The 72,089-nt window shown below is 43.9% G+C and overlaps 1 long non-coding RNA gene across 1 annotated transcript; it reads right to left on the reverse strand.

Moving 5' to 3' along the window:
- Positions 1–26,881: 26,881 nt before the first annotated feature.
- On the reverse strand, positions 26,882–34,973 carry LOC122460696. Its single transcript, XR_006282161.1, has 3 exons — positions 34,892–34,973; positions 27,995–28,114; positions 26,882–27,247 (listed from the first exon to the last, which is right to left on the reverse strand). It is a non-coding gene; the product is annotated as an uncharacterized LOC122460696 (long non-coding RNA).
- Between the last annotated feature and the right edge of the window lie 37,116 nt (positions 34,974–72,089).

The raw sequence follows: 72,089 nt of genomic DNA on the forward strand, positions 1-72,089 counted from the left end.
TAATATAGGGTCAGTTTTTTAAAATGAAATCGTAGGTTCTAGAGCTGAATTCTGCAGAGTGGGATGGATTCTGCAGCAAATGGTACTGCCTCAGGATTGTGGAAAACATTGGGTCCCAGGCCTGAAGGTAATAACTGTCATAATGGGGATTCCAACACCCACTTTATACTCTTTTTGACCATCCCAGATAATTCCACTCCTCCTTAAGGGCTGTTTCTGGGAGGAGTTGAATTCAGCGGGAATTGTGGCTGTTCACCATCTCTCGGGATCAAATCCTTAGAGCCTCAGTTTTTTCCCACTGATATCCATGGCAAAACTCTTATTGGCTTCTATGGGAGGACAATTTCTGTAGTGGGGGTGCTGAGAACCACTGAACCAAATGTGAACCCTGTATATGATGGAAACCACTTCAAACCAGAGGGTGCAGCAGCACCCCTAGTTCCAGAACTTATACATGGTAATTGATGTTTATAGCTGGAATTTTTAAAGGAGATTAAGAGAGTTAGGCACCCAAATCCCATTGAAACTCAAAGAGCCTAACTCCTGTGTGGCTTTGAAAATCCCTTCAAATATTTGTAAGTATAATCTTCCCTCTACCCCTAAATCCATGGAAGGAGCTTTCTTACTTATAAAGTACCCCCACTGCATAGTGTGAAACCCTTAATTAGGGGCAGAGATGGAAGGGGAAACCCCCTGAAGCATGGCTCATGCAGGACGTTGGGTAGGCTGACTATTAAGAATGATGTTTTCTCCAGGAGTGGACAGCAGGGTGAACCCTGCCCTGCAGATGGAAGACTTCCCAGAAATGGAGTCTCACCTCTGAGTGGGTCTTTCTTAGGAGAATGGAGCCTTTGATTGGCAGCGGGTTTTGCAGGTTGCTATTGGGGAGATGTATGGAGGAAGCTTTCACAGAACCCGTCTGCACTATACCATGCTCTACCCAGTGCTATCAGTCTTTTAGTGCTTCCCAGCCTTCATTCCACACTGACCTCCAATCTATGATGTATATGTAATCACTAACAAGTTATCTGAATAACAACAGCATGTCTCGCGGTTTATATGTCTTGTCCTTTGATAGCCACCTCCCTGCCCTGTTTTGATTGTCCTCTCTTGATGTGTTGTGTCTAATTTAGATTGTAAGAGTCCGGGGACAGGGTTCTATGATTTTTGTAATTGACTATGAAATATCATGAGCCTCTCAGCACTGTTTATTATTTATACCACACCATACACTTCGCATTCCAAAAACTCAGGTCACAGATTTTTAAAAGGGAGTGTCAAGGCGGCCCTGAATGCATATCTGAGCAGATGGAAATCAGTGCATGACTTCTCTGTGACAGTGAGCCGTTACACTTGTAGCAACTGTCTTTCAGTCTGTCATCACAGCACTCCATCATGCAATATCAGGCTTCTTGTATCACCACGTGTCTGTATCTTGGGACACCAGCTAACATAAAGCCCATCACAGCAAGAGGCTTCTTCCATGCTGAACAAAACAAAATGCATATTCTATCATTCATTGCTCAGTCAGATTCCTGTGGAGAAGATCTGGGATGACTAAAGCTTAACCATCCTCTCTTGGTTTCTATGGAGACAAGGGTCCCCAGGCAGGGATCAACTAGTGAGAATTCTGAGGGCAGAGGCCTGTCACCTAAGTGGGGGAGTGGGACCAGAAATCCACATAGGCTAGCAAGATGTTAGACGCTAACATCAAATATGCAAATCCAGACCTTAAGTCATTGACACAAAATCTCCATATTTCTGAACCTTCAGCCTTTACCATCCTGCCACAGAGCTGCCCCATCTCATCTCCAGGAGGAAAACCAATGGCAACATGTGAGCGCTCGCAACAGGGCTTAGCTTTTTAGGTGAGTGATGAGCATCCAAAATCCTTAATCTCACTTTTTACAGCATGTAATAACCACAGCACAGCCACGGACGTGACTTGTTTGTCAGCCATCTTTACTCAGCTGTCTCCTGTGCACACTCACCTCTAGGTGGCAGTATAACATCATGCAGGTCATATATTCCACTTTGGCAGAGAAGTCCCATGCTAGTCTCTCTGCTGCCAAGAATTGTACCCTGAATCCAATCCAGGCTGGAACACAAACTCAGTTCAATGCCATGCATGACTGCTGCAGAGAAGTGCCAGGGCTGACCAGCAGCAGTCCTCTTTCCAGGGTAGCCATTTTCCTTAGGATCTTATCCTGACAGTCTTACTCACACCGAGCAGCACTTTCCTCGGCAAATAGTAGTCCAGGACTTTGTGGAGTGAGGCACTACCTCAGCATGAGTAATGGGGTCATAAAATGCCAGTCTTAGATTGCATATGCTTTCCATTAATGTAAGAGGAGTAGGGGAGGATGGTGGTTGAATATGGGATGTTACCATTAATGGGTTGCTTTTCTCCATTTAAATCCACCAACCAAAGAAATAAGAACCAATGAGATATATAACTTTAGGCTTCTTCTATAATACAGGCTGGAATTCTGTGAATTATCCCCAGATTTCAATACCTCACCCACAGCATCTCTTCTGTCTTTTACAATAAAGATTTGCTTGCAAACATCTTTGATGGGGGACAATGAGCCAAAACAGGCCTGGAAGGCACTATGCAATGCTGTGCTGTGTTTTGGGAAGTCCTCCTTGATAATCTGTGTCTCCCTTCAATCTATTCATCTTTGTGAGGTTCCCCCACTGATGTTTTGTGTGCTTTCTTGAGGTACCTTCCCCAAAAATCTAGTGCAATCTAGCATGGTAGTATGTGAAGGGAGTGCCAGTTCCTTAAATTAGTCAGGCTAGGTCCATTATGTAAGAGTGAAGGGTTGTTGTTGTTGTTATGAAGGAGTTCTGTCTTCTTCTGAAGCATTGGGTATTGGTCATATCTGGAAGCAGGACACCAGCTTAGATGGACCCAACAATCCAATCTGGTATGGTAAATTTTAAGATCTTTGAAGCCTCTGAGGCAATTTCCAAACCACAAATTATTTCCAGAAACTGGGATGCTCTGGTGAACAAGAGGAGGGAAAGCCAGCACGTGGCAAACTTGACACAGAAGAAAAATCCTTTGCAATGAAGTCATTGCAGAGAAAGTAAACTGCTCACAAGCCCTTTTACCAGAAGAGTTTGGATCCAGAGCTCCCTGAATAGGCAATTACATGCAACAGAGAGTGTATGTAAAAGGGTATTAAGGGGGTGTTGTCCATGGGAAGGTCTGAGGACTTCCACTGAAACCTGTGTGTGTGTGTGTGTGTATGTGGGGGGGGGGAGAGAGAGATATCGACAGTTTGAGATTGATTCACTGGATCAGTCCACGTGGCCCCTGTTCCAGAGCCAGGTTAAAGGAAGAGTGGAGTTTTTCACAGAAAATAGAGTCAAACCATTGCTTTATCAGGTTTGCCGTTCACTAAACTTTACTTAACTTGTGCAACAATTCCTGGCTCCTCTGTCTGGCCTTCACCTTTGAATAGTACTGATTAGCTGGTACCTAGACTGGCATATGAGCTGCATCCCTGTTAGATCTTTCTCTTCTTTATCTAATGGAGTTGGCTATTTTAACCCTTTGTTTGAGAAATCCACTCCTCTGGTCATGTGGAAAACACCTATGAAGTTTCTAAAATAGACAGTCTTTTTAAGGTGCGGAGGAAAAAGAAGACGACTGCAGATCCTCCAGAGTTTAGTCTTAACTCTTCAGTTATTGGTATTGCTAACGATTTGTGTTATAGTAGCATCTTGAAGGCCACCCCAACTAAGATAGGAGGTCCATTGTGGTAAGTGCAGGACAAGCACATAGGGAGAGACAGCTCCTACCCTGAAGAACTTACAAGTGCAGTAGACAAGACTGAAAGTGTGGGGGGGGGAGGGAGGGGGAGGAATAGAGGCACACAGAGAGGTGAAGTGACTTGGCTAAGGTTATCCAGCATGCCAATGGCAGTGCTGCAAATAGAACCCTTGTCATGCAAATAGAATCATGTTTCCAATTCAGTACCCTACCCAAGAGTCACACTGCCTCTAGCTTTTCACTGGAGTGTGCAAACCATTGGCTTTTGATGCACAAATTGGTTAGTGACTATTAAATTAAAGAACCAGGAACCACTAAGGTTTGTGCTGTGGTACTTCATGCCCTTCCAGAATGCGAAGAATGGCAAAACATAATGGTCTGAAGATCAGGAAATGAAGAGTTAAGGTAACACACATTTAAACCTCTGAAAACCAGGAACATGCCACCCCCGTAATGCCACCTTAACTCTGCCCTCTTTGAGCACGGCCCCAATTTGCCAACAACACACTTAGTAGCACTCTTTCTTCACATATGCTACAGAACTCTCTGGGAAAAGAGCACATGAGAACTGTAGGACAAAGTCTAACACCTTCTCTTTGCTATGGCAAAAAGTGGGTTTAGGTGAAGTGTAGCAAACAGGAGCTACCTACACTTGTCCTGCACTCAAACACTGAGCTAACTCTATAAAAACCACTGCAGGCTTACTAAATGTCATCATCCTTTCATCTTCATCCTTGCCCTGAGGAGTCCTGCTGAGACATTGTCTTCACTTACTCCTCTCTAAACCCTGGAGATCAGTGTCCAATGGGCCACCAGATGGCAAAAAAAAAACCCCAAACCTTTGAGCATTTCTGTGGATATGAACTACATAACACAGTGCTGAAATGAGGCATAATCAATGCCTCAGGGTACATGTGGACCTCACAGTGATAGCTCTGCCAAGTTGCTCCAACCAATCCCTCCACCAGTCAGTACAGTGACATCTAACAGTGAACCCAGCTGGAGTACATGCAGATAAATGCTGCAATTCAAATCTGTGGAACGTAACAAGCAATAACACATTCTATTACTGCTTCCTCATATGTCTTTATTATAGATTCATAGCCAGAAGGGACTGATAGGCCATCTAGTCCGACCTCCTGTGTGACACAGGCCATAGAATTTCATCAAGTTACTGCTGTATTGAGCTGAATACCTTGTGGTTAGCTAAAGAATCTTCAGGAAAGATATGACTTGTATCCTTGTCCAAAATCTATCATTTTGAATCCATTTTGTAAAATGCTGGATTCTTGTTTTGTGGGTGAATGACATGGGCTGTATCTGAGGAACCCCTTCCTAAGCAACCCCAAATTTGGATTACTAACACTACCCACATGAGGCAAAAGCAAAATTCAAGACAACCCAAAGAAGCATAGAGCTCTTAGAATTGTCCACCTTTAAACTGAAAGCAAAAGTCAACTGTAACTAGGGTGGACTTGGTGCATGTTCATGCTGGTAGCATATGGATTAATTTCATTTAATTCGCCTTTCATTTTAGGGGAAGGAGGTTTCTTCAGATCATGGTTTGGGGTCTGTTGTGAAGCAGACTGTGCAGAAGCCCAGGAATAAAGGACCATGGAAAGTGAACTCCCCTATCATTAGTTGGAGAGAAGGTAATCCCTTTAGGGCAGGGTTGAAAAGTTCTCTCTGGTGGGTGTGGAAAGGAGACCCACATTATGTCTGCCTCTTTCATGCTTTTATCTAGCGTGTGAATAAATAAGTTTATCTTGTAGTCCTTCACCCAGCAATCTATTCACCACTCAACCTCCTCCGCAAAAAGGAATCAATAAATAGCTATACTAGTGATTCTGATTAAATAATGCAGGGATTGCATTAGTTTGTATATCCAGTGATAGCCTTCATAGGCCTTTTCAGTAAGAGGCCACATGGGGCATCTCTTCTCACACTCACCTGCACTGCATCACACTGCATCACACTCACCTCTCAGTGCCTCTCAGGAGAATAAACTTCTTGTTAAGGCCTGGATTGCGACTTCGGAGAACTGGGGGTCAGTTCCCAGCTCGGCTACACGCTTCTTGTGTGACCTTGGGGCAGTCACTTAATCTCTCTGTGCATAAGTTTCCCATCTGTAAAATGAGGATATCACTCCTTCTGTCTTATTTGATTCTATTGTAAGCTCTTTGGGGCAGTGACTGTGCCTGACAATTGAATCCTGAGCTTAGATTGGACCTCTAGGTGCTACCGTATTAAAAATAATATTTGATCATTGTTCTGCCCCCTTAAAGCAGCAGTTATGGATGTGAAAAATCCACCTTTTCCTTATGCACCATACCTCAAATGCTAGCTTTTGTTTTTCATTAAATAGTGAGTGAGATTTGGCTAGTCAGGGAATTCGTGCTCTCATGTTACCCAACAAAGCTTCCAGTGAAATATTCATAATGAATAAATTATTTGACCAATGTTTCCCTTTTCCTGGGCGCAAAGTGTGAGGAACTTCCCAAATGTGTTCATTGTTCAAAGTTGTTTGTTGAGTTAGTCATTCAAACAAATTGCAGCTTGTGGTTTACTGACAAACTGAGCACTAGAATTAACAGTTCAATGTGATTGGGTGCATAAGTCACATGATATTGTTTCCATTTCCTGATTGGATGACTGGAACTTCTTAAAAAGGAACTTTTTAATAAGTGGCAAGTAAGAAAGAACAAATAATGGATAGTGAATAGCTTCCTCATGCATGAATGTTATCCAGATGTGAATACAGATAGTTGTATAATGAACAGCATCTCCACAAATATGCGTGTGAACAGAGACTGAACTTCTAAACACTGAAGGAAAAATGAATAGCAAGTGGCAAAAATATGGCTGAATAAAATCATTTGCAGAATCATTTACCCATCTGCCCTTCATCATCATAGTAGCTCCGTCCCTCACAATCATTAATGGATTGTATCCTCCCAACATCCCTATGAGGTAGGGAGGCACTATCCCTATTTTGCAAGTGGGGAATTGCAGCATAGGATAGATTAAATGACTTGCCCAAGATAATGGAGGGAGACTGTGGCTAAGCCTGGAACTGAACTCGGGTCTCAAGGTCCAGTCCAGCAGCCTGTCCTTTAGACCATCTTTCCTGTCCTCCCTGAATACGTTTTCCTATAATTTCAGCATCTCTGCCTCATACTACCATGCTTCCTTTTGGGGACACAAGGTCTGTTTCCATTGTGAATAGTACACCAAAGCATCAGTGGCCATTTGGGCAACCACAAAGACCTTCACTGACATTTAGGGGACTGACTTGGCATTTCTTGCTTTTCACTGTGGTTTCCACTAAACAACTGAAATGCTAAATTCCCTTTGCACATGTTAAATTTGTACAAAATGTTTCTCTTAAGCCCATCCTCATTAGGGCAATACAGCTAATGGAAGCTGTTCCCCCAGAAGGAACAGAGATAGATATAACATGAACTGGCAAAACAGTGTGCATAGTGTGTGTGTGTGTGTGTGTGTGTGTGTGTGTATATATAAACTAAAAAGCATATGCTAATTATTATATCTTCAATAAATGCAGTGTGTTGCCGTCTCCCCTGTAAAAAAAAATCTCATGTGCTTGATATAAGCATAACAAGTCTACCTACCCAGTTATTATTTAAAAGGTATGCCTTTGTATCCGAGATCCTTAGCACCAGATCCTCAGCTGGTGTACATCGGCATTGCACAATTGACTTGAGTGAAGCCATGCTGATTTACACCAGCAGAGAACCTGACTCTTAGTATTTAAGAAGTGCCAGGACCTGAGAAAGAAAACCTGAGAGGCTGCAGGCCATATTTTAGGCTCCGAGACTCAGACATTTGATGACAAGAAGGGACCATTATGGTAATAGAATATGATCTTTGGCGAAAGATGAGCCATAGAATTTCTAACAGTAATTCCTGCCTCCATCCCCACAACTTGTGGTTGCACTGGAGCAGATGCTAAGGCATCATGTGGTAGATACAAAAGGCCAACAGGTGGGCATGTGGAGTGTGTTCAGGGTAGGGTAGGGCAGTGGGAAGGAGGAGGCTGAGTGGCACAGACTGAATGGCACAGAGCTTTGCTGCAGACTGGGATTTGGTTTTCAACATGTCTCCCTCTATTTTTGGCAAGAAATGCCGGGGTGAGTGGATGCCGGAAACCCTAATCATTCCTCTGTGCAAGTCTGGATATGTTCAGTTTATTCTTGCCAGGCTTGCTGAATGCAAATGACTATCACATGACCCTCCCTACCATCCCTGGACAACAATTCGGCACCCAGCCTCTTACAATAATAGAGCAGCAGACTCAAAAGCTACCTGGGGGGGCATTTTCTTTTGATCAACCCTCCCTATTGCCCAAATTGATTCTGTGTAGTGGCTGCTGATCTGCTACCACAAAGGGTAATTAATCTTAGCTCTGGCTGGTTTAAATTCTGGTCAGATGAACAGGGGAGAGATTAGACATGGTTCTTAATAGTGGGCACTTCCCAAACCAGCCAATAAAAATGGTTCTACTGCTACCTAGCTGAGCTTTGCCTGGAATAAGAGGAGCAAGATGATCCTCGACATTTTGCTGACTTCCTGCATGCAGAAAAACTGGATTTGCTGAATTGGAACGTTTTCTACACCGTCATTGCAGTGTTTTGTCAAAAGGTCTTAGCACTTTCCCATTACTTCACATTTTTGGTACATATTAATGATACCTTTTGCATTTTTGGAAGAGTCTGATGGGCAAATGTGTTGGTCTCATTAGCAGACTTCCGCCCCTTTTCTTGTGAAGAACATCTTCATTAGAGAACTGCATGAGGAAATCAGCACGTTTTATGCAATATGTGACAAATCCATAGAATAATTTATAAGAAACGTTTTACACTCAACTCTGGATATCACTCCACTCTCCCCTGTCCCACTGCCTCCCCTTTGATTCCTCACCCTAGTGGCAAATGTCTGAACTTTAATAGATACAGTTTACAATTGTCTCTTGAGCTTCATAAATTTCTCCATCACACGCTGAACAAATATGCTTTTTTATTTGTTCTTCTGAACCTTCTGTTGAACAATCAGTTCTCTCCCAACTGCCATGTTTCTGTTTGAATCAAGGACAGATTCTTGTGAAAATAGGGGGGGTTGTTTGGTTCGTTAGTTGTTTTTTTTTTTTTATATTTCCTAGAAATGCTGAGATTTGGCTGCCCCGAGGATTTTTCTACTGGAGTAGGTTTTAAAGGGAGAGCTGGGTGGCCCATTCATTTTCAACTTTAACAGCTTCATTGTTTGCATAGCAAATCTACCCTCCCTGCACCCCACCCCAGGCAAGGGGGGAAAAAGCTCTATGCATCTCTCACTGTATATGGCACATAGAGCCTGAACTAGTAACTTAGGTACAAGTGGTCATCATTTGATTAAAAAGTGCAAGCAAAATAAAGTCCAGACCAGTAATATATATTCTTGGTACTTTAAAAGGGGCAATTTCACAAAACTGTGAAAATAGTTATCCAAATCATCTGGGAGGAAGAAACTAATCAGAAAAAATGAATGATAATTGGGAATTGTTTAAGAACACTTTACTAGATGACCAGAAAGCAACAATAAAGGAAGAAGGCCACATTGGTTAAAAAACTGACATGGTTTAGAGGGCAAGTAAAGGCAGCTATAAAAAATTTAAAAAATAATATATATAACAAATGGAAGAAAAGGCAAGTTGGTAGTAATTAATATAAATCAAAAGATAGGAGCTGTAGAAGATTGTTAAAGGAAGAAAAGGTATAAAGAAGAAATCTATGCCCAGCAAAGTTCAGAATAGTAAGAAGAATTTTTTTAAAGTATATTAGGCAAAAAAAAAATCTTGAAAATAGTCTCGGTGCATTACTAGATGGAAAGGGTAGAATTATCAATAATAATGCAGAAAAAGGAGAAACGTTCAATAAATATTTCTGTTCTGTATTTTGGAAAAAAAACAGATGATGGCATATCATATGATAACACTGTTTCCATTCCACTAATATCACAAAAGGATGTTAAACAGCAGCTACTTAAGTTAGACATTAAAAAATCAGCAGCTTTGGATAACTTACATCCAATGTTTTTGAAGAGCTTCCTGGACCATTAATGTTGTTTTTCAATTAGTCTTGAAACACTGGGGTAGATCCAAAAGACCGGCAGAAAGCTAATGTTGTGCCAATTTTAAAAAAAGGAAAATGGGATGACCTGGGTAATTATAGGTCTGTCAGTCTGTCATTGATCTCGGGCAATATAATGGAGCAGCTGATACAGGACTCATTTAATAAAGAATTAAAGGAGGGTAATATAATTAATGTAAATCAACACAGGTTTATGGAAAATAGACCCTGTCAAACTAATGTGATATCTTTTTTTTGACAAGATTACACGTTTGGTTGATAAAGGTAAGAGTTGTTGATGTAATAGACTTCTGTAAGGCACTTGACTTTGTACCACAGGACACTTTGATTACAAAACAGTAATGATATAAAATTAAAATGGCACACAATAAATGGATTTTAACCTGACTAACAGTTAGTTATCAAAATGGATCTGTAAATGGGGAATCATCAGCAAACAGTTATGTTTCTAGTGGGGTCTCACAGGGATTGGTCTTGGCCCTACACTGTTTAACATATTTATTAACAACCCAGAGGAAAACAAATAATGAAGAGGAATGGTCATTGATACAGAGCGATCTGGATCACTTGGTACATTGGGCACAAGCAAACACTATGTGTTTTAATACAGCTAAATGTAAATGTTCACATATAGGAACAAAGAAGGTAGGCTATATTTACATATTGCGGGACTCTATCCTGGGAAGCAGTGACTCTGAAAAAGATTTGGGGATTGTGGTGAATAATCAGCTGAACATGAGCTCCCAGTGTGATGCTATGGCCAAAAGGCTTATGCAATCCTTGGATAAACAAGGTAATCTTGAGTAGGAGTAAAGACGCTATTTTACCTCTGTATTTGGCACTTGTGTGACGGCTGCTGCATATCATGTCTAGTTCTGGTTTCCACAATTCAAGAAGGATGTTAATAAATTGGAGAGGGTTCAGTGAAATGATACAAGAATGATTACATGATTAGAAAACATGCCTTATATGATAGACTCAAGGAGCTGGAAGTCGAGGATAGACAAATTCAGAATGGAAATAAGGCATAATTTTTTAATAGTGAGAGTAATTAATAATATGTCATTGAGTAGTTGCTTCATATGATCAAAATCTGACAAGACCTGAGTTCATGCTTCTGTGTTTCTCCTGCAACAGTAACACCAAAAACAAAAAAAAACAAAAAAAAGGTATTCTCACACTTTTTCATAGTGACAGGTTTCAGAGTAGCAGCCGTGTTAGTCTGTATTCGCAAAAAGAAAAGGAGTACTTGAGTGGATCATATCTTAGTGGACAAAATGTCTCATGGATACCTCCCTCCCACTTGCAATCATGTAATATACTGGAGAATGCCAATTCATCCAAACCAAAACTGCAGGAAAGGGTCAGTTGTGACAAATTTCCTCTTTAAAAAAATTGTGTGTGTGTGCGTTTTAAAGGTTCAAAACTGTTGAATGTTTCAACATTTTCTAAGCTAAAGGATTCTGGGTTTTGGGTCAAAATGACTTTTTGGTTTAACATTTAAGTTAATTTACATTTTTAAAAATATTTTTTAAAAGTTAAAATTGAAACAATATGTTTCAGTTGACATGCCTTTATTTTTTTCTTAGATTTTCAGTTAGTGAACATTTGAAGATTGAACCTTTTCTTCCCAATTCAGGATGGAAAACATTTTTGAAATCCAAGTGTTGCCAACTCTTCTAATTTCATCCCAAGTCTCATGATATTTGGTGTTTTTTCTTAAAACCTCAATTCCTGGAATAAGGTTATTACTTGAAAATCTCAGCTTTATTTAAAAAAAAAATCTAGCCCTTCTGGGTGCAGAACAAAGCTTGATGAAAACCCTAAACACTCCAACACTAGGAGGAAAATAAAAAGGATCCTATTTTGACATATATTTTATAATGTAATTTAGCAGGTGATAACAAGGAGGAGAATTAGAACCATGTGATGAACACCTGGTCTCAGCGGACCACCAGTGGCTCACAGACTACACTGGGGGCACTACTGATATACAATATTGTAGGGAGTGTGGGCTGAATGGAAGCAGTTGTTTCTCCATCTGTGGGAAAGTTCTGCCACCCCTAGTTTCACTCCATTAAGGGGGTGTTATATGAGACTGGCAGCAGAAGTAGCTCTCCTAAGACCAAGACGTGCTGTACACGTTTGCAGTGATGTTTGTGTTGGTGAGACATGCAGTCTAGAAACCTTAACTCAATGTTAACAATGTTTTGGGGAGAGGTGCTGGAGGAAATATATAAATTCAAGGAGTAAAAAGAACATGTAAGATTTATCATACCAGATCAGACTATTGGTCTGTTAGTCCAGTGTCTTTAGCAGCAGCCAGTACCTAATGTGTCTGACAAGCATTAATGTTGGAACTGTCTAGAAGATGACAATTCCATTTTGCGGCAGCCCTGGACCTTTCTTTTCATTCCACATCGCAATGAAGCCAAGACCTTTTGAATGTTTTCATGAAAGCAGAATTGTGTCATAATGTTTGGTTCTGGATCAAAACTAGAGTTTTTCGATTCTTGAAGAGAAGTAGTGATGTCTCTTTTTCTAGCTTTGTGTTAGGGCACCAGCCTGGGTGATGGAAGATTAAGAGCAGTGTTTTTCATTCCAGATGACTCTGAATGAAGCAGAGCAGAGATTTAAACCTGGGTCTCCCACATCCCAGGCCAGTGCAACTGGGCTATAAAGCCTCCGGCTCACACCCCCTCTTCCTCCAAAACAACCTGCCAGAGGAAAACTTCATAGAAATCAATAGATCTCCACACAAAACCGCATGTAATGACAAAATGATGTTCCAACCAGCTCTAGTTAAAACTCCTCCAGTTCCCACCTACTTCCTTTATCAACTCCTTCTCACACCCAACATACTCCTGTGGTCTGATTCCTCCCCCACAATATATCAGCCCTTTGGCTGAGTTCCCTGGCCTGGACTGCTAGTAAGTCCCCATTCTCTGTTCCTCACTTTATCTCCTCCCCGGCCCTTTTTCTCTTCCCAGAAGGGATCCCTACTTTTGTTGATATTCCAGCTGCAGGATCTTAGCAGATGGGGCCCAGGCTGGCTGCAGTGGCACATCAAGTACACCATGGTGTGAACCTAGTGATGCCACAAAGATGAGATTTGAAGACAGCATCTAGTTCAGGAAATCATGAATGTTAAGGGGCTTTATTGGGTCAGAACGCACCTTGGATCAAGTATCTAAACCTTTAAATAGGTGCAAGTTCAGTATAAGGGTTGGGTTGAGATTCCAGTTGTTCTTATTTTTGCCCAAATTGCTATCCAGTGCTCATGTATACATAGGTGAAAGGCTTGTGCATTTAGCCACTGCATCAACTGTTCTGCTTGTAAGAACCATTTTGGGAAAATTATCCATGGCTATTTGTAAACTTTTCATTGAACTATAAAATTAGCTGCCTCCATCCTGATCGCTTTATGTATATTAACCCCCTGTTCTCACTCTCCTTTCTTGATGTTAAAGGAAGCACAGAACTGCCTTGCCGTCTTGTGAAGCATAAGACATTTCAGCAGATGGCACCCTTTCTATACACAATTATACCTATACAGGTGTGTGTCCCTAACTGTGGAAAAGGTCACATTTCAGCATCATTCGGTGACAGATGATTTTTAACCCAATTTTAATTAGACCGCTAACTTCCACTGCCAAAGAGAATAAAATTAAACCCCAAAGCAAAATAAAAGTGTGATTGACCTAGCCCTTTAGCAACACAATGAAGTGAACTGCAGTGTCAAATACTGGTCTATTTTACTATGTCTGTTAGGGATGGACAAACTGGAAATGGAAAGCATAGACTAAAGCTGCACAAAAAAACCTTTTTGCTCTTTTTTTTTAACATATTATTATTATTATTATCCAAAAGTCTTTAAACCACCTACAGGTTCAAATTCCAGATGAAGGCTGGGTAGAATGGAGGTCAGATCTTGGTTTTACTCCAGGGTATATACACTGGAGTAGTTCTTACAGGTCCTGCACCAGCACCATATATTAAGGAAGTCATCTGAAAGTGTGTGGGGGCACCCAGCACTAGGCCGAGGTGGGAAAGCAGGCTCAGCTCCAGATGTCAATGAACCTTGGTTGCTTTATGGTTGGCACCTGAAATCGATAGTTTTGACTGAGTTTTGCTTTGCATTTTTGGAATTTGGTTTTAAAACTAGAGATAAGCTGAACCAAAACCAAGGATCCAAGCTTCATGCTTCTTTAATGGGAAAAACCAATCTACTGGATCCAAATACTCCAAACTGGAGAGTTCAAAATTTGTAGTGACTCAAAAATACCTTCCAAACAAGCTACAATGTAATTTGCAAGAATAACCAGAGGTTATGAGGAAATATTAAGAAAATAAACAAGAGTTTGGAAAGGGATATAAACCTTCATGCTGCAGGGCATACGCTCAACTCTAACTTGTGGGGCTTAGGAGGAAACTGTCCTTGGGGGCAGGTCACCCCATAACTGCTAAGTGAAGAGTTTCTTTCACTTTCCTGGAAATCAGATGGTACTGGCCAGGATCAGAGTCAGAACACTGGACTAGATGAACCTCAGGTCTGATCTACTATGGCAAGTCCCAGGTTCCCATGTAACATATGTGCATTAGGCTCCCAACTTACTGCATGCTCATATTATTAGCACCTTTCTCTTCCCTTTGCATGCCCTCCCTACCCCCCGTGTTGTTGTCTCCATGTACTGTTCTTGTTTACACTATATTATAAAAGATGAATTCTTAGGGGCATGGACCTGTACAGGGAATACATAATAACATAAAATAAGCCATTGTCATAAATAATAATAAATACTATAATGATACACCATTAATACATTCAATTAGTAGTAAACTTTCCCCAAACTTCCAGGTATTTAGAATCAGTTTTGGATTCAGACCATTATACACTTTTGTGCTGAAAACTCAAATCCCAAACCTAGATCAGGATCAAGGGATTTGGCTGGGGATCATCCATACTTAAAAAACCAGAGTGGGTATGGGGTTCGGAAGCCAACCCATAAGAATGATTGAAACCCAAGAAATTGTTTGTATGAATTTCAGCAGAGCAGAACCACCAAGTTTCCAACAGCTCTAATGCCTTTGATGCAGCCTAACCATTTAACTTTTTGTGTCACAGCAGCTTGGTTAGGCTCAGGGTGGAGAACAGCTCTGTAACCCCAACTGCTTTGTGGATTCTTATAGCCTCTGTGAAAACCTCACTGGTCCTTGATCTATTTTGCTTTATCAAAGCCTTTTAAAAATATCATGTGTATATTTATTTTTCTTGTTCTCTTTCTATACCATGTCTATATACTTAATATTTGGTCACCTTCACCCCTGGGCACTGTTTGTGAATAAATCTACTTGTTCGTCTCATAACCTTTTGGCATCTAGTATATACTACATGGACAAGTCTCCACAAAATTATCATGCAAATCACTTGCCAAAAACATCTTTGCCCACAGCCCCTCTTTAAGCCACCTTTATGTTTCCTTTATTCTGGGGTAATGCATGGGCCTGCCTAGTCTCCCGTGTAGGTTAGTCTCAGGTATCCTCTAAACAATGCTCTGCTTCCCATGAGCCCCTGTTGGCCCTAGGAAGCAAAGAATGGATGAAATGCATGGCTCTCTGGCCATGTCCCCAATGCCAGAAGCTGGTAACAGGGCTAATGTAGAGAGTTCATGTGAGCACTTCACCAGATGTGGTGGGGGATCCTCAGTGCAGGGGATATTCTCAAGCGGCTGTTTCTGCCCCCTTTAAGGCCCCTTTATACTGTGGCTCCTCTCTCCGCACCCTTCCCTCAGGAAACTCTCTTTTTGCTTTTCTTCCTACAAATCCAGGCCCTGACTGCTACCATGTGGATTCCAATCATGAGGGGTACATCTGGCTATGCTTGCTATCTTCTGGTGCAGGTCGCAGGCTCTGTAGTAGCTTGCCACTGGAGGACAATAGCAGCGCTGCACTATTTGAGCTAGGGCTTTGCTTTGGGCGGACCTCTGTTTTGACAATTTAGTGCAACCAAGAGTATTTAGTTTCTTTACAGATTACCATCTACAGAGCAACTAGCTCTGCCTCTTTCCATCCCGGAGGAGGCATGCACCCTGAACAATATCCTGTAAGCCAGGGCATTAAATAGCTCCCAGAAGTTCAGTATCCCACAGGGGCACGCTATCTGCTATAGAAACTGCCACTTCCCACAAAACTGCTCATCAAGCCTTTTGTTTCCCTCCACCCCTTCCCCAGTCTGCTTTTCCTCTGGGAATTCTTCATTGCAACTGTCTCTGTGGTACCTGGATATGTCACACCATCTTTTGGAGGGGCTATATGGCCATCATACCTCTTACAAAGGGGAACTTTGAGTTTCTCTGCTGTACATTTATTTAGGCTAAGAGCACTGTCCAGTGTCTGTTTAATTTGCCAAACTGTCACTACTGATCCCTCTAGCCTGTTCCATCCCTGTACTCTTGATAGTCACTCCTTCTCTAGTCCCTTTTGCTGCACCATCCAGTTTACATGCATTATTGGAACTGTCTCCTTGGACATCAAGTTATAGTTACTAAAGAAAGATGTACAGAACAGACTTCCCCTCTGTGCTTCACTCCCTGGGAGCAGAATAGTGTTATGGGATGTGGCTAATTTGTACTTCCGTATCTGGCAAATTCCTTATTGGTCAACTTTCTATGTGTGCATTTGCATTTTGTCATAAAACCTTTAGGAGTCTTGCTTGCTATTGGCATGGCAGGACTGGCTGACTTTATCTTAAGCTAATACTTCCTTGCCTATATCCAGACTTCAACAAGCCAGAGCTGTATCAGCTTTTCAGTACCAGCAATTCTGCTATAGGAGCTGGAATATTGCTCCCTGACCCTGACCCATTGATTAAAGAGCTTTGCCAAGCAGCAGAGCTTGTCAGAAAATATACCTGTCCCCCCACCCCCATGGAAAATTTTTGACAAAAATGAAAAAAATGTTTGTTTTCATAGATGTTTTCATCAGAAAATTTCAACTTTTCATCAGAAAACCAAAAATGTTTCAGTTGTGCGACAAAAACTTTAAAAAAACTTTAAAAATTTCAAGGAGGGCAGATACTTTCTGCAAAAAAATTTCATTTGCCCCAACATCCAATTTTCTAGCAAAAAAAAGTTTCAACAGAGACTTTGTGACTAGCCCTAGCAAGTGGCTCAATTCTTCTCTTGGGATTTCTGTGTTGCTAATCCCAGCACTACCACTGGAAGGCCTTTGTGTTGGTGTCACTGTTTTTGGCAGGATTAACTCCCAGACGACCTTGTGCCTTCAGCTTATCTGTGAGTGTGATGGGACACCCCCCCCATCCCACTTGTGCAAAGGCTAGCTAGCACGCCTGCACTCAGGCAGCGTCCATTAGGCACACCAGCAGAACATGGTTCACCTGGAGAAGTGAGCTTAAAAGGATGAGACTGGCTGCAGAAAGTGTGTGTGTGGGGGGGGGGGGGGGGAATTTTCCCAGGAAAGGGAGGCTGCCGGGGACTTCTAGTGAGCTCCAGTAGCAAGGGGAGCTCAGCCTGAGGCAGCTGCTAACCTTTTCATTCAACCGCTTTGGTCTGGGGCAGATTGACACTACAAACTCAATATAAACGAAGCTCTGGAGGGCTGCTTCCAGCTGTGGGACTTGGGAAGTGCCACCAGGGGTGAGAGACAAGGGGACTGTAAATTGGTCTCTGAAAAAGGCCCATGAATGACCTGAACTCCTGCCATGAACAGTCAGATTGCCCAGGAGTAAGGGGTCCCCTAGGGGCCCTGGGGCAAAAGACTCAAAAGTACTATGACCAACCCCAAGCTGAGGATCAGCAAGATACTCCTTGTACATGTATCAAAGATCTAGTGCAGGGCTTTGTTTTTAGCTAGGCGGCGACATTCATTCCATCTAACCCGAGGAGTGGGGCATTATATTGCTTCATGCTCATTAGACAGCACCCGGTTGTGAACGTGTGAGGAGGTGGAGGGTCAGATAAAGCCTGGAAATGTGCCATATGTGGGACATGTTCAGGAAGCCCCTGGGATCACTGGTATTAAGCTTTAACATATTCTGAGCAAATATTATCCTAGCCTGGTTCTGAGAATTCTCGGTGTGCCTTTTCTTGTGGAATCAGAGGCATGGAGTGGGCACCCAGCCAGGTGCTCTGGCTCAGTACACTGGGGCTTGGCAGCAGGCTCTTTTCAGGGATTTGAACCTATGGCTTTAGCATCCAGTATCTTCTTCTGAATTGTAATGTAATCCATTCATTTAATAACAACATAGTCTCTTAGCAAGCTGCTGCCACTGCAAGGAAGACCTTGAAAGCCACGTTCCTGAAAAACAACGCTGCTCATAGGTGTTCCGGATAAGAGATTAGCCCCCCCCCCCCATGCTCACTCTTTTGAACTTGTTTTGACACCTCAAAGTAGAAAACTTAAAGGAACAAAGTACCTTTTCCCTGCTGCTGAGCTGTATGTATTTGCTGTGGTCTGGCCACTCTATAGCATCACCATTGTCCCAGGGTGCCTGATCCTGTTCGCGCTCCATCTCTGCTGGCCTATGGCAGTTCTAATGGCTCAGAAGTGGCTTAGCTCCTGGAGCTGAACTCACAGGGACAGACTGAGCATTGCAAGGAGTGGGAATTAAGGGATGTCTCTCTCCCCCCACCCTGCGCACACACACACACTCATAACGAATAACACTGCCAGAGAGGGCCTCTTCACCAGCTCCTCACTGGAACCTCTATTGCAAGGAGTACTTCAAGATGGAGTGGGGAGTATACTGAAGGCAGAAGGGGGATGGATCAGGCAGAGGAGGTGTGACCAGGGCAGTCTAGTGCTCAGGTGATTGTTGGTTGCAGCAACAAAGAAGGGAGGGTAGCCATGGGCACAAGTTAGGGGAGCCTAGCCTGTGCCAGATCCAGCCCCTGCCTGCTGCTGAATAGAGAAGGTGCAAAGCCTTCCACCTCGGTCCCTGCACTGGCCATAATGTTATATAACCCAAGGGTCAGTATGTGTTAGGTGTTCCCATCTGTCCCTGATCCACAGAGAATGGGACTCTATTAAAGCTCTCAGCAAAAGAGGCTGTCTCTTTAGCTGAAGCTACAGATACATGTTTTTTTAGCTCTAGATGTCCCCAGTTCAATTCCTGGTGTCTGCCATAGGAAGACTGAAGTGCCTCCATGTCTTGCAGGCACTCAGCTACTGCATCATCTCCTTCCTCCTGCCTCTTCACTGGCTGGTGATATGAGGTCGACTCAGATGGTAGAATATGAAGTGAGACCAGCAGGAGGAGCTGGTGACCGTCTGGGGAGTTTCTAGGGCTCTAAGCCTTTCCTCCAGTAGGTGGAGCAGCACTAGCAACCGGTGCAAAAAGAATTGTCCAAGCTAGGTTCTCCCTGTCCCTCAGGGGGGCAAAAGAGGCTGGGGTTCTCAGTCTTCTCCAACCAGACATCTGCTTCCTGCCAGCACCCCTTTCAGATATAGCTGAGATCTAGCTGGGCCCCATCTCCCACTTGGCAAGGTGGGAAGGGCAAGGTAGTTGTGACCTTCAGGCAAAGAACATCTGTTTCCCTCTCATATATTTTTATTCTTTGTTCCCCTGCTCCTTCTGTTTATTTCTATGGCTGTGTGCAATGAGATCATCACAACAAAATTAAACCTTTGAAAATAGATTTGTTTAGTTTCAGTTTTGAAAAACTAGTCCAAAATGTCCTTTTCATTGGGTGCCATCTGTTTGCTGCTGTTGTTTGAGAAAGGGTATCTTATTATGTCAAATTGGACCATTTAATTGCACATAAGACTGAAGTGCTATTTTCAAGCGACTCCCTTAAATTAAAAAAAATATTTTGAAAATTCTTTCTGGGAAACATGAAGAGGTTGGGTATTTTGCCACAAAAAGATGCAAAATCTTGAAATTTGATTTGGAAACTGCCATTTGCAAAAAATTCTATTACAATGACCTGCAGCAGAATTGCAAGAAATAATTGTAAGGAAAGATCATGAAGAAAGAACATTGCCATATTCACACAGCCTTACTTATTTCCCCCAAGTGAGGGTGCCTTGTTAGGTATTATTACATCGTAAACAGGGTGAAGAATAGAACTGGTTGAACTCTGCAGAAATAGTGATGACCAATATCTCTTCAAATTCCAAACTCCACTTTCAGTCAGATATGTTCAGAGCCATTAATATTCACTCTTCAGAAACATTCTTCACGCAAAATGGGTTTTGTTTGCGGAAATAGTGGTTCTTTAGTCTAATGCCTCTATTCTGTGTGCACAAAGGTACTGTGTACAGGTGGGTGACACAGGGACAGGTATGCTGGTTCCTCTTACACTTGGGGGACCCCCAACTAGCAGTTTAGGTCTGCTCTAGGGCCCAAAGCAGAACAAAGGGGAGGACATGGTGGGGCTCAGAATGGAACCCCATGTGTAGAGCATATTCAATACCCTAGGAGTCTGTGGAAAGTGTCTGAGGCTGAGAATCAGAAGAGGTCATGGGAGCTAAAGGACTTGGGAGTTGATATGGCAGGCTTTGTGGTGAGTTAAGGCCAAAGAGCTTTATTTTTGAAGAAGGTAGGGGGGTGGAACAGCTGTGAGAACAATTTTGCTGCTGACTGGTCTAAGGAATGTGCCAAACAACTTTAGATGTATTCTCCCGAGCATGCTAATTATATTCACTGTCTGTTCTAACTGGTCCTACATTGAGTTAATGGGGACTATTCGTTCCCATGGGATGTACGCTACACTAATTCAGAATGGCCTGAAGATTGTTGATTGCAAGAAAAGCTTTGTTAATCATTGTCCCTGGTCAGTGTCCTTTCTCACAGTCTCATGCAGAGTATCCAGAGGAGGAGTGGAGTTGGACATAAGTCACAGTGGCACGCCATGGGCTGGATAACCTTCTCCCTCTCTATGGCAGGGCCTTCCCAGCACAAATGACTGGCACAACATGGTGGGCAAAAATGGTGAGGAAGGTTGGTCTTGTGGTTAAGGTGTTGGCCTGGGCCTGAGGAGATTGAGCCTCAATTGCTGGCTCTGCCCTAATCTACCTGTGTGACCTTGGGCAAGTCACATGGAGCCACTCAGCTGCCCTGCATCCAAGAGGTGGGGTCAGGTGTTCAAAAGAACTCAGCTCCCATTTGGGCAGCAAAAAAATTGGCAACGTTTTCCAAAAAGTGCTGTAACTCCCTTTGTGACACTTATGGCCAGGTCTTCAGAGCTCAGCACCCAGGGGTCATTTATTTTGATGCCTAGTTGGGAAAGAGACTCTTTTGAAAATCTGTCCCTTGATCTTTCTGTGCTTCAGTTCCCACTCTGTAATGGGGCTAATAAATCCTTTCTTTCTCTCACGTTTTGTCTGTCTTGTTTACTTAGATTGTAAGCTCTTTGGGGCAGACTGACATTTTCTGCAGGGTAAATACAGCACTTAGTACAACAGGGCCCTGATAGTGGTGGAAATCTCTATGCCCCACTGCAATATGAATATTAATAAGTGCATGGAAGCAGGGAGTGGGGGCAGTGGAAGGTCCATAAGCTGATCCATACAAAACCATCACACCTTCTACATTTTTAGCTCAAGACAAAAACAAGAACTGTTTTTCTTTGCAAAGAACATATGTGAAAAAATTGTTCATCCCCCATCAGCGAAACCAGTAGGAGGTGGGAATGTTTTCACATAGCTCTGTCCACTAATAGTTGTCTTCTGGGTTAACTACATGCTCCCACCGGTTGAGTCAAGTATATAAATATAAAATATCCCACTGGCATGCAGCTGAGCTCCCACTGAGGGACTGTCTTCTTCTCTTGTGTTGGTTTGTCAAAGAGCAGGCAAACTGCAACTCAAGTTATTACATTGTGGTGAGTGTTAGTGTGATAAAATAAGGATTTAATCCAAGTTTTAGATTAATGTTCTCCTTAAAATATTGAAGAATAAGGAAAGGAAAGGAAAGGAAAGGAAAGGAAAGGAAAGGAAAGGCCAAGGAAGAATTTTCAGATGTTTTCAATTACTGTAGGAAAAGGGAGAGGGCACCTGGTCTAGAAGTTAGAGCAGGGGAATGGAAATGAGTTTGACAATACAGTGCTTACCTACCTTTGAATGAAGCACACTTCAAAAGTGAGCAGGGTTGCTATTTTAGGAAAAGTTTATGCCAATGGTACGATCATTGACAATCACATTATAGGGATACATGATCAAATAATAAGCATTTTGATGGCTCTTTACATTTTAAAGACACTGTCCAACTACTGGCCAATTAAGCTTCACAATGGGCCTGATTCTCAGGTACTCTAAGGCACCTTTACCCTGCTTGGGTGGTGCAAAAGGGTCTTAAATTGGGAGTAAACCTTAGTGTAGCATATTGATATACAAAGGCGCTATCTGGCCATGTGTTATTACTCAGGTGTGGAAATTCAGGCATAGACCAGTGGCCTGATTTTCAGAGGTGCTGAGCTATCCATGTTTCTTTTTTCTTTCCCCACATTGTCTCAGTCCACCTCCTCTCATTATCCTTCTCCATCTCTTTCTCTATCATCTATCCTTCCGCCCCTATCTCTCATTCTCCTCCCCTCCACCTCAATAACACTTAGTCCATCACGTTTCAAAGAACTATGCAAACCTTAACTAAAGAACCCTCCCAGCACCTCTTTGAGGTGTATAGATTATCCTCATTTTACAACAGAAGACATGGAGACACAGAATTAAGAGACTTGCCTAAGGCCCAAGAGGAGATCAGTTGCAGAGCTGGAATTAAAACTCAGAAGTATCTGCCCCAAAACCAGATCCATGCACTACACATGATAAAACATTGGTTTTAGGATGCGGCACAAAGAACATCAGGGAGAGTTGTTACATACTTGTGTAACCCATAAGGGTTATTGCCCTCTAGTAGCAGGTCCATATAATGAGTCCATTATAGGTGCCTATAATGGGATGTATTTCTTCAACTGATAGAGGCTCATTCTTTTGGTGCTGAAGGTCCTCTTTTCATATTCCAGTGATAGCCCAAGAAGGGCCAGTTGCACATGCTCCTGAAAGGTCAGTTTTTTAAATGTTACTTTTCAGCCACTACACTTATGTTTAAAGCCACTTTTTACAATTCCAAGAGACCAATAATGTCCCCATCAGGTTCCTTTGGCTCTCTTCTCCTTGCTCCATTCTGCCTCTTTACTTTCTTTCCCATCCTCTCTACTCCTTCTCTCATTATCCGTCCCCCAACCACCTCATTCCATTCTCTGTCCTCCACCCCTCCTCACCAGTTGTCCCAATCAGCATAAGAGGTAGCTATGTGCCATCTAGCCTGCTCTTATCTAGTCACAGCATGTTCCCCTAAGGGAATTTTTGGCTTGGGATTGTGTGTGTGTGTGTGTGTGTGTGTGTGTTTATATGCTTTATTTTTATCAGAGAAAGGCTAGAGAGTACATAATGTCTTCAGGCCATGAGATTACATAGCAGATAAGGGACAGGCAGATGTAATACAATCACTCCAGGCCATGAAGTTTATGTTGCTAACATCGAAAGCACTTGGAATGTAACAGGTAAAATTGCTTCCAACCCCTGTGCAAGTGTCTGATTTGTGTCAACAGATCCAGATCCAAGTTGAGATTTCAATGTTAATGTGCTGGCAGCTTGGGGTAAAATCCGTGGCTTTCCCTCAATTTCTGTTCCTTGCCTGCTTGCTTGTTTCACTTGTCCTCCATTCTTTTCTGATTCTTCTCCCTCTGCTCCTCCTTCTCTCTTCACCTTTATCTCTCCCTCTCTGATTTGAAGGTATGGTTCTGTACTTGGATTCTCAACTCTCAACTCAGTTGTAACTTCTTCAGGGTAAGAATTTACTTGACATCTATAAAGTGTCATGCATGCCTATGGCACTATAAAAATAGTAATACTATAGCAAAAATATTTAGGGACATAGTTGAGACCAAGAACTTTGCTAGATTCAAAAAGGGATTGGACATTTATATGGGTAACAGAAATATCCAGATGTATATAGTTATCGCTAACAATAATTTTAGAAAGAGATAAAAAAAAAAGCCTCTCATGCCACTGGGTTTAAGACCATCTCGGACTATTAGAGATTAGGATTATTCCACATCTGCCCAGTGTAGGGTCTTTGTCAACCTTCCTGTGAAGTATCTGGTGCTGGCCAGTGTCAGAGATAGGTTATTGGACTAGCTGGACCATGAGTCTGATGCAGTGTGGCCATTCCAATGTTTCTATGCTCCTAGAAATAACATGCTTACATCTGTGACAGAATTCTGTGTGTTTACATTTTATCCCAGGCCTCCAGCAAATGGGTCGAGCAGCAGAGGTTCAACATGTTCTCATGGGTTAAAGATTACTATGTTTCCCAAATATTGTGAGATGACAAATTAAATGGGGCAGTCCAGAGTACTCCAAAAACGGTGTGCAGAGTCATAGACATTCCCTAAACATGATATCAGACCAGCACAATGTCATCTCTCATTGTGTTGTTAAGATTGCTTTGCTTTGTGAAGCAAAATCATGATGGTGCGAGGATGAGTTTTTCTTGTGACAAACATAAAAATGGCCCTTACTACTTTCCATCATCTAAACTAAGTTGGTAGGTCTAATATTCTTCTAAGCATGCCAGATTTTATAGTGGCTCTCACAGGACCTGATCCAGTGCCCCTTGAAGCACTTTTGATCAGGTTGACAAGGAGAAATTCTGGTTTTATTCCACCAGTATCCATCAAACGCAGTGATCAAATCTGACTGCTGTAGTAGAGATAAAGTCACTGTCACCAAACAATGTCAGAAGATCAATGTGTCTCAGTTGAAATATAGGTTTCAGAGTAGCAGCCGTGTTAGTCTGTATTCGCAAAAAGAAAAGGAGTACTTGTGGCACCTTAGAGACTAACAAATTTATTAGAGCATAAGCTTTCGTGAGCTACAGCTCACTTCATCAGATATTGTCTTATCTCAGGTTCTAGCTTTAATCTAGCTTCAGGAAACTGTGATCTTGTAATGGCGATGTTCTAGACCTCTTAGACATTCTCTCTCTCAAATATGCAATGTGTATTTTCCAGTCACCAAACTGGCTGATTTGCATGACATTTAAAATATATTGTATATATGATGCGTTGGCATATTCTGTCATAAATATGTATTAACACAACCAAAAATTACATTTAGTGACAAGCTAAGATTTTATCACACCATACCCTGCCCATCAGAAACCTTAAAAGCACAGAAATATGAAGTTAGGGGGAAAATCTCTAGCATTTTTTGCTTGCCGCCTTCACATCGCCTACAATGCTATTAATAATACACTCCTGCACTCCATAAGGCATTCACATCCAAATTGCACTCTCATACAAAATCTTACTGGTGAATTTATAGATTCAAAACATATTGTGCCACATTAGGAGTCAGCATATTCTATAATAAATTATGTTAAAAAACTAAATTAAAAGAACAGTAAGGTTGCAAAGACGAGCACTCAAGAGTTAGGAAATGCCAGACTTAAGGTTGCTCCCTTCTGTGTATGCATTATGATACAGTCTTTAATTACACAATCACATACCATTTTTCCCACAGGACTCCTGCCTTATTTAGCGAATGGGTAGTTATTCAAGACTTTTTTGTGCTCTGCGTTCAGTATGTGGCCCCAGGCCTTATTTTCTGTACACTGTCCAAACTCTGCACTGAATTATTCATTTCCATGGTGCTCTCACCAAACTATCAGAATGCATTGACCCAAACATTAATTAATTTATCCTCACAACAGATCTGTGAGATTAGCTGTTATAATTATCCCCACTTTACAGCCGGAGAACTGAGTCACAGAGAGATTAAGGCAAAAATTATCAAACATTTCTACAAATGTTGTGTGTCCAATTGGAGACACGCAGGCTTTGATTTTTCAGAACACTTAGTTTTTTGATAGCACTTTCTGCGGTCAAAGAACAGCTCCCATTGACTTCAGTTACAGTTGTGAGTGCTCAGCACCACTGAAAATCTAACCCTATGTATTCTGGTGACACACAATTAGTGGCCATGGACAACCTTAATTCTGGCAATTCCTTCCTTCTGAGTACTTGACCTTGCAGTCTTAATGTTCTTTTAAGGTAGTTTTCTATACAATATATATTAAAGGCAAAGAGTTAGTTTACTGTAATGTGCAGTATGCACAGTTAAAAATCACAAATAAGCAGAAAGTTAAGATGCCAACAGCAAGGTTAATTCAACCACACCACACATCCTGTATTCTTAGAGTATATGAGAAAAATAAAACAATGTGTATTAAACAAAGTATTTAACCAGAAAAAAATATGTATACAAAATACTACAGTGCTAGTCAAGTAACACCATGTTGGTACCTTTGTGTTTTCTTGTGACATACATAAAAATGGCCCTCACTACTTCCCACCATCTAAACTAAGTTGGTAGGTCTAATATTCTTCTAAGCATGTCAGATTTTATAGTGACTCTCACAGGACCTGATCCAGTGACTACTCATGATTTTAACTGGGGTGGGGGACACACAGAGTGGACCCCTGTTGGACATTCATATGTCCTAGGGACTGAGGGCCAGGAAAATCCACAAGGCCCTTATAGAACTTCCTCTGCATATTTCCTTCAGGGGGCATCACTTGTCCACCTCTCCTTACAGAAGTATTTAGGGGTCCAGGCCACAAACCCTGTCAAATCCTCAATGTACACTGGGGTGTAGATCATCTGCTGAGACTCTCCATGCCCCTGCATGGCCCTGTCCCCATTGCGGCTCTGCTCCCATGCCCTAGCAGGGCTGTCCCACTGGAATTCTCCCTGGCCTCTAAAATCACCGGTTTAAAGGGGTTCCCTAGTGCACAAGGTGCCTTGAAGAAAAGCTCATACAGCTTCAAATTATCCAGAATGAAAGTTCACCTTCTGGCAGAGACTGAGTCTGGAAAATTTCAGCCTAAAAGGTGAATCTAGCAAAGGAGTATGTGAATTCAAAGGGTTACAGAGAAAACTGTTTAACTATAGTGGGAGCGACCAACACCAGCTATAATACTTAATCAGTTCAGTGAATCCAGAACCTAGCCTAAGCTCTGGGCATCTTATATTGATTAACACACACAACTACAATCTTTTACATTTTCACTATACTAATTCAGTCCTTCCAAAATCTAATCACACAATTCTTCAGTTAGCCAGTAACCCTCTACCCCACCAGGAAAACTGCAAGACTGCGCCTATATCCATCTCCAACATACTATCCTCTTCTTCTGTCTACAACCCCTGTCTTCTCCAAATGCCTGTGGGGAAAAAGGGAGGCTTTACAGCATGCCTAGAAGGTCATCTCTATGGTCATGTGCTATATGTTTGCAGTCTATAAAGAGAACACAGAAAGCACCGTGTTTATATGCAATGTTGTGAATGGGGTTCCAGCCAGGTGCTGCTGAACCTCAGGAGTTATTTGCACAGCACCTGCATGGCAAACATAGATATTCATGCTTCCCCAACTTTGCTGGCACTGGGAGCCTTTCCATTGATTTTGATGTCTTTGGATCAGGCCCATGGCAAGTCCAACTTCCTTCACCGCACCTGCAGCATGAGCCCTGCCTTTTGCCGCAACATGAGACCTACCTCACCCACGATGCAAGACCTGCCTCCTCCTCCAGCATGATAAGTCCCACTTTCCCCCCTCACCCGCAGCAGGAACCCCGCCTACGCACCTGCATATTGTGAGTTCCACATCTCTGATCTCACCTGTGCTCACTTGCAACACCAACAACAGGAGCCCTACCTCCCACTTCTCACCAGCAGCATGAGTGCCAACTGCCCCACTGAGAAGATTTTTCCTTTGTCTGCTGCTATATTAACTGAGCTCTCAGGAACAGCATCAAGCATACAGAGAGTGTCTAATCCGGAGAATGTCCTCTGACAGCACTATGATCAATATTCCATGGAGACAATTACACTTTCCTACCTTTGTTAAGCCCTTGGAGGCCCCCAGATCAAATGAAAAGGGAAGGGAGTGAAAACTTTTATTATTTACTACTGCTATTAACTGGGGTGGGACAACACAGCTTCCCATGCCAACAGCAGCCTACTTTAACTACCCCAATTCACTCACCTATGATGCTTGCGAGTCTTCTGCTACAGTGGTGAAAGTGAATGTTTTGCAGCATAGTCTGCTCCAATGTCTACTTTCCTTTCTCTTCCCACATCCTCACCCTGGTGTTGATTTGTTCAGCTGTAGGAAAAAAAATCAGGTTCCAAGGTCACAGAAAGGACAGTCAAGCCAAGGTCTCACAAAAGGCCTATCTCCCTGTAACAGCCGGGAGGAGGCCTCATTTGCTTAAACAGTGATACTGGTTCAGAGGTCAAGCCCCCAAGCCCGTGCCCCAAATGCCAGGGGCACTTGTGTGTTGACTGGAGAAACCAATGGGTTGCCTTGAATATAACCGGTGCTTTATTAATGAAAATACTATTCCATTCAGAGAGGAAAATATCTATTTTAGCAAGGACTAACAAAACGTGACACTTTCTGGTACTCTGCTCAAGAGACGGCTCGACCTGGAATAGTATGTAGAGGTCTGTACTGGCAGAGCCCCGTAAGGAGGCCCAGAGCCGGAGATGGAGGGGTGCTGCAGTCAGCACTGAGGTCGAAGTGGGAAGTTACCGCCGTATTTGTTTTTGCATGTCTCTCTTGGCCCCGGGGTGACGCCAGCAGCATAATATCCTGAGAATCAAATTCACTTCAGTTAGGTGGCCAGAGAAAGAGTTGATCTGTTAAGATTGCGAACCTGTGATAGGTGCACAAGAAAGACAGAATAAGAAAGAGGAAAGGGGGTAAGCTAGCGGAAAGAAAGAATGAAAAACTGAGAAAAGAGGGAGATTAAGAAAAAGTGACAAAGAGATATATCTTGAGAGAAAAATAAATAGCTAACTGCCCTTTCCTCATAAACTATAGTATTTGAGTACCTTTAATGCATCTTGTGAGAAAGATCTATTGTTCCCATTTGATGGGGCCGCAGTAAAAGGGGTAGCAAGCCTGGCATTTGCCCAGGGGCCCATTCCACAGGGGGCCCTGCGAAGCTAAATTGCTTAGGCTTTGGCTTCAGCCCAGGGTGGCGGGGCTCAGAGTTTCAGGCTTCAGCCCTGCACAGCAGGGCTTCGGCTTTGAGTCCTGGGCCCCAGTGAGTCTAATGCTGGTCCTGCTTGTGGGACCCCCGGAAACCGGCTCGTGGCCCCCCTGTGGGCCCCAGGCCTCTGGTTGAGAACTGCTGTGCTAGTCCACTGAGGTATCTGACTGGGCTCCTTGTGGCTGGCTCCTCCCAACACTAAAAGGCCTAGCTGGACAGCAGGTTTGCTCTTTGTGGGTCCCGGGAACCCACAGTGACATCCAATCTTTCCCCTTCTTCTCTTCTCAGTGCTGGGACTGTCAAAGCTGGCACATTTTTGAGGCTGAATATCTTCTTGTAGTTTAAGGAGCTGGGATGATGTAGGCACAGGTTATACTGTCTTATTCTAACCCTTTGATTCCACTGCTCTGCTGTTTAGTCCCTCGTAGATTCATAGATTCATAGATACTAAGGTCAGAAGGGACCATTCTGAACATCTAGTCTGACCTCCTGCACAGCGCAGGCCACAGAATCTCACCCACCCGCTCCTACGAAAAACCTCACCTATGTCGGAGCTATTGAAGTCCTCAAATCGTGGTTTAAAGACTTCAAGGAGCAGAGAAGCCTCCCTCAAGTCACCCAAAAACCTCCAGGGCCTCTCCAATCTGCCTTGGAGGAAAATTCCTTCCCGACCCCAAATATGGCAATCAGCTAAACCCTGAGCATATGGGCAAGATTCACCAGCCAGATACCCAGGAAAGAATTTTCTGTAGTAACTCAGATCCCATCCATCTAATATCCCATCTCAGGGGATTAGGCCTATTTACCCTGAATATTTAAAGATCAATTACTTACCAAAATCCCATTATCCCATCATACCATCTCCTCCATAAACTTATTGAGGAGAATCTTAAAACCAGATAGATCTTTTGCCCCCACTGCTTTCCTTGGAAGGCTATTCCAAAACTTCACTCCTCTGATGGTTAGAAACCTTCGTCTAATTTCAAGTCTAAACTTCCTGGTGACCAGTTTATACCCATTTGTTCTTGTGTCCACATTGGTGCTGAGCTGAAATAATTCCTCTCCCTCTCCTGTATTTATCCCTCTGATATATTTATAGAGAGCAATCATATCTCCCCTCAACCTTCTTTTAGTTAGGCTAAACAAGCCAAGCTCCTTAAGTCTCCTTTCATAAGACAAGTTTTCCATTCCTCGGATCATCCCAGTAGCTCTTCTCTGTACCTGCTCCAGTTTGAACTCATCCTTTTTAAACATGGGAGACCAGAACTGCACACAGTATTCTAGGTGAGGTCTCACCAGTGCCTTGTATAATGGTACTAAAACCTCCTTATCCCTACTGGAAATGCCTCTCCTGATGCATCCCAAAACCGCATTAGCTTTTTTCACAGCCATATCACATTGGCAGCTCATAGTCATCCTATGATCAACCAATACTCCAAGGTCCTTCTCCTCTTCCGTTACTTCTAATTGATGCGTCCCCAATTTATAACTAAAATTCTTGTTATTAATCCCTAAATACATAACCTTACACTTCTCACTATTAAATTTCATCCTATTACTATTACTCCAGTTTACAAGGTCATCCAGATCCTCCTGTATAATATCCCGATCCTTCTCTGAATTGGCAATACCTCCCAGCTTCGTATCATCTGAAAACTTTATTAGCACACTCCCACTTTTTGTGCCAAGGTCAGTAATAAAAAGATTAAATAAGATTGGTCCCAAAACCGATCCCTGAGGAACTCCACTGATAACCTCCCTCCAACCTGACAGTTCTCCTTTCAGTAGGACCCGTTGCAGTCTCCCCTTTAACCAATTCCTTATCCACCTTTTGATGTTCATATTGATCCCCATCTTCTCCAATTTAACTAATAATTCCCCATGTGGCACGGTATCAAATGCCTTACTGAAATCTAGGTAAATTAGATCCACTGCATTTCCTTTATCTAAAAAATCTGTTACTTTTTTTAAAAAAAGAAAAGGAGTACTTGTGGCACCTTAGAGACTAACAAATTTATTAGAGCATAAGCTTTCGTGAGCTACAGCTCACTTCATCGGATGCATTTGGTGGAAAAAACAGAGGAGAGATTTATATACACACACACAGAGAACATGAAACAATGGGTTTATCATACACACTGTAAGGAGAGTGATCACTTAAGATAAGCCATCACCAGCAGCAGGGGGAGGAAAGGAGGAAAACCTTTCATGGTGACAAGCAAGGTAGGCTAATTCCAGCAGTTAACAAGAATATCAGAGGAACAGTGGGGGGTGGGGTGGGAGGGAGAAATACCATGGGGAAATAGTTTTACTTTGTGTAATGACTCATCCATTCCCAGTCTCTATTCAAGCCTAAGTTAATTGTATCCAGTTTGCAAATTAATTCCAATTCAGCAGTCTCTCATTGGAGTCTGTTTTTGAAGCTTTTTTGTTGAAGTATAGCCACTCTTAGGTCTGTGATCGAGTGACCAGAGAGATTGAAGTGTTCTCCAACTGGTTTTTGAATGTTATAATTCTTGACGTCTGATTTGTGTCCATTCATTCTTTTACGTAGAGACTGACCAGTTTGGCCAATGTACATGGCAGAGGGGCATTGCTGGCACATGATGGCATAGATCACATTGGTAGATGCGCAGGTGAACGAGCCTCTGATAGTGTGGCTGATGTGATTAGGCCCTATGATGGTATCCCCTGAATAGATATGTGGACAGAGTTGGCAACGGGCTTTGTTGCAAGGATAGGTTCCTGGGTTAGCGGTTCTGTTGTGTGGTGTGTGGTTGCTGGTGAGTATTTGCTTCAGATTGGGGGGCTGTCTGTAAGCAAGGACTGGTCTGTCTCCCAAGATCTGTGAGAGTGATGGGTCGTCCTTCAGGATAGGTTGTAGATCCTTGATGATGCGTTGGAGAGGTTTTAGTTGGGGGCTGAAGGTGATGGCTAGTGGCGTTCTGTTGTTTTCTTTGTTGGGCCTGTCCTGTAGTAGGTGACTTCTGGGTACTCTTCTGGCTCTGTCAATCTGTTTCTTCACTTCAGCAGGTGGGTATTGTAGTTGTAGGAATGCATGATAGAGATCTTGTAGGTGTTTGTCTCTGTCTGAGGGGTTGGAGCAAATGCTGTTATATCGTAGCGCTTGGCTGTAGACAATGATCGAGTGGTATGATCTGGATGAAAGCTAGAGGCATGTAGGTAGGAATAGAGGTCAGTAGGTTTCCGATATAGGGTGGTGTTTATGTGACCATCGCTTATTAAAACCGTAGTGTCCAGGAAGTGGATCTCTTGTGTGGACTGCTCCAGGCTGAGGTTGATGGTGGGATGGAAATTGTTGAAATCATGGTGGAATTCCTCAAGAGCTTCTTTTCCATGGGTCCAGATGATGAAGATGTCATCAATGTAGCGCAAGTAGAGTAGGGGCATTAGGGGACGAGAGCTGAGGAAGCGTTGTTCTAAGTCAGCCATAAAAATGTTGGCATACTGTGGGGCCATGCGGGTACCCATCGCAGTGCCGCTGATTTGAAGGTATACATTGTCCCCAAATGTGAAATAGTTATGGGTGAGGACAAAGTCACAAAGTTCAGCCACCAGGTTAGCCGTGACAGTATCGGGGATACTGTTCCTGACGGCTTGTAGTCCATCTTTGTGTGGAATGTTGGTGTAGAGGGCTTCTATATCCATAGTGGCTAGGATGGTGTTTTTAGGAAGATCACCAATGGACTGTAGTTTCCTCAGGAAGTCAGTGGTGTCTCGAAGATAGCTGGGGGTGCTGGTAACGAAGGGCCTGAGGAGGGAGTCTACATAGCCAGACAATCCTGCTGTCAGGGTGCCAATGCCTGAGATGATGGGGCGTCCAGGATTTCCAGGTTTATGGATCTTGGATAGCAGATAGAATACCCCAGGTCGGGGCTCCAGGGGTGTGTCTGTGCGGATTTGTTCTTGTGCTTTTTCAGGGAGTTTCTTGAGCAAATGCTGTAGTTTCTTTTGGTAACTCTCAGTGGGATCAGAGGGTAATGGCTTGTAGAAAGTGGTGTTGGAGAGCTGCCTAGTAGCCTCTTGTTCATACTCCGACCTATTCATGATGACGACAGCACCTTCTTTGTCAGCCTTTTTGATTATGATGTCAGAGTTGTTTCTGAGGCAGTGGATGGCACTGTGTTCTGCATGGCTGAGGTTATGGGGTAAGCGATGCTGCTTTTCCACAATTTCAGCTCATGCACGTCGGCGGAAGCACTCTATGTAGAAATCCAGGCTGCTGTTTCGACCTTCAGGAGGAGTCCACCCAGTATCCGCACACAACAGAACCGCTAACCCAGGAACCTATCCTTGCAACAAAGCCCGTTGCCAACTCTGTCCACATATCTATTCAGGGGATACCATCATAGGGCCTAATCACATCAGCCACACTATCAGAGGCTCATTCACCTGCGCATCTACCAATGTGATCTATGCCATCATGTGCCAGCAATGCCCCTCTGCCATGTACATTGGCCAAACTGGACAGTCTCTACGTAAAAGAATGAATGGACACAAATCAGACGTCAAGAATTATAACATTCAAAAACCAGTTGGAGAACACTTCAATCTCTCTGGTCACTCGATCACAGACCTAAGAGTGGCTATACTTCAACAAAAAAGCTTCAAAAACAGACTCCAATGAGAGACTGCTGAATTGGAATTAATTTGCAAACTGGATACAATTAACTTAGGCTTGAATAGAGACTGGGAATGGATGAGTCATTACACAAAGTAAAACTATTTCCCCATGGTATTTCTCCCTCCCACCCCACCCCCCACTGTTCCTCTGATATTCTTGTTAACTGCTGGAATTAGCCTGCCTTGCTTGTCACCATGAAAGGTTTCCCCCCCCCCCCTCCCCGCTGCTGGTGATGGCTCATCTTAAGTGATCACTCTCCTTACAGTGTGTATGATAAACCCATTGTTTCATGTTCTCTGTGTGTGTGTGTGTATATAAATCTCTCCTCTGTTTTTTCCACCAAATGCATCCGATGAAGTGAGCTGTAGCTCACGAAAGCTTATGCTCTAATAAATTTGTTAGTCTCTAAGGTGCCACAAGTACTCCTTTTCTTTTTGCGAATACAGACTAACACGGCTGCTACTCTGAAACCATTTTTCAAAAAAGGAGATTAGGTTGGTTTGGCACGATCTACCTTTTGTAAAACCATGTTGTATTTTGCCCCATTTACCATTGACTTCAATGTCCTTAACTAATTTCTCCTTCAAAATTTTTTCCAGGACTTTGCATACTACAGATGTCAAACTAACTGGCCTGTAGTTACCCGGATCACTTTTTTTTCCTTTCTTAAAAATAGGAACTATATTAGCAATTCTCCAATCATTCGGTACTACTCCTGAGTTTACAGATTCATTAAACTCGTATTCTACCAAAGATAGAATGTAAGTTCTCTGGGCAGGGACGCTCTTTCACTATGAGTGCCTAGCACAAACTTAGCAGGGGCCTGTAATAATCATTTGCCTTATGCTTGTTTTTTGTTCACTATTGTTATTTGTTCATTATTATGTTCAGTTAGGGATAGGAGAAATGGATAGGTCTTTCCAGAGTAAATAACACTGGAGTGGATATAAGTGCCAGAAGACCGATGGCTTTTTGTTGCTACCAATGATGCAAAGCTTCCCCCTCCCCAATACTCCCCAGCATAGCAACTTGACAGGGTAGCAGAAAAGCTTTCATTCTGGCTAATCAGTGTTTGAGAGCTGTTTTCTTTTTATCGTCTTTCTAATTTTAACCCACAAGGAAAACACAGAACTTTTAGCCCAAAACACACAGTCCAAAGTCTGGCAGACAAAGATAGGCCTGCCATTGCAGGAACTGTATAAACAGCAATGTATAACTATATAAACATGCCTCTCCCTACCCCAAAGCCTTTGAGCATTCTGCAGGTGCCCAATTCAGCAGGCTGTTGCACACCCACAAGTCGAATGGCTCCCATGGGAGAGGAGGCTGCTCAGCACATCATTGGTTCAGGCCCCATCTCTGCATTCACTCACTTTGATTCAATTCTTCTTCCTGTTATTCATTTACTCTGTTTGCACCAACAGAAATGAAATCTCAGGCCATGGTCTGCTGCAGCGCCTGCTTGGGCAAAGTTCCTATTAAAGTCACAGATGAAGGACTCGGGCAGGGCTGGTTGCTAGACGGTCCAACACCAGAAGCACAGTGTGGAGCAGTAATAATGGGTTACTCTTAACGCTGGGCTAGAACCATGTTGGAGCCGTGGCTTCCAACCCTGGCTGCTGCTAATCCCAGCTGGCCTGGGGCCAGTGGGACGGCCCTAAAACTTCAGCACCCTAGGTTTATGCCGCCTCCTTGTAAACCCAGCCCTGACTGCAGGATTTAGCACTTGGACAGGGTACAAGACGAAAAATAAATAAACAGTCAGCCAACAATCAACGACAAAGTCTAGATTTTCAAGTCAGCCCCAGCGTTTTTAGGAAGTTCAGCAGTAAACACCAGCAGTGACTGTGATTTTGCAGATTACTGAGGTAAATTACTTCTCATCATCATCAACAATATTATCTTACATCCATGTTGCCTCTCAAAGGCTATTGCAGCAGTGTACACGCTTGATATAGATACCACATCGGTGACAGTGTCGTCCATCTGATGAAGTGTTCCTATGGCAGCCTCGCCTGCATTCTGCCTACCTCTCCCTCTCCAGCAGCACGACTGTTAACATTCCCAATGTCTCCCTCTTCAGCTGCTTCAAACAGCTGCCATTTTTCAAAATCAATCTGCCACGGAAATGTTTCCTTTTTCCGTCTGGGTTCTCTCTCCAAATCACAGTTACCTGTTCATTTAGCTGGATGAAAGTCAGTCCAGGGCAATGGGAAGTTTTGCACCTGATGTTCAGTGGTTCTAAGAACAGTTGCCACTGAAGTCAGCCCCCTTTCCTCTGCTATGCTCCCAGCACAGAAGAGAAGTGGTGACATCAATTCTAAGGGCAAGTCTACGCTACAGCGCTACATCGGCGCAGCGGCACTGGTGCAGCACGTCTGGTGAAGACGTACTATACCGATGGGAGAGCACTCTCCCATCAGCATAATTACTCCACCTTGGCGAGAAGTGGAAGGTATGTCGAAGGGAGAGCGTCTCCCACCGATATAGCACCAGTGTGGACAGCGCGAAACTTGCAGTACTCAAGGCAGGGCAAAGGCTTTTTCATACCCCTGAGCGACGTAAGTTAGATTGACTTAACCGGTAGTGTAGAGCTGCCCTAAATCACAGGAGGATGTGGTCACCCCATACCTGGAGTAATCCTTCCTGGGCTGTAGGGCCAGAAGATAGCAACAGCATGGTGCAAAGTGGCTGGACTGGGGAATCTGATCCTTTGTCAAGAACCTGGTGTTAGCTGTTATGATTTGGGGTTTCTTACCGTTAGCTGTCCTGTTTAGTTCACCATTGTCCCAAAGGCAAGAGTGCTGCCAACAATGCTTCCTGCAGCAACTGGATTTTCCTTTGAGGTCTCCCATAAAATTACTGATGAAACTTGCTCACGTAAGTTGACCAGAGCACCTGCCAAGGTGCTAGGGCCGGGAGCCACACAGTAGCACACATATGTCTAAGAACTAGCATTGTTTTGCAATAGTCTGGTCAAACAACCCAAGTGTATTAGTATTAAAAAAGGACTCTATGGTATGTTTCTGCATGGTGTTTGAGCTGATATTTGTTACATATTAGGAAAGCAGTGAGGGTAGGAATGGCTGATTCACTGACCTAAAAAATGCCAAGCCATCTGTCAGCTGAGTTCAATGGTGGGTGAGTGGCAGGGTTGCAGCTGGTCAGTTCTGCCTTCCTTCACAAAGTCAAGTCAGCATCTTTGGCAAAAGTTTCATATTTGTGATCAGAGAATTGACTACACACTCTCCGCATCTGCTCCCTCTGTGCCTCTTGAGTAACATGAAAACTGCTCCAAATACTGCAAAAACAGGTTTTCACTCAAGTCACTACTCCAGAGCCAATGCAATGCTAGAAGGGGGAGCTGTGTGCCAGTCTGCTTTCCCCATCAATAAAGCTACTAGCTAAGTCCTGATCTTGGCACCTTCACTGTGGGGGATGACTGCAGAGCAGAAGGGGTGATTAAAAGAGAATGAATAAAATAAGAACCACCCTGTGCCTTTGCTCAGAATGTAAACTAAACCTAAAATCAATCATTTGCAAAGTTCTGTCCAAGTTTGCCGACTCAAAAAGTTTCATATAGTTTGGAAACATTTGGAAATACGTTCAGGCTTCTGAGTTACATACATGGCTGGAAGGAACCTATCTTATCTTTCAGATACCAGGTGAAACTTGCAGTGCTTCCGGCTACAAAAACCTTGGTTCAATCTATAAACACTGAACAACTTTGATATTGGACAGAAATCATTGAAGGGGAGTAGTCTGATATGGAACACAGAATAGTCATGCTTAGAGACCCTTTACTGACCATAACCTCACTCCATAAGGGATTCTCTCAAAGTACGTCAGCCACAAGGTGGTTTCTGTGGGGAAAGGTTGTTTCAAGTCTGTGAAAACTTGAAAGAAATCCCAGCTGGAGTAAACTGATGAAGCTCCATTGATGACAATGGAGTTTCATTGATTTGTTCTGGCTGAGGAACTGGCCCTCATTTTTGCCAGTGATGTTTCCCATTATTGTTTCTCTATCACCCAAGTGGGAGCACGAAGGGGCCTGTGTCTAACAAAGAACAAAGAGACTGGTGGAAACATTGTCAAGCTGTGCCACACGTTGAGAGAGCGAGGCATTGTCTATTGGAGGTTGGCTCTGTTGACTTCCTATCTCAGGTCTAATGCTTCTCTTATGGCCTTGGGCAAACCACTTATCCTCTCTGCCTCAAAAATGGAGATAACGCCACCTATTCCACAGGAGAGTTGGGAGGATTAACTAGTTAGTGTTTCTAGAGCACTTTGAAGAGGAAAAGTATCAACTACCGTTACCTTTTACAAAAAATGATTATATTGGACAGAATCTCCATGTCCTGCATGAAGTTCACATTTTCCCAAATCACAGCCCAAAATCATTCGCCATAATTTCAAATATTTGCTACCTGGGTCACAGCGTCTCCGACTTCATCCATAGTTACAGTAGATAGTTAATTAGTTTTTTAAGGGATAAAAAAGCCTCATGCTGCAATACATAAGCCAGTCACTTATTGGGATTCAAAGGAAGCTTTCCCTGTAGGCAGCTTTATCCCATAACTAGCTACCAACCAGCTTCTAACATCTTGTGCTAAAGCACCTGATACTGGCCACTGTCAGAAGCAGAATACTGACTAGCTGGACCATGTGTCCAACCCAGTCTGGCAATTCCTGTGTTCCTATAACTATGAGCTATAATGGTGAGGGCAGAACACCTTGCTGGTGTTGCTTTAATATCAAGGAGTATACCGAGGCTAGCCAAGTAACCCTGTAGCTAACAAACTGAAGTGTCCAATGAAGGCTTGGGTTTGATTCCAACCTCTTGCCTCCTTCACTCTGGGTTAGCAGGGGCTGCAAGTGTCCTCACTGAAGCAACTTGTATTGCCCTGCAGTGCCTCAGCAAAGCGTGATGGTGATAGGCTCTGAAAGAAATTCCACCCATTCCATAGCCAGGGCAGGTCACATTAAGGAAGTGATGACATGATGGCGAAAGGGAACTCTGTTGTGGACTCATTCACAAAAAGAAAATATATGGATAACTTTTCCTAAGATCAGACACTTGTAACTGAGACAGGTGGGCCAGAGGGAATCTCCTGGGAGAGCTGTTCCTTGTCACCCACAAGCATCCTGGTTGGAGGCTCAGCTTTGGGAATGCACAGAATATGCCCATACAGTGAGTCCAGCCACTTAATAGGGATTTTCACCAGTTGGTTACATTCTCTGACCACCCACTGGAAGGCAGAACAGCAATAAATGCCAGAGCATCCATTAGAAATGTGCTATCTGTCCCCTCCCCACAGCTGACTGGAATTTAGACAACTGAATATGAGGTAAAATGTGCTGAGTGGTAACTTTCTCAAAACCACAGTGCAAGTTGCCACCATTGACTCCTCCTGCCCTGCCTGACAAAACAAAACAATGAAAACATTTTCAATCATTTCCTGTTGCCCACCGGTAAATTAGCCAACCAAGCCTGGTGTCTGAGCCAACTCTCAGTTGGATAATTTAATTACATTCTTCCTACATCAATTACCCCCTTGGATGTGTCATTCCTCTGTACTTCCTGTTATGTAGTCAGTAGATTTGCTATGCACAGTTAAACAGCAGTAACATTCCCATTCAGTGCACTTCAGTGATAGCTGAGGAGATTATGTATTTTGAATGTACATAGTATATATACAATAGGGCATACATGTGCACATCCAGCCGTATCTGTCCAGATCTAAACTTGGGAGAGTTCATATCTTGGATTTGGGTTTGGCCTCATACAGAGAAATTGGCCAGTTGTGAAGCCTAGCTCAGGGAGTTTTAGTTCGGATCTATCTATTTATCTATCACGAATGGTAAAAAAAAAAAAAAAAGTCTTACTGGCATAACTTCAGGATGGGCATAATACTCGTGAGTGTTGAAGCCGGGGTGGTTTCTGCAGGACATGCCAAATGAATGCCAATATGACCATATTACCACACCACACCATCAGGTATAGCATCTGTGCCACATGCTTCAGAAAAACTGTTTTAGGGATCTTAAAAAATATAATGGACTTATTTCATGTATCCCTGTAAGCACATGTGCATTGGTTACCAACAGTCCCAATGTACAGGGCTCAGAAGCAGGGTGGGGGGGGGTGTCACAGTTTTAAAGTGCATTATCTTGGGTTCTTCTAGGGTGTATCCCTTTGGGGAAGTGAGACTGTCCCCTTTCAAATGGCATAAAGCACTTGTTTCTTGCCATGATTTGGGATTCTCCTATATCACACCAGTCCTCTGCTATGTTTTCAGCCCCTGTGGCTGTTGCAGCCTGATGTAAGTTAGGGTATCCATTAGGCTGCTCTAACATGGTGCATGGGTGCTGGCTTGCACGGGGAGGCAGCAGCAGGATCAAGGAAGTGCAATGGAGTGTTTTAAAGCACCTTTGCTTAACACTGCAGTGGTTAGCCATAGATGAGGGTCTGACTGAAAGTCTTTAGTCTAAGTATAGCTCCCCCGACCCTGAAATGGTGTGACCACTGTTTCCCCCAAACCATGAACCCCCCCCCACACACACACTATGCCAAGTGCTGTAACACCACTGCCTGTATGTGTTCCTGATGCTAAAACTGAGGGTTCAAAACAGTGCCCCCTGGAAAACGAGTGTCCTCTGGCTCATTAACTCTTGAAAAGACTTTAACCAGCCTCGGCCTGCCAAAAATAATTCAACTACACTGAGACAAGAAAGAGGCTGTTAAGTTACAGAGAACTTAGCCACATTCCTAATCATTGCCCATCCTCATTAATGGTTAAGCTCGCTTTCCTTAATGGTTTGTTGTTTCCCCTGCAGATGGGAGCTGTTTGAATAAGAATCACCAGCTTCTCCCTGAAAAAGCTGTTTGTGTCTCTCTACAGCTATAGGCAAGCAGCCTGTTAAAGCAGAACTTCAAGTGTCCTGCGCATAGCACATCCTCCCTCTCTAAGATCTATTATTTGGCTTGTGAATAGGTGAGTTCAGAAGAATTTTTAGTGCAGATGAGGGGAAAGGGCTATGGACACTGGCTAGAAATAAGTATAGTGTGGGAGGAGCTGTGTAGGTCAGGGAAGCTTGATCAGTGATGCCCCTGCTATTTTAGTCCTGGTCCCACACAGTCCTGCCAATGTACCCACATCTTAAGTCTGCAGCATCCCTCTTGTTTCAACCCTGGGCACCTACAGCTCCACTAACAGATATCAATCCAAAGTGCTATCTCTCCTGCAGTTCCAGTCCTAAGCCTCACATAGATCCTCTAAGATATCACAGTCCAAACTTGCTATTGCAGTTTTGCTATTGCTAGTCTTGGGCCCTGATCGGACCCTAGCACCAGCCCGGAGCTCTACATGTATGTTAGGGTCTAGTGATGTGCCACCAGTTGCAGGGCTGTGGCCCTGATCTGCTAAATTGCAGTCTTAGTCCTCTACTGAACCAGACTGCTGATAGTGGCAAATTTGCCAAACTGAGTGTTGGTTTTTCTATTACAGTCAAATGTTCAGTGAGGGCTAAGTTCAGTCCAGAAGCTCACTATCACTTCTGACTAATAATCATGAAGTTATATTTGAACTAAGGATATATGAATCTGCTCAGATAGAGTAAGATCTGCACTCAACCTTAACCTGAAACTTGAACCATTCTGAACTTGACCCTTCTTTCAAGTTTGAAAAGTTCAGTTAACATTTAAAAAAAAAAAAACTTTCACATTCCTCTGCCCTCTCTGAGACTTGACTGGAGGTAAGAGCACTGAAATACCCTGAGGAATGCTGTCTTGCAGTATTTCTGACCCTGCTGAAACCAGTATTTCTGACCCTGCTTAACTCTGTTAAGATTTGCAGCTTGATCTCTAGGCCGAAGAAGTTCAGACAAGGTTCAAATAAACATCTAGGGTCAGATCCTCAGCTGGTATAAGTCAAAGTCGCTCCATTGACTTCAATGGAGCTATGTCAATTTGTTACCAGCTGAGGATCTGGCCTCTAAAGTTTTGATTGCTCAACTACACCAAACTGCTGAAGCTTTTGAAATCCATTCATTACAGTATTTCACATTAATTGAATGTTAATAGGGTGCTCAGCGCTAAACAAAAATATCAGACAGGGACACAAGGAATTTACAGTCTAGGCCAGAGTTGCACATCCCAACTGGTTTTGTCTACCTTGAACTCGTGTGTTAAAAAAACAAAAAGTCATTCTACACTAAGGCCTGAATTTTCATGGTCAGGACCAGGTTTTCAGGAGAGCACAGCTCCAGTTTAGCCACAAGCAGCTAGGTTGTCAAAGGAACTCAGCAGGCTGGGTACTGTGGTCTTTGGAAAAGCTGGCCATAGATGCCCCAATGAGAGCAGCTGGGTGCTGAGTGCATCTAGAAAGCTAAGTCTGATTTAGATCCTGGATAGCGTCTGAGCTCTCAAAAATTTGGCCCCAGCTGTGGCCCTGAGCTCTTGTGGAAATCTGTTCTTAAGCTACTGTGCTAGTAATAGTAACTAGCTTTATGCTTTCTTTTTTCCCTATTTCTCCTTCTATTTTATCAGACAAGAACTGACCCAAGGTTCCCTTGATTCCACCTTGGCTTATGTGAATTAGTGCAGAAAAACGATGGGTCATTCTGATTTTCCTGTATGCAAAGGAACGAGACCTGCTCTGCACTAATCCCCAGTGTAGATGCAGATAGGCTGATGGAAGAATGAGTCCTTCCATTTAACTACTGCCACTCAGGGAGATGGGTTTTCTACAGCGATGGAAAAACCCTTTCCGTCATTGTAAGGCTGTCGTGCCGTGGCCTGAGTGCAGTTTAGTGATTGGGGCATGAGTCAGGGCTCCTATGTTCTTTTCCCTAGTCTACCCCTGACTCACCATAAATTCTTGGGTAAATCACTTAACTAGCCCCTTCATAGGCTGCCACTCTGTCTTGCCTTGGGAAACACCTTACTGTAAGGATAGCCCCACTGATGGAGTCAGGTAGGTCTAATAGTAGCAGAGTTGACCCTATGGAAGTGTCAAGTGTCCTCAGAGGTTCCTCAAAACAAAATAATACTTTATACAGAGAGATACTATGCATTCTATGGAAAATTAAAAACAGCAAAGATGTTTCAGTCAACCAGGACTGCTTGAATGGATTCCACCTTCCTAACCCTGTAAATGAGCAGATTAGATTCCCTTGTGCTACAGATGAAAATAATACGGAAGAAAAATCCCAGTTTGAACATCTGTTAATGAAAGAATATTTCATCAAATGTAAAAACAAGAATACTAGTGCTGCCAGCTAATTCTCACAAGCACATACCCATGATGCCACAGTGCTCATTGGCAAGCTCCATTATAAAGATTATACCCTGAGGGAAGGAGAGCATTTTAATTTCAGTCAGGCTATTGTAGGTTGGTATTTGCTTATAGCAGTGTGGACATATATCCAGGGGCTGATATAGCACTTGACAGCATCTCGTGCAGAGGGCCTGTTTCTCTTCTCACTTACACCAATTTTGTACTCTAGCATATATCTATTGACTGCAGTGGAGTTACACCTGATTATTTACTCTGGAGCAAAAGAGAGGAGAGAGAGGCCATGTACCAGTTCTGATTTAAAAATCTATCTTGTTTCTTCTACATCATTAGTCACAATAGGATGGTATCTTTTTCTACCCATCTTCCCATTGTTCTTGATTTCCTTTCTGGTAAAGAGGGTTCTTCTTTCACCGAGATCCCCTCAGGACTATCATTTTCACTTTCACCTTAGACTCAGCTTCCCCTGCTCCCAGAATGCAATGGCAAGGAAGTTAGTGAGCACCTCTGGGACATTTACTCATAAATTCTCCAAACCTCAAGTCTTCAGCCTCAAAAATCTATGGAGCAATGACCCTTACTTCACGATATCACTGATATGTTTTATATATATCAGCTTCAGATAAACTATACAAAATTCTTCTAAATTTACTAATCTGAAGAACCAATGTCCTAAAAATGTAACATTTGCCCAAGTGCATCTTTCTTTATCTATCTGTGTTTTCTTATTTGCACAAGCTGAAGAACGCAATAGCACTGGGAGAGTTATGATGGAAGTTCTGTGTCTAATTGAATTAATTTGGACCATACTGCACCCGTGAATAGAGCACTGGACCGGAGCACTGAGCTGCTGGGTGATTTCGGGCAGGTCATGTCACCTCTGTGGGCTTGTGTTTCTCCTCCCACCCTTTGTCTGTTAAACCTCTTCAGGACAGGGATTGTTTCTCACTATGTGTTTGCACAATGCGTAGCATGATGGGACCTCTGTCAGAGCTCGGACCTGCAGGCACTACTGTAATAAATATTAATAATTAATAATAATAAGCATTTAATAGAAAGCTAAATACTTGGTTTTTAATGCTTAAAAACAAGTTAAGTGCCCTATGTAAATTAACAGCCCATCACTGTTACTTTAGCTCATTGGTGCTGGGGCACTGATTGCTTCCCCCTCTGCCTTGGCTACACAGAATGCCTTATCTACCCCCCCCCCCACCATGTATCTTGGCATGTTCCTCACCGCTGTCCAGCTGTAAAGTGAGTGGAATGGAAGGCATCTGCCAGATAATGGGAGTGTTTGTTAGAGGTGATGAAGAAGGTTTCAATCAAATTCCTCCCCTCTTGAATGTCTGGACAGATAACACTGCTTCAGAGGAAGGTTTAAGAGCAGGCCAGTCCTCCTGGAAATCTCTTAAAAACACTCAACTTAGAAACAGTTCAGAGCTCGGGGACTGCAAAGCTCAGGAATTATGAACAGGATGACAGAGGCTTTCATCTGTAGACCAGAGGGTTGAATTCAGCCAAGAAATCTTAATTTAGAGCCTGTTCCCATTGAAGTCAGTGGTAGCCTTGCCATTGATTTCAGCAGCAGCAAGAGTGGGCCCTAAATGTATAGTATATTAAGGGCCTAATTCTGCAAGATGCTGAACTGTCTCAACTTTTATGGCCTTTGTTGGAAATTGAAGGAGTTGTGGATCTCCTAGGAGACACACATCACCTTGTAGGACTGGTGCCTAACAGAGGTGTGTGTTGGCTTTAGTGGCATGGGAGATAGATGGGCAGATAGGTCGGCAAGCAGTAGGTATGTATCTCAGAACTGAACATAGAGCCTGAATTACCGAACAGACAATTGCTTCTCTAGACCAGAGTGCGGGTACATTACCATGGTGATACTGGGGGCTTACACAGTTACTGTCCATATTATCAAAAAGAAAAGGAGTACTTGTGGCACCTTAGAGACTAACAAATTTATTAGAGCATAAGCTTTCGTGAGCTACAGCTCACTTCATCGGATGCATCCGATGAAGTGAGCTGTAGCTCACGAAAGCTTATGCTCTAATAAATTTGTTAGTCTCTAAGGTGCCACAAGTACTCCTTTTCTTTTTGCGAATACAGACTAACACGGCTGCTACTCTGAAACCTGTCCATATTATATCGGATAGGTGGATAAACAGAGGATTTCAGTCAGTCTCCTGTGCTGTGTCAGTCTGATGCCTTTCACCTACACTCATTTCCAAAAAGATTTCAAGAATCCATCAACAATTAAAATGCGTGTCCAGAGCTAAAGAACCACTCCCCACCCCTTAGGGGTGATGACAGCCCTTTAACTGGGGGTGAGCATAAATTCTATGGGAAGCTCCTTTTCCAGAGCTTCCCATCTTTGTTTAGTGGGGACACTTCCCAGACATTCAAAAAAATAGGGAAAGCTAAAAACACTGAGGAGCGGAACCTCAGCTAGTGATTATCAGTGCAGCGACACTGGAGTCAATGGATGTCTGCTGCTTTATACCAGGGACCCAATCCAAAGCCCACTTAAATCAGTAAGAGTCTTTCCATTGTCTTCAAGGGGTTTTAGATCAGGCCCCGGCTGAGGATCTGGCTCTGAAGTTATTGAGTCGTTCACTCTTTTTCTCCCCTGTTCAAAGCTTCACCCCCACATGCCTCATTAGTAGGCACATGTGTCTGGAATCCATCCAACAGCACATTCCCTCTCATCCAGCTCTTGCTGGGGGCATGTAATTTTGTGAGATCCTGCAGTGACACTGGGATACACCGAGAGGCAGCATCACGCACTGGAAAGGTACAAAATTCTACAGCAATGGTGACTATAGTAACGTTATGGAAAAGCAGTGGATATTGGACCTTTACTACAGAATGCGGGAAGAGTTTTCATAAGGGAAAAAGCCCAGCCATTTTTCTGGCCTTGGTGTTCATCCTGAGAGAAAACAAGAAAGCACAGCAGCTGACCCTTCTTTATAGGCTGCTTCAAACAATTCCAGCCAAGTTGGGATATTTTTCTGAAGGGGTGAAATTCTCTCCTATATAGCAAGCCAGCACAAGACCTATGTGTAACCCACACACCTTCTGGGTCTGGTGGTCTGTCCCATCTAGTGTCACCGAGACCACGTAGAGAAACAGATGAAATGAGTCTGCTCTACAGTCTTAGCTAACAGCCAGATGGCTTTTAGCTCATGCGGTAGAGGCTCATGCATAAGCTCCAGAAGCCGCATATTCAATCCTGCCCACTGATGATTACATATGCATCGCTTCAGTCCTATAAAAGCACTATTTTAAGGACCTAAGTGGTATGTAACCCTCTGTATAGGGGTAAATTTCTCCCTTTGGGAAAAGTATCCCAACTTGGCTAGAATTGTTTGAAGCCGCCTGGAAAGAAGCTGTGGGTTTTTTTTTTAATTGACAAAATTGAAGGATGCATTGTCTGCAGCCATAGAAGTAGACAAGAGATGGAAAAAACTAATAAGCCATCCACTAGAGGCCAATGTAGGATTGTTCCATACAATGTGTTTCTTCAGGGCTTCGTCCAGTGCCATCTCAAATGTGTCAGTCAATAGGACAGCCACGGCTTCCCATGGAAAGGCCTTTTGATGCAGGTGGCAGGTGGCTATAGAGTGTGGGAGCAGCCTAGCCCACCTTCTCAGATTATTTTCAGCAAAGACACCACATTCAAACATTCGTGTGGGAGCCATTCAGGTGGCCGCCTGGAGGTTCAAATGGGAGTTGGATGCCATGGGGGGGGGGGGTCCCAAAGCTGGAGTTTGGCTCTGTCCAAGTTGCCTGTACATCCAGTGGCTTGTGAACATGAGTGGGGTTTTGATGTAGCCCCAACCACATTTTCTGAACCACCTGGGGGCATTCCGGTGCTAATGGTCAGTGATATCTAGCAATATGCATCGCAAACACAAACATCAAGGGGACCATCCAGGAAAGGAGCTAATTCATACCCCCTGTAACTGTAAGTGCTTGGGTCACACATCAGCAGAAGCTGAATATGTTTTGAGGTGGGGGAAAGTGTATGTGCTGTACTGAAATAGCCTGAACTCCATGTTCAGATGCTGGGTTAACTGGAGTGAGGTTCTGTTTGCACACAGAAATTGAGGGTGTTTACAGCCCTGTGTTTTGTCATCCGATACAATTTACTGCACACCAGAGACCATGACTATGTAAAATAGAATGAGGGTCACTGGCTGCACATTAAAAAGAAAAAAAATTGTTTTGAAAAGTTTGCAGGTTGCGGTTCACCATCTGCTCCTTTCCCGCGGCAGTCACTAATGCCTGGAGACCGCAGTAGACTACACAGTTGCCAGGGTCTGAAGGGCAAAAATTCCTGCATGTCAGTCTCTGAATTCCTCCATCCGATTCCTGTGTTTTCACAAAGATGTGGCCTGCTGCTGGGTGACCTGGAAGAGGCGATGTAATGCTTTGTCAGCACACCCGGCTCGCTGCAGAAGCTAAGGACCAACTTGTCCTATTAATCATTTAAAAGGTGGAGAGGAAAAAATAAAAAATAAAAGCCTAGTTCTGGCTAATTGTAGAAAAAATGAGGTCAGAGTTCATTTTTCTCTCTTCTGCTGCTTCACAGTTCACTGACTAGCAAGGAAAGCGAGATAACAAGAGAGAGGAGAGACATTTCATGGAAGACCCTCCGTCCCTCACAAGGGAGTTTTGGATAGGGTTCAGGACTCTGGCATAGAGGGGGAATCCTACAGATCCCTGGTGTTGGGCTTCGTAGCCCCAGGATGTTCAGAAGAGAATTCTGCAGGTCCCCCGTGTGAGGATTCAGAGCTTTGGAATTGGTGGGTCTTGGGATACAATGGAACTGTACTCTCTGATGCCTCCACAGAAACAGAGTTACATTGGTATTGTCTAATGTTGTCACCTCTGAGGTACAAAGAAATGGAACATCTGGGATGAGACCGAGCCCATAAAACTGGACAGCTGGCAGTGCATACTGAGCACCTGTAGAGATTTCCCATGTCAGCTACCTCAAAAAAGGGACAGTCCTGGGAAAACCCAGACAGGCAGCATCACTAGTATTGTCTACAATTATTTCTTGTGGGGGAGTCTGGTATGGGAACAACTGTGAGCTCCCCACAGTCAGTAATCCAATAGCATTCTCACTACTGACCCCTGAAGGCCATACAAGGTGGGTTCTCAGCCTGTGAGTTGTACCTGGCCTCCCTTTCTTTATGGCTAAGGGGAAGAAAGGGAGCAGTCCTGAACCTCCTTTCTACTGTAACCTGGGTCACAATATGGAAAAGGGTGAGAAGTATTCACCTCTTTACAGCATTCCCTACCATGATTTCTGGTATGGGAGGCAACCATTGAAGTATCTATGATCTCATTGTAGTCAATGCCCCAGAGTCACTAATGCAATGGAATCCTACTGGGCATTTGTTATACTAACTTCTGCTGGGCAAACCCTCCCGCAGCCAGTGTGTGGAATAAAATACACCATAGGCGGCTCTGACATTCAAGCTGGGTTTTCTGAGGCATATTCTGTGCACGAGGCCCACACAGCACAAGCAGAACAATAATAATAGGGGCTTGCCCCAGTCTGACTAGTGTGACAAAGTTCCTGCTCTACCTTGGTGAATCTTCCACTTATTGGCAGATTTGCTCGCCTTGGAGCTTCACGGCAGCCCTCAGCTTGGCCGTTTTTCTGAACCCACAGTCCAGGTCGACTCCTCCTTTGTCTGACCAGGAGCTGGGAGGATTTGGGGGGAACCCAGGCCTGCCCTCTACTCTGGGTTCCAGCCCAGGGCCCTGTGGAATGCAGCTATCTAGCGTGCCTCCTGGAACAGCTGTGTGACAGCTACAACCCCCTGGGCTACTTCCCCAAGGCCTCCTCCCAACACCTTCTTTATCCTCACCATAGGACCTTCCTCCTGGTGTCTGATAATGCTTGTACACCTCAGTCCTCCAACAGTCCGCGTTCTCACTCTCAGGTCCTAAGGCCTTTTGCTCCCAGCTCCTCACACGCACACAACAAACTGAAGTGAGCTCCTTTTTAAAACCCAGGTGCCTTGATTAGCGGGCTTTAATTGATTCTAGCTTCTTGATTGGCTGCAGGTGTTCTAATCAGCCTGTCTTAATTGTCTCCAGAAGCTTCCTGATTGTTCTGGAACCTTCCCTGTTACCTTACCCAGGGAAAAGGAACCTAATGAGCCTGGGGCTAATATATCTGCCTTCTATTTCTCTCCTATAGCCATCTGACCCGACCCTGTCACATATTCCCCCCCCCCCCCCCGTTCCACACTACAGGATTGGGCAACTTGGGATGTCAGGCAGTGTACTCGTGACAAGCCATCTGCATTGCCATGGTGGCTTCCAGCCCGGTGTTGTATGGTGAATTGGAAAGATTGAAGGGACAGGAACCATCTGGTCACCCTTGTGTTCTTCTTTTTATTTCGCTGCATCCACTGGAGGGGTGCATGGTTGGTCACAAGGGTAAACCACCATCCCAGAAGGTAATAACGTAGTGTTTCCATGACCCATTTTAAGCTAGGCACTCTCTTTCAACCACGGCATACTTCTGCTCTCTCGGGAGGAGTTTCCTGCTGAGGTAGAGGATTGGGTGTTCTTCATCTCCGACCATCTGCGATAGGACAGCTCCCAATCCTACTTCAGATGCATCTGTTTGTAAAATGAATTCTTTATTGAAGTCTGGGGCTATAAGCACAGGGTTACTGCAAAGCGGTCTCTGTAGATCCATGAATGCTTTCTCTGCGGCATCTGTCCACTTCACCATGTCTGGACCCCGGGCTTTTATCAGGTCTGTCAGGGGACTCGCTCTGGTAGCAAAATGGGGAATAAATCGTCAGTAGTACCCCACCACACCCAGGAATGCCCGGACTTGCTTTTTCCGATTCGGCCAGGGCCAATTTTGGATAGCCTCTAGTTTGTTTAGTTGGGGCTTCACCATGCCCCTTCCTACAATGTAGCCAAGGTATTTAGCCTTGGCTAGCCCCATTGCACACTTGGTGGGGTTGGCTTTGAGGCCAGCCTGTCTTAGCATGTCCAGAACTGCTTCCACCTTTCCTAAGTGGGTTTCCCAGTTGGGGGTGTGAATAATCACATCATCCAAGTATGCCGGTGCATAACTGGTATGGGGCTGTAGAAGTTTCTCCATATGACGCTGGAAGGTGGCAGGTGCCCTATGCAGTCCAAAAGGAAGAATAGTATATTGAAACAGACCCTCTAGTGTAGAGAATGCTGTCTTTTCTTTCACATCTTTGGCAAGGGGAATCTGCCAGTATCCCTTTGTTAAATCAAGGGTGGTCAAAAATCGGGCATTGCCCAGGCGGTCAACTAACTCATCGATACGGGGTATGGGGTATGCATCGAATCTGGATAACTCATTCAGCCAGCGAAAGTCATTACAAAACCTAGTGGTGCCATTGGGTTTGGGCACCAACACAATTGGGCTTGACCACTGACTGTGGGACTCTTCGATGACTCCCAGTTCCAACATCCTTTTCATCTCTGCCTTGATCTCCTCCCTTTTTGCTGCTGGGACCCGATAGGGCCTTAAAGTTACCTTTGCCCCAGGGTCTGTGATAATGTGTTGTTATGCTTTGGTGGTCTGGCCTGGTTTGGTTGAAAACAAGTCCTGGTATTGGTTGATCATCTCAGTTACCTCCTTCTTCTGGTTTGGTGTCAGATCAGTGGATATCCTGATCTGCTCCTGCATATTATTTCCCTGGATCGGGGTCTCTTGGGCCACTACACACGCCTCTCTTTGGTTCCAAGGCTTTAAGAGGTTAACGTGATAAATTTGTTCTTGTTTCCGGCATCCTGGCTGCCACACCTTGTAGGTTACTTCCCCCACGAGTTCAACCACCTCACAGGGCCCCTGCCATTGGGCCAAAAGTTTGCTTTCTGCCGTGGGTACCAACACCATCACCCGATCCCCTGATTGGAACTGTCGGACTTTTGCCTGGCGATTGTAATGGGTTCGCTGGGCCTCTTGCGCCTTTTCCAAATGTTCCCGTACAATAGGGGTGACCTGGGCTGTCCATTCTCGCATCTGCAACACATGGTCAATTATATTTCTCCCCTCATTGGGTTCCTCTTCCCAGATTTCTTTTGCAATATCTAGTATGCCACGGGGGTGGCGTCCATATGGTAATTCAAAGGGGGAAAACCCAGTTGAGGCCTGAGGTACCTCCCAGATTGCAAACATAAGGTAGGGTAGTAAGGTGTCCCAATCCTTCCTGTCTCGACTTACCACTTTCCTTATCATTGCCTCGAGGGTTCGGTTAAACCTTTCTACCAGCCCATCAGTCTGCGGATGATAGATTGAAGATCTCAGGGAATGTATATGGAGCAGTGTACTGAGGTCCTTCATTAGCTTTGACATAAATGGGGTACCTTGGTCTGTTAATATCTTCTTTGGTAGCCCCACTCAGGCAAAGATCCCCACCAACTCTTTAGCTATCATTTTAGAGGCCGTGTTCCACAAGGGGACAGCTTCTGGATTGCGAGTAGCATAATCCAGAATTCAGAGTAGCAGCCGTGTTAATCTGTAATTGCAAAAAAGAAAAGGAGTACTTGTGGACCTTAGAGACTAACAAATTTATTTGAGCATAAGCTTTCGTGAGCTACAGCTCACTTCATCGGATGCATTCGGTGGAAAAAAAAACACCGAATGCATCCGATGAAGTGAGCTGTAGCTCACGAAAGCTTATGCTCAAATAAATTTGTTAGTCTCTAAGGTGCCACAAGTACTCCTTTTCTTTTTTGATAATCCAGAATGACAAGTAAATATTGGTGGCCCCAGGCTGTCTTCTCCAGGGGTCCCACTAGATCCATGGCTATTCACTCGAAGGAGACCTCTATGATGGGAAGGGGTACTAAAGGTGCCCTCCAGTGGGGACGGGGACTATGCAGCTGACACTCCGGGCAGGACGCACAGTACCTCCGCACTTCTTCATGTACTCTGGGCCAGAAGACTCGTTGCAGGACCCATGCCAGGGTCTTCTCTACCCCCAAATGCCCCCCAAAAAGATGACTATGGGCCAGACTTAATACAGCATTCTGGTGTTTTTGAGGTACTAGGATCTGCTGTACCTTCTTCCCCTGTACTGGTGCAACCCGGTATAAGAGATTCTTCTTCATTATGAAATAGGGTCCTGGTCCCTGGGTTTTCCTATCCACGGGGACTCCCTCTATTTCAGTCACTTCCTTCTTAATGTTCTCGTATCTTGGGTCTTCAGCCTGGTCCTGTCCAAAATTTCCCGGGGCTAATCTGCCTGAGATCTAGGGGACTAGTCTCTGTTGCCTCTACTGGTTCAGAGGCATTAGGGTGTGGGTCAGACTCAGGTGCTTCTTCCTCCTGGGTGGCCTCCTTTTCAGCTGCTTGGGTCCGCCTACCTATGAGAGCGACCCTCTGGCTTTGGGCCAGTATTCGGGTTCCCAAGGCCTTAGCTGCCCTTCTTTCCCTTTTCAACTTTCTACGCTGTCTGGGAGTGGAGAACAAATCTGGGGATATTTCAGAGAAGGTTGGGGGTTGACAGTCTACTGTGGATGTCTCACTACTTTCAGGGCTTCCCCCTTTCTCCAATTCCCCTACCAGGAGTAAGTCTCCAAACCCTGGGAAGTCCGTCCCTATGAGCACTGGGTACGGGAGTTTTGGGACTACACCTGCTGCTACCTCAGTAGTGTTCCCCTGAATCTCGATTTTTACGGGGATGGTGGGGTAATAACCAACTGTCCCATGGACGCATGTTATCCCCGTATGCTTAGCCCACGGCAGCTGACTACACTTCACAAGCTTCCCCGAGACAAGCATGATAGCACTTCCCGAATCAACCAGTGCTGTGGTCTCTACCCCATTTAGCTTCACTGGTCTAGTGTACATATGTGGGGTTAGTGAGACCCCCACAAGGTGGATTAGGAAGCATGGGTCTGCCCAGTTCCCCAGGTTACACTTCATAGGCTCCTTGGCATTGGGACACTGTGCAGCTATGTGTCCCCACTCCCCGTAGGCGTAACATCTGTATGGAGCCCTAGGCATTCCCCGGTCTCTTGGTTTGGGTAGTCTAACATCACAATCCTCTTCCCTCTCAGTGCTCCGACTCTTTGTGGCTTCTGGTGGGCCTTCAGCCCCTCTCTTTTTCCTACTGAGTTCTCCTGGTGGCCCAGTCATCCGAGCTGTAGGGCGTGGTGCTGTTAGTTTAACCCGGCGTGCTTCTTCCTTAACTGGTCGGATCAGCTCCCTCGCCATCCTTTGCCTTTCTACCAGCACGACACCCTCGTCGTAGGTGGAGGGTTCGTTCTGGCTTACCCAGGTGTGAAGGTCTGGCAGTAGTCTTCTCACATACCAGTTGATGACCAGAACCTCTAGTATCTCCTCTGGCCTCCAGGACTCAGTTCGTAACCACTTTCGTGCAAGATGGCTGAGGGGTTGGGACTGCGGGGTTTTGTTTTCCTGGTACCTCCACTCATGATATCGCTGGGCCTGAACTGCGGTCATTACCCCAGATCCGGCCAGGATCTCTGCTTTCAGCTGGGGGTAGTCTGTTGCAGCCTCTTCAGACAAATCATAGTAGGCCTTCTGGGCCTCCCCACACAGGAATGGAGTGAGGATGCCCAACCACTGTTCTCGGGTACTCTCAAAGGCCAGGAGGTATACTTGGGGCTAATATATCTGCCTTCTATTACTCTCCTATAGCCATCTGGCCTGACCCTGTCACACTAGTTACATGCTAACCCTAGCCTGAAATTACAGAGCTGCAGAGCAAGGTAAATATGCTAAGTCTGACTTGAGGGGAGGTGCAAACAAACAAAACACAGGCTAATGTTTGTTTACCTGGTGCCAACTCTCATGATTTTGTCATGAGTCTCATGATAATTATTGTGTTCTGTAAAGCCCCAGCTCATGGAATCAAGTGGATCCGTGATGATTTCAGCCTTCATTCTTAAAGAGAAAGTAAGTGTCTAGCCCTCATGGTTGGGGAGAAAGCATCAAAATGTGACCCCAGTGCACCCTAAAGGCTCAAAAAGCAGAAGGCAAATAAAAAGAACACCAACTCTATTATCTTTACATGATCTCATGATTTTAAAGACAATCTCATGATTTTGGTGAGTCTGACTCATGATTTTTGAACATTTGGGGCTGGCAATACTGAGGGCATCTCTTTCAGAAGAACACCCAGTGTTGATTTAAATCTAGAGATGCTGACTGGGGGGGATGTGGTGACCAAAGGGAGAGTGGGAATATAGCTAACTCCTCCCACACAATTTCCCAGGGGTGATGGCCATGCCATAGCACCAGCACTGAACACCATTTCTAGACTCAAATCGTATAGCAATGATATCACAATATTCAGCATGGTGAATGTACTAATAAAAGGTCTCCCCAAGGCAGCCTTTCTCAAAGGCTAGGCCTTGCTGTCAGACCCTGGTCAGTGTCTTGGGTGGGGCCTGAGTTTCTTGTTTTAGTTTTTTAGATGCACTCGTGAAAATAAGAAAATGCAAGTGGCTGCCTGAGTGTCAGATTCCTCTATGCACTAAAGAACCAAGCTCCTCTAGCTGGGGCTGTAGCATATTTACATCCTCTGTGGATCGGGCACAGATTGGGACCTGTAACTCACACTCCCGCAGTGCGTTTCACATAGATTTTGGCCAGAGAGCTATGGTTGGGGAGAAACTTGAAAAGCATATATGTGGCTCTAGCCAGAGCTATCAGTGTTACACTCCCACAAACCTCAGATTCACCAAACATATGCATGCATTCCTGCACCCACTAACCCTTATGGACCCCACAAAGCGGGGGGTAATATTTTTATAAGTGCAGTTCTGAGTATGTGCACAGAAAATTTGACTTGGTGCCTTATTGAAATATCTTGGGATGGATCAAGAGGGCACAGATGAGCAGAGTAAAGATTAACAGAGACCCAGACAGGCTAGAGCCATGATCTGCTGGAGAAAGAGAGTGAGAGCCAAAGGGCACACAAATCAATTTGCCCTAGCAGTTCCCTGTGCCAATAATTAGCTAGATAGGGCTTTATACCTTGAGAAGGAAGGAAGGAAGGGTAGGATCTAGCTCTCAGTTGGTATCTTTGAATATGATGAACACAGAGTCAATTTTAGTTTATAAGAGCCAAAGTAGACCAATGAAGAAACAACCCACTACTCTAGTTAGCAGTTGTTTATTCCCTTGCTGCTGCTGTCCTCGTTTGCACAACAATATCCCTGTAACTATATCATCTCAGAGTCTATTGAAGCAGGAAAATACAGTCAGTGCTTCCACTCTCCCCTCTCAAATGTCTGCAAGTGATTTCAATCATCACACAGTTCTGAGACTTTCTCTCCGCGTTCTTTTCCAATGGTTGTTTGTATCCACTTTCCGGATAACAACAAGTTTCAGGGTAGCAGCCGTGTTAGTCTCTATCTGCAAAAAGAACAGGAGTACTTGTGGCACCTTAGAGACTAACAAATTTATTTGAGCATAAGCTTTCGTGGGCTACAGCCCACTTCATAGGATGTAATTCTATGGCCTACGTTATTGAGGAGGTCAGAATAGATGAGCATAGCAGTCCCTTTAAAAATCTATGACTCTGTATTCATGCTGCACACAGAGTTACTTTGTTTAGCGGAAGCTCATTATAAGATGGTGCCTAAAGCAAGTACAAACACATGATGCTGCAAGTTTTCTTTTTTTCTTCCAAGGCTGAAGTGGGAGCCGAAGTTGAGATGGTGGAGTTCATGGGGAAATTGTGACGAGAGAGTCAGGTCACCAGTTCTCTCTTCGACTTTCTGTGCCTTGAAAGAATAGGGACACCTCTTTCCTTAGCACAGCACAGATCCTAATCAACCTTTCCAGCAGAGTGAATGGATGAGCAGGTAAAAGGCAGGTGCCCGGGCACTGGATAGATAAGAATAATTCTCCAACAATTCCACCAAGCTCCAAAACATAATCTTCAGCCCAAATCACTAACTACCTAATACATTGTATTGCAGCTACAAGTCACAGGGAGGAGCACATAAACATTTATGATGAGAGAATGGATCATTAGGAAATAAACATCACCAAGGGCTCAGCTTCACCCACTCCCCTTTATGCCTCCTCCTCAGCCCTTTTCATTCTTTCTGTTTCAGGCCCGTTTCTGTTCTGCTGTTGCTATTGAAGTGATAACATTTCATTTCTCTTGTTTTGGCTGGGACATCAATAAAAACGTCTCTCGGCTTAGACAAAGCAGAGGGGGGAAAGAAAATAGTCTTGTTTTCAGTAAGATGAGAGCTGTGCCTCAGTCATTTGGCCTTTTCTACAAGGCTTTCTGGCTTTGTGATAGACAGTTTCCCTGGAGGGAGTGATTGGGATGGGGGAGAAAAGGAGAGTGTTGGAAGGTAGCCTGAGGATAACAGGCGTTATAAAGAGGAATTTTTTTCCTGATGCTTTTGTTTGTTTTACTACAGAGGCTCAGTGGAGCTGGCCAGCAGCCTCACGCAGCAGGTGCTGCCTGGAAATGCAAGGGGAGAAAAATTCCTACTAAATGGAAGCATTATTTGACACCACTGCCTTTCGCAATGTTTTCCTTTTGTTTCAGACAAACTCCAAAGCCCCTTGGGCATCATGGTCAAGGCTGTAGCTGGACTTTTCTGGAGTGGGGGAGGAGGAGAAGTGGTGATGTCTCAAGCATGCAAGGGAGTTGGGTGACAGGCCTAGAATTTTGGAAATGATGTTGCAGAAATTTCAAAGGCACAGGTGAAGGGCAGAAGGAGACTTCTGCCTTGGCTTCTTCATGGCTATTTTACAACCTTTCTTCTAGAGATGGGCCTGAACTGGAACTCCCAATCCTAGGCCCCTCAAAGGCTAGAGAAGTTTGGAGCCAGGTCCACATAGAAATTTCATGGCATTTGGCCCATCTCTAATCTCTTTTCTTCCCCAGGCTATCTGAAGGCTGAGGAGAAAGGATGGTCCTGTGGTTATGGCATTAGCAGGCGATGCAGGTTCAATTCCCTGTTGAACCACAGCCTTCCTGTGTGACCTTCGGCAAGTCACTTAGCTTTTCTGTGCCTCAGTTCCCCATCTGGGGATAATACCACTTCCCTAACTCACGGGGGTGCTGTGAGGATAAATCCATTTAAGATTGTGAGGCACTCAGACATTACGGTAAGAATACCTGCCGGATAGCTCAGTGGTTTGAGCATTGGCCTGCTAAACCCAGGGTTGTGAGTTCAATCCTTGAGGGGGCCATTTTGGGATCTGAGGCAAAAACAACTTGGAGATTGGTCCTGCTTTGAGCAGGGGGTTGAACTAGATGATCTCCTGAGGGTCCCTTCCACCTCTGATATTCTATGACTGTGCATAATAGGAGGTATGGAGGGAGAAATTCTCTTAGACAGGAATTGCCTTCCAATAGACACTGAGAAGTCTGATCAGATCTAATGCACCAAAGAGGCTCCTGCGGGAGATGGGGATACCATAGTAAGATGTAGACTGGCCGTAGCACCAGAGGATTCTATCTTTGTAGACAGACTGTGGTGGCAGATGATTCAATCTTTAGAAGTAACAGTATCTGTGTATGGGGTGATGAAGAACACAATTTGGTGACTGGATGCCAAGGTGAAGGATCTCACTAGATATCAAAATCAACTTCTGCTGAGTGCTCTAGAGAAGTCTGTGGTCATCATACATGATACTGGGAAGTGTGAAGAGGGGTCCTGGAAGCTAAATTTAGATTCCTAGGAAAAAAACATCAGTCCAGGCTTTTTTATGGTAGCTTTTCTGAACTGCTTCCGTTCCATGCACATAGCTAAATAGGGGAAACATCAAGGCCTGTGACAAGAAAATAGAGTAAAGAGGAGGGAATTAAGTTAATTGGAAAGTGGGGAACTTTTGGAGAAGGCAAATCCTTTACTGGTAACTTCTGAGGGATGGCAGATCCTACAGGACCCTCTGTTCTCTTTGAAGAAGGCAGATCCTCCACATTAACCAAACAGGTTTCAGAGTAGCAACCGTGTTAGTCCGTAGCCGCAAAAAGAACAGGAGTACTTGCGGCACCTTAGAGACTAACAAATTTATTTGAGCATAAGCTTTCGTGAGCTACAGCTCACTTCATCTGATGAAGTGAGCTGTAGCTCATGAAAGCTTATGCTCAAATAAATTTGTTAGTCTCTAAGGTGCCGCAAGTACTCCTTTTCTTTTTATGTTAAAACCCCACTCCTTATCCGTCTACATTTACACCTCTTCTTTTTAATGCATTGGGGCAAATTGGCTTGAATGCATTTCTTCCCTTAAAAATTGATTGTCCTACTGCAGTCAATGAAAATAGTGTGGGGAAAATGAATTAATATTTTCATTGTTATTGCTAAGGACAACTATAAATAAACCCTCCCTTACAGTATTTATACATTATTACGTCATATTGCCATTTAAAAAGAAAAGCAATTGAAAGTGCTGAATAATGTAAGAATAATTGCCTGTACATTAGTTCCGCTGACATTGCCATTATGTTTGGGTCTGTGACATTGCCATATTTGTCATTCCACCCAATGTTGCGTGGCATCCATGGTGACATTATAATATCTGTGTGCTTTGTGTAATAAAATGCAGTAGCTTTCATGGTATACTGGGATTAGCTATTATATAATGAGAAGGCTTTTCTGGAGAATTTAGCCAGCGTATGTTCTTTTTCTATTGGTTTCTGTTGGGCTGAATTTCTATGTACTGAAGTATACTTGTTTGGATCAAATAGCTTCTCAAAATAGCTCAGTAAACATACTTACTGAGCCAGATTCTGATACCCTTATTCACACTGAATAGTACCTTATTTCATGGTTATTATTTGTTGTATTACAGGAACGCCTGCAGGCCCCAACCAAGATCAGAACTCTATTATGTTAGGCAAAGAACAAAAACAGAGTGCGAGACAGACCTTGCCCCAAAGAATTTACAATCTAAAGAAACAAGACAGACAAAGGGAAGGAGGGGAAACAAAGAAATGAATTGATTTGTCCAAGGTCATGCAGCAGGTCAGTTCAGAGCTGGGACTAGAACCCAAGTCCCCTAGACCTTTACTGAAGTCCATGGGGTCCTTTGCAAAGTACTATTAAAGCCAATTCACAAGATCAGAATCACCTCCATTGCTTTTTTTTTTTTCTTGCCTTCCTGCTTCCTTTTTTTGTCTGGGAATGTGTGTGTCTTATGTGACTTGGTTATGCTATGGTTAAGTTGCCTTCATGCTGAGTCTACAGATTTTAATTTCCTCACTTATGACTAGCTTCCCTTTTTTGTTGTTATGTTTTATACACCAAAACAAAAACCTTTGCTAAACTTTAATGCCACTGTGTAAGTTTTTATGGCAAGGTTGTTCAGCTTAACTATGTTGTAGTCACTATTCCTTAGTGGCTTAACTATAGTCACTTTTTGAACTAACTTCCATGGTACTTAAGACTAAGCTGAGAGCAGCCTCTCCTCTTGTTTGTTCTGGAAATATCTATTCCAAATGTATTCATTTAAGATGCTGAGAAATCACTTCTCTGAACCTTGCCCTGACATGACATATGACCATTTTATGTGTAAGTTACTGCAGTCATCTTTTATTACTGCTTAGATTTAGCTGCCTCTTTGATCTACCTTTACAATACACATTCAATATCTTTCCCCCAATCTGGGAGGCCAGAAGTATAACCCCTATGAGTATGTTTGTATTCTTAGGGTTTAGGATTTCATAGATTCATTCATAGATTCATTGAGTTTAAGACCAGAAGGAACCAATAGACCATCAAGTCTGACCCCCTGTATATCATAATCTGAGGCCATTAAATTTCATCCACTTATTGAAGACATCAAGAGATAATGCACCACTTCCTTTGGCAGTTTGTTCCCAAGGTCAATCACCCTCACTGTTATTTCCACCAAATGCATCCGATGAAGTGAGCTGTAGCTCACGAAAACTTATGCTCTAATAAATTTGTTAGTCTCTAAGGTGCCACAAGTACTCCTTTTCTTTTTACTGTTAAATTGTATGCCTAATTTCTAATTTGTCCAGCTTCTGTTTCCAGCCACTGGTTCTTGTTATGCCTTTGTCCACTAGATTAAAGAGATCCTTAGTACCCTGTATTTTCTCCTCATTAAGATACTTATACACTCTAATCAAGTCACATCTCAAACTTTTTGATTTGTTCTTTGATTGAACTCTTCTTATGACTTTCACTGTCAGGCATTTTGTCCAGCCCTCAAACAATTTTTGTGGCTCTTTCCCACACCCTCTCCCATTTTTCAACGTCTTTTTAAAAATGTGGACACCAGAACTAGATGATATTCCAGTCTTTGTCTCACCAATGCCATATACAGAGAAAAAAAATCACCACCCTGCTCCTATGCATTACTCCCCTCCTTATACATTAAAATAGTGCATTAAACCCTTTTCACTTTTCACACCTCCATACTGAGAGCTCATATTCAGTTGCTTGCTACTATGACCCTTAAATCCTTTTCCAGAGTCATTGCATTCCAGGATGCAGTCCACCACTCTGCAGGCATGGCCTGCATTCTTTACTCCTGGATGTATAAATCTTTCCTTTCTGCGGTATTAAAATGCATTTTATTTGAATAGGCCCAGTTTACCAAGTGACCCCGATCGTGCTGTGTGACTGCCCTGTTCTTATCATTATTACCACTCTGCCAAACTTTGTGTCATCCACAAATTGCATCCGCACTGATTTTCTATTTACTTCCAGATCACTGATGGAAAGGTTGCCTAGGACTGATTGCTGCAGAACCCCACTAGAAACACCCCCATTAACAATTACTTTCTGAGATCCCTCAGCCAGTACTTAGTCCTTTTGACATAAGCTTTACTGATGCAGAATAATTTTAAAATCAGAATGTTAGGTGATATTATGTCAAACACCTTACAAAAATCTATTACAGCTGCACAGTTACCTTTATCAATCAACTTGTTGTTCAATATGGCTTCGACTGAATGATCCTCTCCAGTCAGAAATTTTATCTCATTAAATTTTAAGGAATATTTTAGTAGGCTGCTTCTCTCTGAACTGCATGACCCAATCTGTCCTCCTTATATACTTTATAACGACTTAATACAGTTTCTTGTTGATGTCGCTGATTTTTTTTTATTCCACCATGTTTCCATTAATGCCACAAGGTTTTCTTCCATTGCCAGGCATTCTCATTCTCTAATTTTTACTTTTCAGATTATTTTACTGCTACATTGACATTTAAAGTAGAATTAATGTTAATTAAAATTGGGCGTCCAAATCCCCTTGGCAGTTTTGAAAAATCTCAGCCTTAACATTTGTATTTTTGGCCATGTGCCTTTTTTGATTTAACTCCTTTAGTGGACAAACTGTTATTTTGATGGAATATACTTCTGGGATCTCAACTTGTCCCTCCTGCAGTTCAGCTGTGATTACTGCCCTGTCCTGGGTCCTTTGTATTACTGAGAACCCCAGCAGATGTCTTAGCCTGATCTGAGTGCTCCTCAGGGCCTATCGGCCTCTCTCAGTTCCTCATGTACATAATCCCCCCAAAACCTTGTTAATCTTCTGCACCAGAGTCCTAGCTCCTGTTTGGTTAATAGAAAAGGAGTACTTGTGGCACCTTAGAGACTAACAAATTTATTTGAGTGTAAGCTTTCGTGAGCTACACCTCACTTCACTGGAAGCATGCCAAGATCTGTACGAGTTTTTTCATGAAGTTGATAGATTTCCACTCCATATGATAAATTCAGTGTCTTGCATAATAACAGGTTTCAGAGTAGCAGCTCTATTAGTCCTTATCCGCAAAAAAAAAAAGAGGAGTACTTGTGGCACCTTAGAGACTAACAAATTTATTTGAGCATGCATCTGATGAAGTGAGCTGTAGCTCACAAACTGGTTAAACCAGTTTTTAACATGTGAACAAAAAGAATATAGGGGGCAAGACAAGAGGCCGCATCCAATGGAAGAAGAGGGTTAGCATGCTGAGTGTAAAGATAACTGCCACCTTTCAACCAGGAGGCCTTCTTCTGTTAATGAGAAGTTTTAGCTGAGCAAGAACTATTCAGGTGAGTGAGAGTTCGTAGCACCAGACTGTTAGGTAACCCTGTATCTGTTCATCAGAGAAAGCCACTTAGCTTTGCCACAGGCCACGATTGCCACAGGCCAGGACTGCATCTGAGATATGAGTGAAACTATCACAGAGCTGGGCAAATTTGCAAAGGCCGATTCTAGTCTCAGAGTAAATCTGGAGTGATTCCATTGATTTCATTAGAGTTGCTCTGGATTTATAACAGCATAATTAAGTACAGCATGTGGTCCTAAAGTGAGAATACTTACAAACCGCATGGTTTATAATGTATCCTTGGAGTTTCCTTTGGGATCCACATACTCAGAATGTTTCCTCTTTATGGATGTTGATATTACACTGGAGGAAAGACCTCAACATAGGTTAAAGCTACACAAATGCCTGGCTTCGGGTAACTGTAGTCTGAGAGACACCTGGGTACTGCCTGATCCAAGAAACCACTTGTTATGGCCCATAAGGGCTGCTATGTATTTGTTTGTAAAGAGAACACAGCCTTCCCTTCTCCCTCACCACTGTAATTACATGCAATCTTCAAAGCAATTCCTCCCTAGTTCTGACACTTCTGGAACTCGGTGAAAGTGGGAGAAACCAGGGAAAACAATGTGCCTTTTGCCCTGGCTGCTTACAATAAAATCAGATCTCACTATTGTAAGATGCTGAAATCACTGGTAAAATATAGCTGTCTCTGTGTATGGGAGGAGCTACCTTTAGCATGAAGAAACAAAGCACTGAAGGCCCAAAAGGAGTTGATTTCAATATAAATGAGGAGCCTAAATGAAGTTAGGAGCCCCACTTCATTTGAGTATTCAGCCCAAAGTGGCAAAGACCATGCTTAAGATAAACAGTGTCCATCAGCTTGATTCTGTGCTGGGCCCATGTCTCACTCTGCAGTCTGTGCTACTTCTTGGAATTGCAATCCCACAACCCCTAGCAAAATAATCCTCAATGTTTCCCCGAAAGGACTCCCTTTGGGAGACTGAACTGGAATTTATCTGCATTCTCACCATTCCTGGGACCACCTCTTCCAGACTTTGCATTTACAGGCATTCATGTCTTATGGTTTTGCTAGAGAACATATCATGGATCTGCATCTGGTGATGATCTGAGAAGGTCCTCTTGTCTGTGATGAGGATGCCAGAATTTCTCATCTTAATAGAGGAGATCCCTCATCCATTTATCTTGCACCCTTCCTACTCATTGGAAGTTGAGCTGGAATTGGAACATTGGAACTCCCTCCAACAGCATGTGTTACAGCAGAATACCCTCATGCTGGAGTCGTGTCATTCTCACAATAAATTCAGCAGAAGCAGAGATATATTTTAACTGGAATTTACACGTTGCAATGCATTGAAAGAATTCATTAATTTTATTCTGCTTCACTACAAATGGTGTTTCACTGTAACCAGAGTACACTATCCAGGAAGTATATGCCACTTAGAATACTCGGGCGGAGGGAGTATTTGCAAGTATTCATGCAAATAAAAGACATTGTGACAGGGCGCTGAACAGGAACTACTGAGCCAGCCCTCTGTCACTCCAGCTCCAATTAAGGGAGGTGAATTGGAGCTGGTTAGACCACCTGGCCCTAATTGGGGAAGCAGAGACAGCTGACGCCTAATTAGGCTGGGGCTGTATAAAAGCCTCAGGGGAAGGGAGCAGGGAGAAAGGGAAAAGGCAGGGAGTGGAAGCAGGGAGGTAGCTCTCCTCTCCTGCCTGCAGATAGTAAAGGGCTACTTGTATGGTGAAAAGATGGCGGAAGCACAACCTGTAAATTAACTGCATGGGTGATTACTGAACCGAGGGTCTCTGAATGACTTTATCAGCCCAGCAGGGGCAGGAGACAAGAGGGCCCTGCAGCACCTTGTTACACATAAGGGCTTGTCTGGGATATCTTGTGCCAGAGCAAGAGTTTGGCAGCCCAGAGATGGAGGAGACCCTGCAGTGGCTGGTAAAGCAGCAGGAAGAGGTGCAAAAGGGTATGCAATCCTTTCAGCTGTCCCACCAGCTGGAGAGGCAGGCCTTACTCAACTGGCAAGCCAAGCAGCAGAAGAGGCTCCTAGACTTTATACGAGAGCAGGCCAGCATACAACAGCAGTTCCTCCAGAAGATGGCGAGTCACATGGTAGGGGATGTCATGCGGGTGTTGGGCTTGGGATGTTGTAATATGGGCCTTGCAGATGACCCCGATGCCTTCCTAGGCACTTTTGAGTGGGCAGATGTGGGACAGGGCAACCTGGACCCTGTGGCTGGCTTCCTACCTGGCCAGCGAAGTCCAAGTGGCCTATCTGGCCCTGAATGAAGAACAGGCCAGGAGCTATGATGTGGTAAAGGTGGCCACCCTAGATCAGGTGGAGCTGTCAGCCAAAAAGAGGTTCTGAGCGGCGAAGTGGACAGGGGGTTTGCGGCCCTGGGCGTTTTCCCAGGAGTTAATGGACTGGGCCACCTAATGGCTGAAACCTGATGTCCAGACAGTGGGGGAAATCATGGACACGCTTTTCCTGGAACAGTTTTTACAGGGCCTCCCTGAGAAAATAATGGTATGGGTGAGATGGCTCCAACCAAGTACGGTAGAGACAGCAGTAAAGCTGACAGAGGAGTATGCAGAGGCAGACTTCCCCAGGAAGGAGGGACACTCATATAAGGAAGAGGAAACCGGGAGAAAATCCAGGGAACCCCTGACTGGGAAGGGTCTGGAGAAAAAAACGGGATACCCACCGAAGAGCTTCCACTGGGACCAGGCCGCTCATCTGCTGGCACTGCAGGTGACCAGGACGTAAAAAGGGGAACTGCCCGGACATGGCATGTGTCTTTGCAAATTTTGTGGGTGTGCCAACTCTGGAGGGCAGAGGAAAGGGTGGGAACTGTCCACCATTCCATGATGGTGGAGAGGAGACCCCAGCATGGTCTGGTGGACATGGTCTCAGCCTGCTGTCTTGTAAGGAAGGGGCTTGTGAAGCTGCAAGGGATGATTCCTGATGCCAAAGTGAATTTGGAATGTATCCACAGAGATAAGAGGCAGTGCCCCATGGCCCAGCTGCCCCTTAAGGGCTGGGGCAGGTTCTATTGGAAACAGGTTGGGGTAGTATTGGGCCTGCCATACCCAGTGATGGTGGGCATTGACTGCAACCCGTGACCAAGAGGCAAAGGAGGTCGGGGGAGGAAACCCATGGTAAGAAAAGGGGAAGACCCTCCAAGGAAGGGGAAAGGGGTCTCTGAAGCTGAAAACCCTAGATAACGCCGCCTGAGCCAGGAAGGATGGGAGAAGGAGGAAATAGAGGAGGTATCTGCCTCAGGGCTCTTAGTGGAGTTGAAGGGCCCCACCAAACTCCCTGTAAGGGGACCCCTGGAAGATGAGATCCGGGTCCCACTTGACAGGTTTGGGGAGACTGAAGTCCTCCCTGCAGATGGTAAAGGGCTACTTGTATGGTGAAAAGGTGGTGGGAGCACAACCTGTAAATAAACTGCATCAGTGGTTACTGAACCCAGGGTCTCCAAGTGACTTTATCAGCAGGAGCCAAGAGGGCCCTGCAGCACCTTGTTACAGACATGAATTTACTTGGACTGTATTTGTGATCCTTTTAATTTTCTCTGGTGAATGATGGAGCAGGCAAAATTTTGTTCAATAAAATACTCCTGGAAAGGAAAAGTGTTGCAAAAACTTTTGTAACTATTCATCAACACACACATACTATTTTCATGTGAGTGTTTGTGCTGGAAGTATTTATGTAACCATTTTGAAAGCTCTTTCTGGATTTGGGAAGCATCTAATCAAGGAAGAGAAATGATACCATGTGAAGCACAAATAAAGAATGGTAAATGAAGTATATTTGAGCAATAGGTGAACAGTTTACAAACAACCCATAGGCTGACATGTGGTCTCACAAACCATTCATGGAATAACTAAATATCAAACATATCTGGAATGTCTGCTCCTGGATAATTTGAAAACAGAGGCCCCAGTTCAGAAAGCTACTCGGGACTACCTGCGTGCTTAAAATTAGACATGTGCACAAGGATCTTGCTAAAATAGTGCCAGAAAAAGCTGTTACATTTATTTAATAAATTGTGTTCTGTGAACAGTTTGCCCAGCCATAGTTCCTCTGTTATCAATATGTATAATAGATCTATTTAAAAAAATTAAGAATTAAGTAGCAATATTGCATGAATAAATGTGGCAATTGGGTAGTTCTTTGGGGGAGCTAACTGGATAATTATTTGGACATGCGGGTATACTTCCACACTTCTAATCGTTTCCAGTGGGTGGCCCTTATAAGCAAAAAGCTAAGATAAGGAGGTGATTGGGATGTGCATGTGGTCACCTGTTTAAATGCTGAATTGTATTTTCCCCAACATAGATACTCAATGGAATATTTACATATAATCAATATATTGGAATGTATAAGCAGCAAGGATTTGCTGGAAAGCATTGTGTTCTGCTTTGGTTTTGGTTTTTTCATTGTTCATTTCCTACCAGAACCATTACTGAGGGATGCATTTAATGAGATGGAAACATTATTTTGAACCATCCCCTCTCCGTTTTGCTTTATTTTCAAATGTTCTGAGAAGTCAGTGATTACAAAGTTAAAAATACAGCTATGCAAAAGCACAACCAGAAGTGAACACACAAGACAGACAAACAAACAAAAATGAAGGGTTTAAAAAAAAAAAAGACAGTGAAAGGCAATGGGTCTGATTTCCATTTCTGTTACACCAGCCTTTACTTTAATGAAGTTACACTGGCATAAAACTGGCGTATTGAAGTGGACACTCAGGCCCAAAATAGGATCATGTTATTTAACAGACAAAGGAAGATCCTTTTTCCATTGAAATCAGTTGCAAAACTCCCATATACTTGAGTGGTCCAAAATCAGAGCCTCATTAACTTTAATGGGAGGTGAGTTTTCCCAGCAGTGTACCTCTCAGGATTGGGCTAATGAATTAGGCCATGTCTACATTTACAAACTTACAGTGGCACAGCTGTATCGATACAGCTGTGCTGCTGTCAGAGCGCTTATGCAGCCGCGTGATGGCGATGAGAAGGAGCTCTCTCGTCTCTCTCTGTCTCTCTCTCTCTCTATAAAAAAAAAACCAGCTCAAGCAGCGGTGGTAGCTATGGCAGTGGGAGAGCATTTCCTGCCAAGATAGCGCTGTGGACACAAGTGGTTATGCCAGCAAAACTTATGTTGCTTAAGGGTGTGTTTTTTCACACCCCTGAGTGACAAAAGTTTTGCCAACATAAGTGTTAATGTAGACATGGCCTTAGTTACCTATTAACATTTCCCTCTTCTTAGAGCCATATTCAAATTACCCCTCAAATAGGTTTAAATATTTAAAAAGCTGCCTATATAACTTTTGATCATGTCAGATGTATAAAAGCGAAGACAGAAGGTGTTCTTACCTTGCCAAGCAGTGTCCTTTCTTCTTTTAACTCTTTCAGAAGAATAACTATTTTAAAGACATGGGTGTCACCATTGTGCCAAGTAAGAAGGGCTTTGGAGAGAACATAAGAATGGCCCTACTGGGTCAGACCAAAGGTCCATCTAGCCCAGTATCCTGTCTTCTGACAGGGGCCAGTGCCAGGTGCCCCAGAGGGAATGAACAGAACAGGTCATCATCAAGTGATCCATCCCCTGTCACCCATTCTCAGCTCCTGGCAAACAGAGGCGTGGAAAAAATGTGTGAATATTTCAAGGTAATTAGCAGCATTTTGGTCCCAGCACCAGAAAAAAAAAATCAGCTTTTGCTTGTTACTGATTTCTTTTTTTTGGTTACAAGGGCCGTTTGTTTTAATGAGAGGAAAAGAGAGCTGTCAGAAGACATTTGCACAGTGCAAATGCGGTCACAAGTAAGAGACTGTGTATGTTATTTAGCAATTAATGGGGCAATGGTAAGTATGTAACTATGAGAACAAAATTGTTTCCTGGAATATGGTGAAAATCTGATTTATTCCCCCCCGCCCCCCTGTGCAACTGAAGGCTCAGCTAAGCAGACAATTGCAAACACAAAAACCTCCTTGCTTCCTATTTGCACCGGGCTCTTGAAATGATCTCATGAAACTTTTCTGTTTATTTTTATTCCTGCCTGCTTAAGATGCATTCTTTGAAAATATAGCCAATACGTCTGTTTATAGAGACTGTGCTGTTGGTGAGTTAGACCAGGGGTTTGTGTTCATTTGGGAAAAGGGAAAGAATCCTGGCCATCAGAAATGTTTACTATATCAGGAAATGAATTCACTACTCGAGGGTTCCAGTGGATATAAAACAAAAATTAAAACAGGAGCCTCATATAAACCCACTTGGTGTTGTTTCCTCCACAAACAGCCCCATACGTGACAAAGTGCAGAGAGAGAGAGGTAGTTTTATTGGGTCGGGGAGGTGGAAGTTAATTGTTTTGTGGAGGGAGAATTCTTCATGCTGGTAAGTTTGAATAAAATCCGGTTGTCTTTCTCCTTCCTCCCGTTCCAAAACTTCACTGAGAAATATCACTAGGCAAAATCATTTCAAGCTGTCACCATTACACAATCTAAATTTTATTTCTTCATTAATGCATTACAGAGGGGGGGAAAAAAACAACAATGAGAGCATTGCTCTGGAATGTGTGTTTATTGAGCACAAAATGATATGTTTACTGAAATAGCAGTTGCTGCCGGGTTACCCAGTGGGAGAAAGCTTTCTCTTTCCACACTATCCTGATATCCTGGTGTCACTCTGATCCGGAGCGTTTCACTCCATAGATGGAAAGATTCTGCCCTCCCTTGCACCCCTTTGCTTATGATCCGTGTTACAATACCCATGCCCTGTCCTGAAGGGGAGGCCTGGGGGAGGTCATATCTTATTGTGCAATGGGACGGTGAAGAAATAAGCAAGGATGGTGTGACTGTTCAATGGGAGCCTGATCCTAAGCCAATTGAAGTCAATGGGAGTCTTTCCATGGGCTTTGCATCAGGCCCTCAAGAAAGAGAGATCAAAAGGAAAGAAAGGGCAAAATATCCCGATGTGGGGAAGCCAGTGAGTCAGATGACAGGGAAATAGGGCTGAATCCTTGCCCCTTTGACGTTAATGGCAAAGCTCCCATTGGGTGGGGGGTTGCCCTATAGGTGGAAAAAGACAGTATGAAACATATGCATGCAGAGAAAGATTGTGTGTGTCATGATGGTGAGCGACAGACAAATAAATAGATCAGCTGAAGGAAGAGAGGGAGGAAAAGAAATAGATGGAGGCAGACGTACCAACTGAGAGAAAGCAAGAGCAACAAATGCATGTACAGAGAAAGAGAGGCTAAATACAATTCGTTGGTGATGGAACCCTTCATCCCAAGAGCCCTGGAAGAGCCTAAGGGTATGGCTATCGTTAGTATGCTATAGCTGTGATGCTGCAACTCTTCAGTGTAGACACTACCTACACTGACGGGAGGGATTCTCCTGTCACCATAGATAATCCACCTCCCCAGGAGATGGTAGCTAGATGGATGGAAGAATTTGTCCGTTGACCTAGCACTGTCTACACCAGTGTTTAGGTCAGTGTAGCTACATCACTCAGAGGTGTGGATTTTTCACACCCATGAGTGATGTAGCAATACAGATGTAAATTCCTAGCATAGACCAGGCCTACAGCTGACTGTCATCAGGCCACAAGACCCATCCTTTTGCACAAGCCTTCCCTCAGTGACAGGGGCAAAGGAATGGCTCGGGAACATTTCTCATTGATAAAAAAACACCAAAACCTTCCCATAAGTAACAGCTACTGTAACCAGGAACAGTGGAGAGTAAATTTCCTTTGAGGTCAAAATAATGACATTCTTAATGTAGTTCTTGATGGCCTGAGTATGATGGGCACATTATAAATGCATCATCAGGCAGGTAGGCAAGGGTTGAAAGGAAGGACGGATGAATGCATCCGATAGATAAATAGAGACGAGGAAGGGCTTGATTCACTGCTGCATTACCCCAGTTTCAGCATAAAGCCAGACTAACCTAGTAGTAAATCGGGACCAAAGCAAATGCGGGAGAGAGAGAGAAAGAGATGTGGATAGATAAATAGATACTTTAAAGCATGAGTCTCACTTAGGGCTGGTCTTCACTGAAAAGTTAGGTCAACCCAGCTGTATTGCTCAGGGATGTGAAAAATACAGTAGTTAAGTGCCGTAGATAAACTGACCTACCTCCCGGTGTAGACTGCGGTAGGTCGATGGAAGAATTATTTTGTCAACTTAACTACCGCCTCTTGGGAGGTGGATTAACTACAGTGCTTGGAGAACCCTGCCCATCACTGTAGTGTTTTACTTGTAGACAGAGCCTCACACATCTATACTACAGCTTATGTCAGCATAACTTATGTAGCTCCGGGTTGTGAATATATCACCCTCCCGAGCGATGTAAGTTACACTGACATAAGCGCCGGCATGGATAGTGCTATGTCCAGCAGCGTATTAATGCCTAGACCAACAAGGCCTAGGCCTAGAGTGGCAAATTTGCAGGGGGGACAAATTTTATAATAGCAGCCAGAGGCTGCTTCCCCCAGTGCCAGTTCGCAGCCCCCACCCCTGGCCCTGCCCCAACTTCACCCCTTCCCCGCCCCCTCCATGCCCCTATTGGTCCCCTTCCCCAAATCCCTGCCCCAGCCCCGCCTCCTCTCCTGAGCACACCGCGTTCCCCCCCTTGCCCCCGCCTTCGCAAAGCTGTTTTGCGCACAAGCACTGGCAGGGAGCGGGGAGGAGCAGAACCCAGCAGCGCGCTCAGGGGAGGAGGCAGAGCGGAGGTGGGCTGGGGGCCAGGGGGGACGGCAATTAATTCTGGGCCTAGGGGTGGCAAAAACATTAATCCACCACTGGCTATGTCTTCAGCAGAGCTTTTCCCACCAACATAGCTTCTGCCTCTCACAGAAGTGGTTTTATTCTGCTGACTAGAGGGCCACTAGAATGATGTAAAGGGTTTTTTGTAAATAAGTATCAAGTCTTCTAGTCGATGGGAAGCACTGCTATAATGATAGGGCTGTGTGTGTGTGTGTGTGTATGTGTTTGTACATACAAATACAAGCATATATACATATATGCACACACTCTCACAGGCCGATACCTACAAAGGAAACAAACTTGTTTTCTTATTATTACACCAAGATCCAGGCAGCAAAAACAGTCTGCTGTATAAGCAAGGAGGCTTTTGCTCAGGATTGCTGCCAAGCAGACATCTGCATTGGCTACTACCTTGCCGAGTGTGGATTCCACCACAGCTCTCTAATGAGTCACTCACCAGCCAATCAGAACATAGCTTGTCAGCTCCCCAACCAACCTAAACAAAACTTCGGTGTTTTCTGTTCATTCCTTCATCCTTTAAAGAAAAATAACATACACACACACTGCTTCCTGCCATGCTAAACTGGTACAGCATATTAGTCTAACGAAGGGATACTGCTGCTCATGCATCACTCACAATCCTGCCAAAACAAGGAACGAACAGTCCCTACCATTTGGATGGAACTGCTTGATCTGAACTTTTCAGAGGCTTATAATATGAAAATCCTTGAAAGGAAACATTCTTTCCCCCCTGCTACCTCCCTGCTGTTTATGAAGCTATGGCAGATGTGACTAGAACAATGAAAGAGGAAAGGGCCATAAATAGTTCTGGCAATTGCAGCAGATCTACCTCCACGAAAAAGCAGCTGGACAGGTAGTAACACTACTGGCTTGCAGTTATACTAGGCCCCAAACATTGATACAGGGCTCCTCATGCTCTGCATAAGATCATGAAAACTGCACTCACTTGAAGCCCTTGATTCATTGAGGGCCTACAGCTGGCCAGGAGAAGTAAAATTTGTCTCCCACAATTGTTGCAACAGGTACTAATTAATTATCCATTTCTCCATGATTATCTTAACCTGCTATGCACTGGGTTTGGTAACCTGGTACCAGCTAGGTGGTGAGTTGCGATTGCAGCTCCAGATTGGCTAAAGTTTGCACACATCCTATTATTTCTGTTACCTGGTCACCACACCCTCCCATTCCAGCCTGTTTGTTTGTTTCATTCCCCTGTTGTATCTTGTCTTTTAGATTATAAACCCTTTGGGTCTGGGAGCGTCATTTTTCAGCATGTT

This window comes from Dermochelys coriacea, chromosome 6 (genome assembly GCF_009764565.3).
Source record: "Dermochelys coriacea isolate rDerCor1 chromosome 6, rDerCor1.pri.v4, whole genome shotgun sequence".
Taxonomy (NCBI): domain Eukaryota; kingdom Metazoa; phylum Chordata; order Testudines; family Dermochelyidae; genus Dermochelys; species Dermochelys coriacea.